This window comes from Nansenia antarctica (genome assembly GCF_963989245.1).
Source record: "Nansenia antarctica genome assembly, chromosome: 11".
Taxonomy (NCBI): Eukaryota; Metazoa; Chordata; class Actinopteri; order Argentiniformes; family Microstomatidae; genus Nansenia; species Nansenia antarctica.
The window spans coordinates 904,203-976,291 of record NC_137681.1 but is presented as its reverse complement, the minus strand read 5'-3'; the positions used below and the strand labels follow the sequence as shown (position 1 = coordinate 976,291).

Genomic DNA, 72,089 nt, shown 5'->3' with positions numbered 1-72,089 from the left:
TCCACCTATTTTCAACCCAGCAAAGAACTTATAAAACAATCTATTAGGTCAATATTGCTATCCTTTTAACCCAACACTGAGTGATCACAGTGCAAACATAATGCATGAATGATGCCTTGTGTGGCAGTCAGGCAGTCAGGCAGTATTAGGCATTCACTTTTAGTGGTAAAGGTCAGGGGAAGGCTTTGGCATTATGATTGTAATATAATAGATTGTACGTAACAAGGAAGACAGCAATTTGCATGCATACACACATGCATACCGCCGTCTAATAATCACAAAGTCGGCACATCGGCGGTTCGAGCCCCGGCTGGCCACATGTCGAAGTGTCCTTGGGCAAGACACTGAACCCCAAATTGCTCCCAGTGAGCGGGCCGGCGCCTTGCATGGTAGCTTGCCGCCATTGGTGTGTGAATGTGTGTGTGAATGGGTGAATGAGAGGCCGTTGTAAAGCGCTTTGGAATAAGGCGCTATGTAAGTAATTTCAAGTCCATTTACCATTTAAATAATACCAGATCCTCCCCTCTTTTACATCCCAGCTGCCCTGAACGTGAACACCAACGCCAACCCCAGGAGGACCAGAGTACCAGGTAGGAAGTCACACCTCACCTGTACACCTCACCTGTACACCTCACCTGTACACCTCACCTGATCCAGTCACACCTCACCTGTACACCTCACCTGTACACCTCACCTGATCCAGTCACACCTCACCTGTCCTGGAAGCTGCCCTTGAGAAGCACACTGCATTCACTTCCTCTGGCCCTGACCTGACCATAACATTTTAACTTAAAGACAGACAGATGTACAGACAGACAGACCACACACACACACACACACACACACACACACACACACACACACACTCCTGTCCTTTGAAGCTCTTGACCAAAACACACACCTCGCACACGCCGTGTGTTGACAGTCCAAACATGCTAAAGAGTGATCTGTCACACCGTAAACACCCAGCGTGGAGCCAGGAGGGCCGGCCGCCTTGTTTACGTTTAGACACCGCCCTGTAGACACTCAGCCCTGTAGACACCGCCCTGCCGCCCTGCCATCCACCCGTTCTGCTGCCTGGGTGACCGAGCTCTTCCCTCTCTTCCTCCACGCCTGGTGGATCTGTGTCTGAGCTGTGTGGATGAGTGAGAACGCTAACGGTGACGCTAACGCTAATGCTAACGTTGATGGAGGAAGTTGAGGTCCTTACAGGAAGACCAGAGGGCTATTCACTCCTCCTGGCCCTCAGGATCAGAAGTGTTGCTGATTTTCCTTCCTACCTAGTTAGTTAATTGATCAATTAATGCCCAATGGTTACCAGTTAGCAATACAGCTCCTCGTGCCCTCTTGTAACTCAAGTCCAACTCGCCTGCCCACCTGACACACCCGGCACGCTCAAGCAAATACTCAAAGTATTCCGAAAAAAATCGAATATTATTCCGACCGTTCCGACTCCTCTTCAGGTGTGAGTGGGTGAATGAGAGGCCGTTGTAAAGCGCTTTGGAATAAGGCGCTGTATAAGTAATTTCAAGTCCATTTACCATTTAAATAATACCAGATCCTCCCATCTTTTACATCCCAGCTGCCCTGAACGTGAACACCAACCCCGTGGTCTGACCGTTCCGACTCCTCTTCAGGTGTGCTACGTGGAGCTGAGCGAGCTGATGACGGACCAGAACGAGAACCAGCAGGGCTACTGGCAGGAGACGGGCCGATGGACGGGCTACGAGGAGAACTACGACCCAGAGGCGGGGGGCTGGGGGCCCTCGCACATCTCCTACCTCACCTTCAAGAGCCTCGTCCAGCTGCGCCGCACCATGAACACAGGTGAGAACCAGAACCATGAACACAGGTGAGAACCAGAACCATGAACACAGGTGAGACCACCATAGACCACCATGAACAGAGGTGAGACCACCATAGACCACCATGAACAGAGGTGAGACCACCATAGACCACCATGAACAGAGGTGAGACCACCATAGACCACCATGAACACAGGTAGGACCACCATAGAGACAGACCACCATGAACACAGGTAGGACCACCATAGAGACAGACCACCATGAACACAGGTAGGACCACCATAGAGACAGACCACCATGAACACAGGTAGGACCACCATAGAGACAGACCACCATGAACACAGGTGAGACCATGGAGACAGACCACCATGAACACAGGTAGGACCACCATGAACACAGGTAGGACCACCATGGAGACAGACCAGAACCATGAACACAGGCTGCGTTTCTGGGTTGTCAGATGGTTCTGGTTCTGCTTCTAGTCCATCAGGACCAGTTTCGTCCCACTGTGACCCCCCCCCCCCGCCCCCCCTCACAACCGCTCACCACAGTTTACTATCAGATCAACCAGTCTCTCTTTTCTACGTTCCCACATCACCTCTCTCTCAATATTCCTTCCTTCCTTCCTTCCCCCCTTCCTTGTTCCACTATTAATTCCCACTCTCTCTCTCTTTCTCTCACTGCGTTTCTTTTCATTCTCATTCGCTCCCTGAACCTGTCCTGTCCTGTCCCTCCTCCACCTGTAACATCTGCCGTGGTCTCGTGGTCGTGTGGTCATGTGGTCATGTGGTCATGTGGTCATGTGGTCATCGTGTTCAGGCGCGGTGATGTTGGACCGGCCGGAGTGCAGTCTGTCGAGCATCGCTGAGAAGATGGTGGACGAGCTGGTCAACAAGAAGGAGATCCGGCCCGGCGACCGGGACGGCGTGCTCAGAGCTCTGCTCCAGAACCGCAGGTACAGGTCGCCCTCACGCGTCTGGATCAGCTAGCTAGCCCAACCTTACTCGGTTGGGTCCTGTGGGTATTTGGGTTAGACTGGACCTGCGGCAGGGGCGGCTGTGTCTCAGGAGGTAGAGCCGCCGTCTAATGATCGCAAGGTTGATAGATCGGTGGTTCGAGCCCCGTCTGGCCACATGTCGAAGTGTCCTTGGGAAAGACACTGAACCCCAAATTGCTCCCAGTGAGCGGGCCGGCGCCTTGCATGGTAGCTTCCGCCATTGGTGTGTGAATGTGTGTGTGAATGGGTGAATGAGAGGCCGTTGTGAAGCGCTTTGGATAAAGGCGCTATGTAAGTGCATTTACCATTTACCTGTGAAGAGCTTTACTCAGGTGTGTCCCCCCCCCCCCCCCCCCCACAGCCAAACAACCACCCCGGAGAGCCAAGCCCTGACCTCTGGTGCGGAGATGCAGACCTTCTCAGTCAGAGAGAGGGTGAGGAACAACAGTAGCGTGTGATGGGATAAGCCTAAATAGACCTGTCGCTAAGCCACGCCCCAAAATAGAAATTGTCCAATCATATCACAGCAAAAGTCACTACAGGCAAAAAACTCGGACAAACAACTCGCTAATATCTGATGGTGAAAAGCTTCTAGAGTAAATATTCTTGTCATCTTTAAAAAAACTACGTCTATTACTTGCTGTGGTAAATCAGAAATGTGAACTCCCCGCCATTGTAAGTCATTTAATGTCATTCAGTCACGGCCGGTCAGTCAGTCACTGTCAGTGTGAAGAATTTGAGCGAGCGTTGTTTGTTTGTCCAAGTTGTCCCTCAAAGGGGGCGTGGCTTAGCGATAGGTCCATTTGGAGCCACAGAAAGCAGCTACACAGATAGATCAGAGATACCGACTTCATTCAATAATGAAGACACATTTCAAACCGTTCATTTGGGAGTTATACAGTATGTGCTCATACTGACCTCTGTTTCATGACTCCTCAGAGAGACGCGTCAGACAGTGTGGAGGCCTCCATGGTGCTCGTAGGTGAGTGGTTCAGTCTGCCTTAACAGCATCTCAATCCACTGTATGTGTGTGTAAGTGTGTGTGCATGCGTGCGTGTGTGTGCTCATTGGGCGGCTGTGTCTCAGGAGGTAGAGCCGCCGTCTATTGATCGCAAGGTGGGCAGATCGGCGGTTCGAGCCCCGGCTGGCCACATGTCGAGGTGTCCTTGGGCAAGACACTGAACCCCAAATTGCTCCCAGTGAGCGGGCCGGCCGGCGCCTTGCATGGCAGCTTGCCGCCATTGGTGTGTGAATGTGTGTGTGAATGTGTGAATGAGAGGCCATTGTAAAACGCTTTGGATAAAGGCGCTATATAAGTGCAGTCCATTTACCATTCCATGTCTGTGTGTGGACCTCAGGGGCTCTGGACTTCCTGGAGCGGCCCACGGTGGTGTTCGTGCGTCTGCGGGAGGCGGTGGTTCTGGAGGCCCTGGAGGCGCCCGTCCCCGTGCGCTTCATCTTCGTGCTGGTCGGCCCCGGCAAGACGGACCTGGACTACCACGAGACGGGCCGCGCCATGGCAGCGCTCATGGCCGACAAGGTGAGTCAGCAACAAAAGTCCCAAAGCTTCCCAAATAGTCCGGGTAATATGTGAAGAAAAATCGTTGAACACTTGGTCAATCATGAACACTTGGTACACTTGTACAGTTTGGGGTCCAAGCCATCCGTTCAACTCACAGTTTTGTTACACATTACGACACCACTGGATTTTTGATTCTGTCAAATGAAAAAAAAAAAAAAAAAAACATCTTGTACCTTGCAGGATGCATTCAATTTGTCTTAGGCTTTCCATGACATACTCCTCAACCACAAACACAATGTACGTACGTAACATGCTCGACATCCATAAGCAGTCTCTAGTAACAGACTTGTCCTAAATATCTCTAAGACAAAAAGCATGGTGTTTGGGTCAAGGCTCAGGCTGGCTTGCAACCCAAAGCTCATCTTGGGTTTATGTAACTCAACCGTTGAACAAGCAGATAGTGCTAAGCTCCTGGGGGTGACGCTAAATGGTTCTCTAGCTTGGAAGAAGCACATCAATAACACTGTGTCAAAGATGGGTAGATCTATCGGCATTTCCAGGAAATGTGCATCCCTTGTAGATCGTCCTCTTTTACGTCAGATTGTGCAGAGTTTAGTATTGTGTCATCTTGATTATTGCTCTCCAGTCTGGTCTTCGGCTGCCAGAGGTGAGATTAGGAGGCACCAGGTGGCCCAGAATAGGGCGGCGCGGTTGGTTCTGGGTTGCTCAGTCCGAACTAATGTGAACAGCATGCATGTTGATCTCTCCTGGCTTATGTTACGGGTCTACTTAGATCGATGCCATCGGCTATCGACTTGTTTGGTTGTTTCTGCATGACCCGTGTGTAGGTGCTTGTTCCCTTCACTTTGATATTACATGGCTGAACTTGATACACGTGTCTGTCATCATTGCTGCATCATACCATACACAAACATGGTGTCAGAAGCTGCTGAACTCACGTTAGCGGAATATTAGTTAATATGAAGTGAGTACAGGTAGAGTAGCCTATGTCTAGATCGGAATCAAGTGATTCGGAGACTTTAGAAGACGAGACAAGTCAGCGAGCAACGATAGCTAGCATGGCAGCCATTACTTTTCCACCCCCTTCACCCATGAGCTTCACGGGCGATTGGAGCGTCAATTGGGACATATTCCGGGCCGAATATGAGGACTATGTCATCGTTACTGGCATAACTGAAAAGGACAAGAAAATCCAGGCTGCAACTCTGAGGACCGTGATGGGAAGTGAATGCAGACATATATACCGTCACAACTTAAATCTTTCCGAAGAGGATCAGGGGGATGCTGCGATCATACTGGCGCGTTGGAGAAGTATTTCAAACCTACCAAGAACACAATATATGAAAGGTACGTCTTCGGGAGCTGCAAACAGGAGGAAGGAGAATCTATAGACGGTTTTGTGACCAGGCTGAGAGAAAGGGCAGCAACCTGTGAGTACGGACAGTTAAGAGATGAGATGATTCGTGACAAAATTGTACTGGGTGTTGGTAACGAGAGCATAAGGCGCAGATTGCTTAGAGAAAAGCAACTGACGTTGATCACAGCAATTGACATGTGCCGCGCAACGGAGCAGACAGACATTCGTATGAGAGCGATGGAGATAGCGAGTCCTCCGCACGTAGAAGCGGTGCTCGCCGTTGCTAGGCAACAATCTAGGCAACAACAATCCAGGCAAAACCAATGGAGGCAGAGCAATTCACCCAGAGCTGTAGACGCAGGCTATGCATGTAAATACTGTGGCAACTCGCATGCAAGGGGCAGAGATCACTGCCCAGCATTCGGTAAACAATGCAAATCATGTGGAGTAAATAATCACTTTGCTAAAGTGTGTCAAAAAAGCAAAAGACCCACTGAGGGAAAGATACACTGCATGGAAAATACAGCTGAGAGCTCAGAACAAAACAGTGAGGAAGACATATACATGCATGAGTCAATTGGTGCAGTGCAAGCCAAAGGGAAGAAATGGTTTGTAACATTACGTTTTCACAACAAGCCACAGCAATGTCAGTTGGACTCTGGAGCGACATGCAATGTAATGAGCCTTCATGACAAGAAAAGGCTGGCACCCAACGCACCACTCTGCCCAAGTGAGGCTAGACTAAAGCTGTACTCCGGGGAAACACTGAGCTCCATAGGCATCTTTGAGACAGAATGTAGAGTAAGAGGTCAAACATACAAGCTCTCATTTGAAATAGTTAAGTCTAGGCAAAATCCTCTCCTGTCAGGCTCTACCTGTGAACGCCTAGGTCTCATGCAGTTCACAATCCCTGAGGACGTGCTCAAAGTGGAACATGCACAGCCTGGAGCCCTAACCAAGGAGCAGCTGACTAACAAATACAGTGATGTATTCAACTCACCTGTGGAATCTCTACCCGGGGAGGTCCACTTTGACCTAGATTCCAGGGTTCCTACAGTTCAATGTGCCCCTCGCAATGTTCCCATTGCAATGAAAGCAGCAGTCAAAGCCCAGCTGGACAAGTACGAGGCTGACGGCCACATGGCGCCGGTCACAGACCCAACTGATTGGATCAGCAACATGGTTATTGTAAAAAAAACAGACAAGCTCAGACTATGTATAGATCCTAAGTTCCTGAACAAGGCCCTAAAGCGCTCTCATTACATCATGCCTACTCTGGATGATGTCCTGTACAAACTACCGAAGGCAAGAGTATTCACCTTAGTGGATGCCCGAGATGCATTTCTACAATGCAGACTTGACTACGAGAGCAGCCTCATGACCACATTCTGGACCCCCTGGGGGAGGAAACGCTGGCTTAAGCTACCATTCGGAGTGTCTGTGGCACCCGAGGTGTATCAGCGAAAACAACACGAGCTCCTGGCTGGACTCAAGGGCATCGAGCCCATTGCGGACGACATCCTGGTTGTGGGTTGTGGGGACACAGACAAAGAGGCTGAGAGTGACCATGATGTCAAGCTTTTGGCACTGATGGAACGCTGCCGTGAGGTCAAGCTGCGGCTAGGGTTGAAGAAGCTGCAGTTCAAAGTAGCTGAGGTCCAGTTTCACGGCCACATCCTCTCATCCACAGGGCTGAAGCCTGACCCAGAGAAGGTGAGGGCCATCATCGAAATGCCCAATCCAACTGACGCAAAAGGGGTGCAGCGTCTGATTGGCTTTGCCAACTACTTGGCCAAATTCATGCCACACTTATCAAGTGTCTGTGAGCCGTTGCGACGCTTGCTGGACAAGGAAACCCCCTGGCATTGGCTACCCAAACACGAGGCGGCAGTTCAAGAACTCAAGTCTCTAGCTACAACCATGCCTGTCCTGCGCTACTATGATGTGACCAAGCCAATCACAGTCCAGAGCGACGCCAGCCAGAATGGTCTCGGATGCTGCCTCATGCAGGAAGGACAGCCCATCGCGTTCGCTTCGAGAGCTCTTACCCCCACAGAAAAGAACTACGCACAGATTGAGAAAGAGTGTCTCAGCATCGTCTTCGCCTGTCAGAGGTTTCACTACTATCTATATGGCCGCGACCTGATCACAGCGGAGACAGACCATAAGCCCCTAATCTCCATTTTCAGCAAACCTCTCCTCAACGCTCCCAAGAGGCTTCAGAGCATGCTCATGACCTTACAGAACTACAGTCTGACGGTCATCTACAAACCAGGGCCTGAAATGTTCATCAGCGACACGCTCAGCAGAGCTACAGCAGGATGCACCGGCAGAGGAACAACCTACCAGCGGCACGCTATCTGCTCCCTGCAACAAGAGCAAGAGGAGATACAGCATGTGAACCAGGCAGACTACTTGAATGTAAGTGACCAGCGTCTCGAACAAATCAGGCTGCACACTGATCGAGATGAATGCCTGCAGGCACTTAAGTCCACAGTTCTCATAGGCTGGCCAGATGTGAGAGAAGAAGCACCTCTCATTACCAGAGAATACTGGCCTTACAGAGATGAAGTCAGTGTACAGAACGGTGTTCTATTCCGGGGGCAGAAAGTCATCATCCCAAAATCACTACGCCCAGAGATGCTTACGCGCATTCATTCAAGTCACACAGGAGGAGACGCATGCTACCGACATGCTCGAGAGACATTGTACTGGCCGAACATGCAGGCAGAGATAAAGGATTTTGTGGGCACCTGCTCAACCTGCAATGAGTATGCTCACAAACAGCAAAAGGAGACCATGCTCTCACATGAACTGCCCACCAGGCCGTGGCAAATTCTGAGCATGGACCTGTTCAGTCATAGGCAGAAGGACTATCTTATTATAGTCGACCACTATTCTGACTTTTGGGAAGTTGAGCTCCTCCCTGACTTATCTGCAGAGACAGTCATCAAGCGATGTAAGGCACAGTTCGCTCGGCATGGCCAGCCAGAGAGGGTCATCACAGACAATGGCCCACAATTTACCTCTCAGTTCTCACGTTTTGCCTCTGAATGGGAGTTTGAGCATGTGACCTCCTCTCCAAGGCACCCGAAAGCAAACGGCAAGGCAGAGTCGGCCGTCAAGATTGCAAAGAATCTGCTGCGCAAGGCTATGCGTGACAGTGACGACCCCTGGAAGGCCATACTACACTGGAGAAATACTCCCACCGAAAGCATGAACAGCAGCCCGGCACAACGTCTCATGTCTCGTCGGCTGAAGACCTCTATTCCAGTGACAAACAAGCTGCTGGAACCAGTCGTTGTGGTAGGAGTCACTGAAAAGCTGCGCCACAGGAGGCAGCTTGCCAAGTCTTTCTATGACCGGTCCGCCCGGGACCTGCCGGAGCTGGCAGTCGGGGAAACCGTCCGAATGAAGCCCCTGCCTACTGACAACACTGGCATCTGGAGGGCTGGGACCTGCCTCCGCAGGGTTGCACCGAGATCGTACCTGGTGGATGTCGACGGCTCCCTCTATCGACGCAACAGGGTGGACCTCAGAGTAGCCGAGCCGACTGCTACTCCGACCTACGAAGAGAATGACCCTGTGCCAGAGAGTACTGCTGCAGAGGCTCCCCCAACTGTGGCCGAGCCGAGCCCGGTCAGGTTCACACCTAGGACCTCACCTAGTCCAATTGGCACAGCACCATTTGAGGGACGCGCATACACTAGGTCTGGACGGCTGTCTAAACCACCTGTGAGACTCAATTTGTAACCTAAACTATATAGGGCTGTTGCCATAAAATAAAAATGGAATGAAAAAGGAAAGACACAGAGAATACAGAAGTTAACAGAGACTGTTGTTACATTTTATATAAGAACAAACTTTTGTTATTTTTGCACTAGATTACTTTTGTTATTTTGCACTAAGTTCTAAGGTGTTTGTGTTCACTTGGAAAAGGAGGATGTTACGGGTCTACTTAGATCGATGCCATCGGCTATCGACTTGTTTGGTTGTTTCTGCATGACCCGTGTGTAGGTGCTTGTTCCCTTCACTTTGATATTACATGGCTGAACTTGATACACGTGTCTGTCATCATTGCTGCATCATACCATACACAAACAGCTTACAGTGGAGAACAGGCTATCTTTGAACTCACTCGTGCTGTTGAAGACTGTTGAGTTGAGTAAAAATCCATCTTTTTTGTGTAAACAGCTAGTCCACAGAAAAAGTATACAGGACCACAACACAAGAGGTGCCAGAAATGGTCAGCTGGTACTTCCTCGGCCTAGAACAAATGCATTAAAACGGTCATTTATTTATAGGTCAATAGCTTTCTGGAACAACCTGCCTAGGAACCTTCGCACCACCCACAGTAAATTGTGTTTTAAAACCAAACTTAAATCTTATTTTCTAAAAGGAGGTTAGATGTATTTGTATATTTATGTATTTTGTTTTGATCATGTTTTTGTTGGCCCTGTTATGTCGGTTCTTTTTATACCTTACACTTTTGTATTTTCTTTTTCATCTATCACTTAGTTTGGTAGTTATATTCATTGCACAATGCTGAATTATGTATATTTTTTGTAGTACAGACTGATTGTTGTTGATGATTGTTATTTATGTGTTTTATGTGTGGACCCCAGGAAGACTAGCTAGTTGCTACGGCACTAGCTAATGGGGATCCTTAATAAAATATAAAAAAATATAAAATATAGTAAATGGACTGACTTATATAGACTGACTTATATAGCGCCTTATTCCAAATCGCTTTACAACGGCCTCTCATTCACACAATCACACACCAATGGCGGCAAGCTACCATGCAAGGCGCCGGCCGGCCCGCTCACTGGGAGCAATTTGGGGTTCAGTGTCTTGCCCAAGGACACTTCGACATGTGGCCAGCCGGGGGTCGACTCGAACCGCCAATCTGCCGACCTTGCGATCATTAGATGCCAGCTCTACCTCCTGAGACACAGCCTCTACCTCCTGAGACACAGCCTCTACCTCCTGAGACACAGCCTCTACCTCCTGAGACACAGCCTCTACTTCCTGAGACACAGCCTCTACCTCCTGAGACACAGCCTCTAACTCCTGAGCCACAGCCTCTACCTCCTGAGACACAGCCTCTAGCTCCTGAGACACAGCCTCTACCTCCTGAGACACAGCTTCTACCTCCTGAGACACAGCCTCTACCTCCTGAGACACAGCCTCTAGCTCCTGAGACACAGCCTCTACCTCCTGAGACACAGCTTCTACCTCCTGAGACACAGCCTCTACCTCCTGAGACACAACCTCTACCTCCTGAGACACAGCCTCTACCTCCTGAGACACAGCCTCTACCTCCTGAGACACAACCTCTACCTCCTGAGACACAACCTCTACCTCCTGAGACACAGCCTCTAGCTCCTGAGACACAGCCTCTACCTCCTGAACCACAGCCGCCCCTAACACACACTCATACGTCCTCCTCTGTTTCCTCCAGGTGTTTAACCAGGCGGCGTTCCAGGCCCAGAGCGAGCGGGAGCTGACGGACGCGGTGGCGGACTTCATGGACTGCAGCATCGTGATCCCGCCCACGGAGATCCAGAGCGAGGCCGTGCTGGCCTCCATCATCGGCTTCCAGAAGAGGCTGCTGCAGGACAGACTCCGCCCCTCAGACAGACTCCGCCCCTCAGACCCAACGCTGCGCCTGGACGTCAAGCCACAGAGCCGCCGCGGTTGGTTGGACTCCAACACACACACATACATAGACACATACATTGACACAGACACACACATTGACACAGACACACACACACACACACACATACATAGACACACACACACTCACATAGACACAGACACACACACACTCACACACACTCACATCCTGACGCAACAAACACACACACACTCGCACGCACTCACACACACACACACACACACACGCTTACGCTGACACTCACTTCACACAAGTCCACAAAGTCACAAACACATACACACACTCACGCTGACACACACACACACTCACACACACATAGACACACACACACGCTCACGCTGACACTCACACACACACACACTCACGCACTGACGCAACACACACACGCTCACGCTGACACTCACTTAGTCCACAAAGTCACAAACACATTGTGTATAGTTCGGAATACTAGAAAATATCAGAAAATGTTAACATTCAAATAAAGTATAACACACACACACACTCACACTCTCACACACACACACACACACACACACACACACACACTCACACACACATAGACACACACACACACACACACACACACACACACACCTACACGCATAAATAAATATTCTCCACACATCATTGTGAAAAGACTTTCCTTTTTAAGGATGTACATAATAGAAAAAAAAACATTTTCAGAATATTCTGGAAGTGGAAGATACAGTCTTTTTATAAAGTCAGAATACGGTATTTCCGGACGAGTTTCTTATTTATTTTCTTGACGTTTCTCCAGCCTCCCTCAGGTCCGGGTCGGGTCAGGTGCCTGAGGACCCTCTGGTGCGGACCGGTCGGCCGTTCGGCGGGATGATCCGGGACGTGAGGCGGCGCTACCGCCACTACGTGAGCGACCTCAGGGACGCGCTGGACGCCCAGGTCCTTGCCGCCATCATCTTCATCTACTTCGCCGCCCTCTCGCCCGCCGTCACCTTCGGAGGGCTGCTGGGTAGTGTAGTGTTTATATGTTTGGGTGTCGATATGAGTATAAAGTGTGTATATGAGTATATAGTGTATATAAGAGTATATAGTGTGTATTTATATTTTTGGGTGTAGATATGAGTATATAGTGTGTAAAAGGGGTTAGTGTTAGGGTTAGTAAGAGGTTTACGTGTGAGGATGTTGATACTATACTATGTATGTATGTGTTACATTTGGTGTGTGTCTGTGTTTTTATGTCTATATTTGCATACCGAAGCTACCGTTCTAACTGACTAACACCCATCTCTCCTCTCTGCCCCGCCTCCTCCATCTCACCTCTCTGCCCCGCCTCCTCCATCTCTCCTCTCTGCCCCGCCTCCTCCATCTCTCCTCTCTGCCCCGCCTCCTCCATCTCTCCTCTCTGCCCGCCTCCTCCATCTCTCCTCTCTGCCCCGCCTCCTCCATCTCTCCTCTCTGCCCCGCCTCCTCCATCTCTCCTCTCTGCCCCGCCTCCTCCATCTCTCCTCTCTGCCCCGCCTCCTCCATCTCTCCTTTCTGCTCCGCCTCTGCCCCGCCTCCTCCATCTCTCCTCTCTGCCCCGCCTCCTCCATCTCTCCTTTCTGCCCCGCCTCTGCCCCGCCTCTGCCCCGCCTCTGCCCCACCTCCTCCCCAGCTGACAAGGTGGACAACATGATGGGCGTGTCAGAGCTGCTGGTCTCCACCAGCGTTCTGGGGGTCGTCTTCTGTTGCGTCGCCGCCCAGCCCGTCCTGGTCATCGGCTTCTCCGGCCCGCTGCTGGTGTTCGAGGAGGCCTTCTACGCCGTGAGTGACGCCTCTCCTCTGTAGCGATATATACTACTATCCCTGATGTTCCTCTAACCTGTAGAGCTATATACTACTATCCCTGATGTTCCTCTCCTCTGTAGAGCTATATACTACTATCACTGATGTACCCTCCTCGTGTTTCATAATAATAATAATAACTTTATTTGTATAGCGCTTTTCCTGCAAACGTTGCAGCTCAAAGTGCTTTAATCATTATATAATCATCATTTAATCATTTAGTAATTTAAAGGCAATATTAAAAAGATGGGTTTTTAGTCAAAGGGCAAAGGCTTCAAATTTGCATTTTTGAAAAATAAAAATCTGATTTCGTTTTTTTGTCACCAGACACAAGTTAAGGTTTTGAACTACCCACTCGTTAGCTATACTGTAGCTGTCTGACCCAGTGAGTAACACTGACATATTGACAGCTGAGTGGTTGGGGGTGGAGTTAACCAGATATTGTTACCGCCCATTACCTGGCTGTGAAGGTGAGAAAAAAACAACATCTTTGAAGGGGATTTTCTCTGCTTAGTGATTTCAGGTGTAGCAACTTTCAAATACTCATGTCGTCTTCAATTTGTTTCCAATTTCAATGTATGATGCATCATTTGAAAGCTTACAATCTGTAGTTTAAGCATATGTAAAAAACAGAAAAATTACTTTGCTCTTTGGTCATTCCACCAGATCGCGTCACATATGTGCTGAGGTTGCATCTCTAATGTAAACTGGCAGTGAGACACAATCTGGGTGCATAAAATGAGAATTCAGCCTGTCATGTCATGTCATGTCATCATGATCTGTCATGTCCATACAACGTGATACTGTATCGATAGCGCTGTGGAGAACATCGCCAATTCGATTCATGACTGTTTTGTAGACCTCTTCACCCCCCCACCGCCCCTCTCGTAGTGTCTCTATTCTAACCTTCCTTCTTCAGCATTGTGACTGCCCAGGCCACCTGCTCCTAGCATAGACTGTTTCTTGTGATGACTTGATGATTTATAGATGATTCATTTACTTTAGACAAATGTACTTTGTTGTAAGTCGCTTTGGATAAAAGCATCTGCTAAATGTCAAAAATGTAACATAGACCGGGGTTGTGTTTCATATTGATATTCTACACATTAAAGCACTGTTAGAAGGCTTATTATGAAATAGATGTATTTGTGAATAAGATATGTATAATGCATGATAATGCCATTGACCATCAGTAACAGAACACTAAGGTGCAAAAGGGCTCGCTTTGGCAAAAGCCTGATCCCCGCAGCCATTGTTGCCTTAAATAACAGACCGCGCTGAGTGTGTGTACTTGTGTATCTGTCATGTGTAGTACTGTCTGTTGTTGTTGTCTGTGTTATACGGTGTTGTATGTATATATGTATACTGTACAGTGGTGTGAAAATGAATTTCCCCCTGGGGACAATAAATCTAATCTAATCTAATCTAATTTTATCTAATCTAATCTAATCTAATCTAATCTAATCTAATCTAACCTAACCATTCTGAGTACCTCCCTCCTACCTCCTCCCCCTCCAGTTCTGCCAGTCCCAGGGCATCGAGTACATCGTGGGGCGGGTGTGGGTGGGCGCGTGGCTGGTGGTCATCGTGGTGGTGATCGTGGCCTTCGAGGGCAGCTTCCTGGTCCGCTACATCTCCCGGTTCACCCAGGAGATCTTCTCCATCCTCATCTCCCTCATCTTCATCTACGAGACCTTCGCCAAGCTGGGCAGGGTACACATCACATCACACTACATCACATCACACTACATTACATTACATTACATTTCCCCCTCAATCATACTAAAGATACCCTGCATTTGTCTTGTAGTTATGTGTGTACATAGTCCATTGTGATAGTTAATTAATTAATTAATTAATTTTAATTAATTTTGCCATTTAGCAGACACTTTTATCCAAAGCGACTTACAATTACGAATTACAGGGACATTCCCCCTGGAGTAACTGAGGGCTAAGTGCCTTACCCAAGGGCACACTAGTAGTGGTGTGGCTTCAGGCGGGATTTGAACTCACAACCTTCCGATCCCAAGTCCAACTCACTATCCACTAGACCACCACTACCCCATGATAGTGTGTATGTTTGATGTGTTTGAGTTTTTTCCATCTGTACCGACAACAAATTCCACCGACTTTGGTCGTGTGGTCATGAAACGATTAATTAATTAATTAATTCATTCATTCATTCATTCATAAGACCATAAGATGATGTTTGGCAGTCCTCAATATCAAACAAAAGGGAATGGTTTTGTACAATCCAAATCAAATCCATCTCCCCCTGATGACATGTTCCTGATCTGGTCTCTGGGCTCTAGATCTTCAAGGCCCACCCGCTGATCCTCAACTACGAGCATCTGAACGACACGGTGGACAACCCTTTCCACGTGAGCTACGACCACGTCTACGACAACAGCTCAGGCAACTCCACCACCCTCAGGGTGATCCACGCCAGGTCCTACCCCAACACCGCCCTGCTCTCCATGTGTCTGATGCTGGGGTGCTTCTTCATCGCCTTCTTCCTGCGCCAGTTTAAGAACGGAACCTTCCTGCCTGGCAAGGTGAGAGGAGAGGGCCGCTGTGCACTATAGACACTGAGGATGAACATTTAGACATGAGAGGGCCGCTGTGCACTATAGACACTGAGGATGAACATTATACATGTTTCAGTTTATTACATTTATACATGCTTCAGTTTATTACATTTATACATGCTTCAGTTTATTACATTTATACATGAGAGGGCCGCTTTGCACTATAGACACTGAGGATGAACATTTAGATATGAGAGGGCCGCTGTGCACTATAGACAATGAAGATGAACATTTATACATGTTTCAGTTTCTTACATATATACATGTATATATATATATATATATATATATATATATACATGAACATTTAGACATGCTTCAGTATCTTACATATACGTGTATATATATATACATATGAACATTTATACATGTTTCAGTTTCTTTCTTATATATATATATATATATATATATATATATATATATATATATATATATATATATATATATATATATCAGAAAGCAGCATTTAAAAAGATAGAAATGTAAAATCAATGTGCTTGGATTATTATTCAGGCCAGAATCCTCACTGGAGTAGGAGTGCAATGATGTCAATGGGTATGAAATAATAATTTAAATTGCCATGTCTAAATTTAAAAAGTAAGTATTGAAAATCTTCACCTCTCAGATCAGGCGCTTGATGGGAGACTTTGGCGTCCCCATCGCCATCTTCCTCATGGTGCTGATAGACATCAACATAGAGGACGCCTACACCCAGGTCAGTCTGCGTCTCTAACACCAACAGGCTCCTTCTGTTCAACAACACTCGATTTTAAACAAGACCAAATGTGACACAGTCTGATCGTTTGGTCCGCATGTCGGCAACCAATCAAAATGTTCAGACTTTTCTTTTGAAACACGGAACTACGTTACAACGTTGTTGAGAATCACGACACAAACTCGCTAGTCGAGCCAAAACACTGCAACAACGCAATGGATTGTGTGAGTAATCCCCCCACTGCTACCTAGTTAACTACAACACTACTTTACATTGTTACCTAGTTAACTACAACACTACATTACATTGTCAGCAGGCTCACAAAACAAGCTGGGTTAGCTGACTAGCGATGTGTCATTGATTTTCAACAACGCGGAAACGTATTCACACTTTTCAAAAGAAAAGTCTGATCATTACATCAGATGCCGACATGAGGACCAAAGCATCAGAACGTGTCACAGACAGTCTAAACAACAACACACATGTTTGTGAAACGTCCCTGTAGAAGCTGGTGGTGCCACGGGGCCTGACGGTGTCCAACCCTGCGGCGCGAGGCTGGCTCATCAACCCCTTCGGAGAGCACAAGCCCTTCCCCGTCTGGCTGATGTTCGCCTGCGTCGTCCCCGGCTTCCTCGTCTTCATCCTCATCTTCCTCGAGTCTCAGATCACCACGTGAGTGACGGGGGAGGCAGCTGTGACATGAATGACTGAATGAATGACTGAATGAATGACTGAATGAATGAATGACTGAATGAATGACTGAATGAATGACTGAATGAATGACTGAATGAATGAATGACTGAATGAATGACAGAATGACTGAATTAATGAATGACTGAATGAATGACTGAATGAATGAATGACTGAATGAATGACTGAATGAATGACTGAATGAATGACTGAATGAATGACTGAATGAATGACTGAATGAATGACTGAATGAATGAATGAATGACTGAATGAATGACTGAATGAATGAATGACTGAATGAATGAATGAATGAATGACTGAATGAATGACTGAATGAATGACTGAATGAATGAATGACTGAATGACTGAATGAATGACTGAATGAATGACTGAATGAATGACTGAATGAATGACTGAATGAATGACTGAATGAATGAATGACTGAATGACTGAATGAATGACTGAATGAATGACTGAATGACTGAATGAATGACTGAAGAATTAGTAACTGACGGAAATGTGTGAAAGTGGCACCTAATGTACAGCAGCCTTGTTATGTTCTATAATACAGCCGCGGTTCCCAACCTTTTTGGACTCAAGGCCCACTTAAAAATCTCAAAAGTATCCACAGCCCACCCAGGCATTTTATGCACCCGTCCAATTTTTTGGGGGTGTCTCATCATTATTCTCCATAAGTTCCTGTCTATCGGTATCACACTGATGATGCATTTTGGAAAGTTTAGGGTTAAAAAATACAGTACCATGAATATTTTTTTTTTTTTTTATGTTCAATAAAACATTTTTGTTGCCCATGATTTGACGGCCCACTTGCAGTACCCTTGTGGCCCACCAGAGGGCAGCAATGCTGTCCAGAGCACTGCTGTTGATTCATGTTTACCTACCATTGCCTTTTACCTAACTCACTCATGAATCCCATGAATCCTATGAATCCCTATGTCACCTCCTCTATGTCACCTCCTCTATGTGACCTCCTCTATGTCACCTCCTCTATGTCACCTCCTCTATGTGACCTCCTCTATGTCACCTCCTCTATGTCACCTCCTCTATGTCACCTCCTCTATGTGACCTCCTCTATGTCACCTCCTCTATGTCACCTCCTCTATGTCACCTCCTCTATGTCACCTCCTCTATGTCACCTCCTCTATGTGACCTCCTCTATGTCACCTCCTCTATGTCACCTCCTCTATGTGACCTCCTCTATGTCACCTCCTCTATGTGACCTCCTCTATGTCACCTCCTCTATGTCACCTCCTCTATGTCACCTCCTCTATGTCACCTCCTCTATGTCACCTCCTCTATGTCACCTCCTCTATGTGACCTCCTCTATGTGACCTCCTCTATGTCACCTCCTCTATGTCACCTCCTCTATGTGACCTCCTCTATGTGACCTCCTCTATGTGACCTCCTCTATGTCACCTCCTCTATGTCACCTCCTCTATGTCACCTCCTCTATGTCACCTCCTCTATGTGACCTCCTCTATGTGACCTCCTCTATGTGACCTCCTCTATGTGACCTCCTCTATGTCACCTCCTCTATGTCACCTCCTCTATGTGACCTCCTCTATGTCACCTCCTCTATGTCACCTCCTCTATGTCACCTCCTCTATGTGACCTCCTCTATGTCACCTCCTCTATGTCACCTCCTCTATGTCACCTCCTCTATGTCACCTCCTCTATGTCACCTCCTCTATGTCACCTCCTCTATGTCACCTCCTCTATGTCACCTCCTCTATGTCACCTCCTCTATGTGACCTCCTCTATGTCACCTCCTCTATGTGACCTCTATGTGACCTCCTCTATGTCACCTCCTCTATGTCACCTCCTCTATGTCACCTCCTCTATGTCACCTCCTCTATGTCACCTCCTCTATGTGACCTCCTCTATGTGACCTCCTCTATGTCACCTCCTCTATGTCACCTCCTCTATGTGACCTCCTCTATGTCACCTCCTCTATGTCACCTCCTCTATGTGACCTCCTCTATGTCACCTCCTCTATGTAACCTCCTCTATGTGACCTCCTCTATGTCACCTCCTCTATGTGACCTCCTCTATGTCACCTCCTCTATGTCACCTCCTCTATGTGACCTCCTCTATGTGACCTCCTCTATGTGACCTCCTCTATGTCACCTCCTCTATGTGACCTCCTCTATGTCACCTCCTCTATGTGACCTCCTCTATGTGACCTCCTCTATGTCACCTCCTCTATGTCACCTCCTCTATGTGACCTCCTCTATGTCACCTCCTCTATGTCACCTCCTCTATGTCACCTCCTCTATGTCACCTCCTCTATGTCACCTCCTCTATGTCACCTCCTCTATGTGACCTCCTCTATGTGACCTCCTCTATGTCACCTCCTCTATGTCACCTCCTCTATGTCACCTCCTCTATGTCACCTCCTCTATGTCACCTCCTCTATGTGACCTCCTCTATGTCACCTCCTCTATGTCACCTCCTCTATGTCACCTCCTCTATGTCACCTCCTCTATGTCACCTCCTCTATGTCACCTCCTCTATGTCACCTCCTCTATGTCACCTCCTCTATGTGACCTCCTCTATGTCACCTCCTCTATGTCACCTCCTCTATGTCACCTCCTCTATGTCACCTCCTCTATGTCACCTCCTCTATGTGACCTCCTCTATGTCACCTCCTCTATGTGACCTCCTCTATGTCACCTCCTCTATGTGACCTCCTCTATGTCACCTCCTCTATGTCACCTCCTCTATGTCACCTCCTCTATGTCACCTCCTCTATGTCACCTCCTCTATGTCACCTCCTCTATGTCACCTCCTCTATGTCACCTCCTCTATGTCACCTCCTCTATGTGACCTCCTCTATGTCACCTCCTCTATGTCACCTCCTCTATGTGACCTCCTCTATGTCACCTCCTCTATGTCACCTCCTCTATGTGACCTCCTCTATGTCACCTCCTCTATGTCACCTCCTCTATGTCACCTCCTCTATGTGACCTCCTCTATGTCACCTCCTCTATGTCACCTCCTCTATGTGACCTCCTCTATGTCACCTCCTCTATGTGACCTCCTCTATGTGACCTCCTCTATGTGACCTCCTCTATGTGACCTCCTCTATGTCACCTCCTCTATGTCACCTCCTCTATGTCACCTCCTCTATGTGACCTCCTCTATGTCACCTCCTCTATGTCACCTCCTCTATGTCACCTTCTCTATGTCACCTCCTCTATGTCACCTCCTCTATGTCACCTCCTCTATGTGACCTCCTCTATGTGACCTCTATGTGACCTCCTCTATGTGACCTCCTCTATGTGACCTCCTCTATGTGACCTCCTCTATGTCACCTCCTCTATGTGACCTCCTCTATGTCACCTCCTCTATGTCACCTCCTCTATGTCACCTCCTCTATGTGACCTCCTCTATGTCACCTCCTCTATGTCACCTCCTCTATGTCACCTCCTCTATGTGACCTCCTCTATGTCACCTCCTCTATGTGACCTCCTCTATGTGACCTCCTCTATGTGACCTCTATGTGACCTCCTCTATGTCACCTCCTCTATGTCACCTCCTCTATGTCACCTCCTCTATGTGACCTCCTCTATGTGACCTCCTCTATGTCACCTCCTCTATGTGACCTCCTCTATGTCACCTCCTCTATGTGACCTCCTCTATGTCACCTCCTCTATGTCACCTCCTCTATGTCACCTCCTCTATGTCACCTCCTCTATGTCACCTCCTCTATGTGACCTCCTCTATGTCACCTCCTCTATGTCACCTCCTCTATGTCACCTCCTCTATGTCACCTCCTCTATGTCACCTCCTCTATGTGACCTCCTCTATGTCACCTCCTCTATGTCACCTCCTCTATGTCACCTCCTCTATGTGACCTCCTCTATGTCACCTCCTCTATGTCACCTCCTCTATGTCACCTCCTCTATGTCACCTCCTCTATGTCACCTCCTCTATGTCACCTCCTCTATGTGACCTCCTCTATGTCACCTCCTCTATGTCACCTCCTCTATGTGACCTCCTCTATGTCACCTCCTCTATGTCACCTCCTCTATGTCACCTCCTCTATGTCACCTCCTCTATGTCACCTCCTCTATGTCACCTCCTCTATGTCACCTCCTCTATGTCACCTCCTCTATGTCACCTCCTCTATGTGACCTCCTCTATGTCACCTCCTCTATGTCACCTCCTCTATGTCACCTCCTCTATGTGACCTCCTCTATGTCACCTCCTCTATGTGACCTCCTCTATGTCACCTCCTCTATGTGACCTCCTCTATGTCACCTCCTCTATGTGACCTCCTCTATGTCACCTCCTCTATGTGACCTCCTCTATGTCACCTCCTCTATGTCACCTCCTCTATGTCACCTCCTCTATGTGACCTCCTCTATGTGACCTCCTCTATGTGACCTCCTCTATGTGACCTCCTCTATGTGACCTCCTCTATGTCACCTCCTCTATGTCACCTCCTCTATGTGACCTAACCTCTCCGTCTCCGTGTGTCAGGCTGATAGTGAGTAAGCCAGAGAGGAAGATGGTGAAAGGCTCCGGGTTCCACTTTGACCTGCTGATCCTGGTGGGCATGGGCGGCTGCGCGGCGCTGTTCGGCATGCCCTGGCTCAGCGCCGCCACGGTGCGGTCCGTAACCCACGCCAACGCCCTGACCGTCATGACCAAGGGGACCAAGCCGGAGATAGAGAAGGTTCTGGAACAGCGGATCAGCGGGATCGTGGTGGCTCTGCTCGTCGGTGAGTGGTGACCTTTGACCCTGTTACCTATGATCTTTACTGTGTCCCCTAAGACTTCTACTGCCCCCCTTGTACTGTTTCTCTGTTTCTCCAGTGTCTATATATATATATAATCAAATTATATATATATTATATATTATTTTTTTTAATTGGGGGGGGGGGTTCCTTCTATCACTGAGACTGCCAATGGCCCCGGGCCTGAGCTAGATTACTCTTCCTGCTACGACTGGTGGATTGATGATTCACTTACTTAATCAAATGTATTGTTTGTAAGTCGCTTTGGAATAAGGCGTCTGCTAAATGCCAAAAATGTAAATGTAAACGAGCAGATTTCCAGAGCGTATTTACGAATGCACCTTTGTCTCCCCCAGGCCTGTCCATCCTCATGGAGCCGCTGCTGAAGATGATCCCCATGGCGGCCCTGTTTGGGATCTTCCTCTACATGGGGATCACGTCTCTGAACGGGGTGCAGCTGTGGGACCGCATCCTGCTGCTGCTGGTCCCCAAGAAGTACCACCCCAACGAGCCCTACGCCACCAGGGTAAACCGTCACATGACCAACTGTCACATGACCAACTGTCACATCATCAACTGGCACATGATCAACTGTCACATGACCAACTGTCACATGATCAACTGTCACATGACCAACTGTCACATGATCAACTGTCACATGATCAACTGTCACATGATCAACTGTCACATGACCAACTGTCACATGACCAACTGTCACATGATCAACCGTCACATGATCAACCGTCACATGATCAACCGTCACATGATCAACCGTCACATGATCAACCGTCACATGATCAACCGTCACATGACCAACTGTCACATGATCAACTGTCACATCATCAACCGTCACATGATCAACCGTCACATGACCAACCGTCACATGATCAACCGTCACATGATCAACCGTCACATGATCAACCGTCACATGATCAACCGTCACATGATCAACCGTCACATGACCAACTGTCACATGATCAACTGTCACATCATCAACCGTCACATGATCAACTGTCACATGATCAACCGTCACATGATCAACCGTCACATGATCAACCGTCACATGATCAACCGTCACATGATCAACTGTCACATGACCAACTGTCACATGATCAACTGTCACATCATCAACTGTCACATGATCAACTGTCACATCATCAACTGTCACATGATCAACTGTCACATGATCAACCGTCACATGATCAACCGTCACATGATCAACCGTCACATGATCAACTGTCACATGACCAACTGTCACATGATCAACTGTCACATGATCAACTGTCACATACATTTACATGTTTGGCATTTAGCAGACGCCTTATTCCAAAGCGACTGACAATCGATACATTTGATTAAGTAAGTGAATCATCAATCCACCAGTCGTAGCAGGAAGAGTAATCTAGCTCAGGCCAGGGGCCATTGGCAGTCTCCGTGATAGAAGGGAAACACTTTTTTAAAAATACAAATATATATATATATATATAACATGGAGAAACAGAGAAACAAGGGGGGCAGTAGAAGTCTCTGTTTCTGTTGCTTGTTTGTTGTATATTGTATGTTTTTATACTGTATGTGGTGTCTTTTTTTGAATCCCTCCCTCCCCCCAGGTGAGTACCAGCAGGATGCACGTGTTCACGGTGATCCAGCTGGTGTGTCTGGTGGTCCTGTGGATCATCAAGTCCAGCCCCGCCTCCCTGGCGCTGCCCTTCGTCCTCATCCTCACCATCCCGCTGCGCATGTTCATGACCGGACGCCTCTTCACTGAGATGGAGATGAAATGTGTACGTAACCATGGCAACACACACCAGGGTAACCAGGGTAACACACACCAAGGTAACCACGGTAACACACACCAAGGTAACCAGGGTAACACACACCAGGGTAACCAGGGTAACCATGGTAACACACACCAGGGTAACCGGGGTAACACACACCAGGGTAACCAGGGAAACACACACCGGGGTAACCAGGGTAACACACACCAGGGTAACACACACCAGGGTAACCAGGGTAACCAGGGTAACACACTGTGCAGCACAGACACAGCGTACTCTGCTCCGTGTCATAAACCAGTTTAGTTTTTAATGTTCTACCGGCGTAGGTTGCTTGGTGCATATCCTGTACTTCTATGTACACATACATACAAACACAACATCCAGTGGTTGGCCCGTATGTCTGCACTCCCCAGGTTGGCCTGTATGTCTGACACACCTCCCCAGGTTGGCCCGTATGTCTGACGCACCTCCCCAGGTTGGCCCGTATGTCTGACGCACCTCCCCAGGTTGGCCCGTATGTCTGCACTCCCCAGGTTGGCCCGTATGTCTGCACCCCCCAGGTTGGCCCGTATGTCTGCCCCTCCTCAGGTTGGCCCGTATGTCTGCACCCCCCAGGTTGGCCCGTATGTCTGCCCCTCCTCAGGTTGGCCCGTATGTCTGCACCCCCCAGGTTGTAACTCTGGGCTGTTTTGTTGTGGTGTGTTTCAGCTGGATGCCGATGACGCCAAGGTGACGTTCGAGGAGGAGCCTGGCCAGGACGTGTACAACGAGTCTCAGATGCCGCTGTAACAACCCTGCCCCTCTGTAGTCCTCTATCTAGACCTGACACAGCTGAACGTGTTTTATTCTATTACTATATTAACTTATACTTGACATACAGACTTTTTTGAGCGCTTTTGAAAATGTGAGGCCGAAACGTGCCTTTGACATCACCCTTATATTATATTTAAAATATTAAGTTAAATATATAATAATATATAAGTTCTATATTTATTACTGAAAAATGTCAATTAGTCTGCTGTAAAGTCCAATATTCACATTTGCATACGTTTGCTGTACATAGCTCCTCCCTCTAGAGGAAGCGTTTGTGACACGGTCTGGTCAGCTGGGCCGCAAGCCGGCAGCCCATTTAATGTAAAAAAGTTTATTTCTAAAAATAAAATAGTAAATACATTTGAGTGTTGTTGAAAATCAATGACACATCGCTAGTCAACTAACACTGTTTGTTTTGTGAGCCTGCTAACAATGTAAAGTAGTGTTATAGTTAACTAGGTAGCAGTGGGGATTACTCACCCAATCCATTGCGTTGTTGCAGTATTTTGGCTTGACTAGCGAGTTTGTGTTGTGATTCTCAACAACGTTGAAACGTAGTTCCGTGTTTCAAGATACAAGATAGAAGTCGGAACACTTTGATTGGTTGCCGACTTGTTGCCCCTTTCACCAGACCGTGTCACATTGTGTCTTCTTCTAGCTCTAAGGTTGTTTTTATTCTGATTGGGTTTAGAAAGTACTACATGTTTTAAACATAGTCCCACTGTCATATCATATTCAAATAAAGTACTCATATGTATTTAGTATTTGGTCGACAATCCTTTGCATGCAAAATCTGTGACCCCTGACCCCACCAGACACTGGTTATCTCCTCTGGTGATGCTCTGCCAGGCCTGTGCTGTAACCATGGTGATGTTCTGCCAGGCCTGTACTGTAACCATGGTGATGCTCTGCCAGGCTGTAACCAAATGGACTTCTTTCAACAAAAGTTTGGAGTGAGATGTTTTGGCGGTGGAGCGACCCAAAACTGTGCACGTTTTGGCAGCAGCAGCCCCTCTCTCCCACCCAATTATTTGTGCTAGTTTCCTGCAATTTTACATGTTGTTCATAATAAACCAGCACAAGAAATGAAAATAATTAACATTTTATAAAAGACAGAAATTCAAACAATATCATATTTATGAAATCTTAATAAACTAATACAGTAGCCTACAGAGTCTAAAAGAAAATTGGGCCCCATCAACAGGACTCAGCCCCTTGGTCAGCAGCAGAAAGACCCTTGGTCATCATCTTATATACAGTGCATTGCTCATAGATGGCTATCATGTTATACAGTACATACCAGGGTTTTTCCTGGGTCAGAATGAGGGCTTGGTGGGTGATTTTGTCTTTTTTTGAGGGACCTCCAATTGTTGTATTTGTATTGTAAATTGTAATTATTATTATTATAATTATTATTATTATTATTATTAATAATAATAATGTACCTGGTTGTTACAGTAGAGAAACAGAAAACAGTTACCAAAACTGAGTATTTACTAGCTAAGATTGGCAAAAGTTTGGCTTGGTGCAACCGAAATAAGTAAACAACTAGTTTGAAACTAGCTAGTAACAACTAGGGGTTTAGTAACTACTAAATGCCTGCATTTACTAATGACTTACGCCAAATTGGTGCAACCCAGTCCAGTAGGCTACCAGGCACATATTTTGCTACCACGGTTGCCAGACGGAATTGACAATGTCCAGCCCAACCAGTCTAAAATCTGCCGAATCCACCCGTCCAGTGTGACCAAAAGTAGCCCAATCTGGCAACACTGCTTGCTACGTTTTTACATGCAGCTCGCGTGAACACAGGTTCTTCCATCAGCACTCAGACTCAAGTTAACGCGCGTGCAGAAAGATGCCACGAATCTCATGTCCGGTAGCTTTCTTTAAAGGAATTTCTAAAAATAAAAGTCCCGTAAAACAATTGTTATTTCTCGGCGTGAGAAATTTGAGGCGTGTGGCGTGACGTGAGAGCGTGAGAAGTGGTTGAAATGCGTGTGTCTCACGGCCAAAAGCGTGAGACTTGGCAGCTCTGTCAGATGTCTGCCGCGCCTCGTCACACTGGTGTCAGAGGATTTATCTCGGCACAAAGTGACACAGGGCTTCTCCCTGGCACCATACATACACCCTTCATAACTTCATAACTTCCCTCGTTGAATATTGGCGTCATCTGATCCACCCCCCATACACATCAAGCATCATACACATCACCAGTGGCGGACTCAGGCTGTTTGAAGGGCAGGGGGGGCGAAAAGAAAAAAAGGGCACCTACTGCACAACATGGGACCCCATCACTACACTACATGACGTCACTCAGGTTGACCCGTACATGACGCGCTGAACCGCAACTGCGCAAACTGGGCTGCATGCAACATGCAAGGCGCCGGCCCGCTCACTGGGAGCAATTTGGGGTTCAGTGTCTTGCCCAAGGACACCTCGACATGTGGCCAGCCGGGGTTCAAACCGCCGATCTGCCGACTTTGCGATCATTAGACGCCGGCTCTACCTCCTGAGCCACAGCCACCCCCCCCCGGTATCTCAGAGTGCAGTATATTACAGTATTTACGGTATCTCAGAGTGCAGTATATTACAGTATTTACGGTATCTCAGAGTGCAGTATATTACAGTATTTACGGTATCTCAGAGTGCAGTATATTACAGTATTTACGGTGTCTCAGAGTGCAGTATATTACAGTATTTACGGTATCTCAGAGTGCAGTATATTACAGTGTTTACGGTATCTCAGAGTGCAGTATATTACAGTATTTACGGTATCTCAGAGTGCAGTATATTACAGTATTTACGGTGTCCCAGAGTGCGGTATATTACAGTATTTACGGTATCTCAGAGTGCGGTATATTACAGTATTTACGGTATCTCAGAGTGCGGTTTATTAGAGTATTTACGGTATCTCAGAGTGCAGTATATTACAGTATTTACGGTATCTCAGAGTGCAGTATATTACAGTATTTACGGTGTCTCAGAGTGCAGTATATTACAGTAATTACGGTATCTCAGAGTGCAGTATATTACAGTATTTACGGTATCTCAGAGTGCAGTATATTACAGTATTTACCGTGTCTCAGAGTGCAGTATATTACAGTATTTACGGTATCTCAGAGTGCGGTATATTACAGTATTTACGGTATCTCAGAGTGCAGTATATTACAGTATTTACGGTATCTCAGAGTGCGGTATATTACAGTATTTACGGTATCTCAGAGTGCGGTATATTACAGTATTTACGGTATCTCAGAGTGCGGTATCACAGTATTTTTTCAAAAACCCGACGCGCTCCAACACGCCCTCCTCCTCCTCCGCCTGGGACAGAACAGGACCATCGGAGAGAGAGAACAGATCGATTGCTCCGGCCTGAATCTTGTGCCGTAAAGATGGATGCTGCCTACCGAAACACCTCCTAGGTAAATAAACACATTCATGCATCTGATTGTTTTAATTGTAAAAAAAATAATAATAAATAAGCGGAGAGTCAGAGACACATGTGGTCTGTTTGTCGCAACGTATCGAGTTTATAAAGTTGCACCACTACAGCGCTTCTGTCTCTGTGTGTAATGTTCCTTCTGCATCCCTGCTGGGAGAACTTGTTGGCAGTAATTCATATAGTATAGAAATAAATCACATTGAGTTGTTGCGTGCGCGCTGGGCCAGGCTGGTTGAACTGTCCTCTGCAGTGTGACCGTGCGTGTCTGTGACCCAAACAGCCACTTCTCTGTCTGTCTGTCTGTCTGTCTGTCTGTCTCCTGTCTGTCTGTCTGTCTGTCTGTCTCCTGTCTGTCTGTCTGTCTGTCTGTCTGTCTCCTGTCTGTCTGTCTGTCTGTCTCCTGTCTGTCTGCATGTCTGTCTGTCTCCTGTCTGTCTGTCTGTCTCCTGTCTGTCGTCTGTCTGTCTGTCTGTCGGTACGAATGACAGAAGAAAGAACAATTCCTCCTTGTCGTCATTTGCCATCTTACCCCCAAACCACAGATAAAACCCTGCCTTATTCCAGGTACAGGGTTAGAGGTTCATGCCTTATTCCAGGTACAGAGGTTAGAGGTTCAGGCCTTATTCCAGGTACAGAGGTTAGAGGTGCATGCCTTATTCCAGGTGCAGGGTTAGAGGTTCAGGCCTTATTCCAGGTACAGAGGTTAGAGGTTCAGGCCTTATTCCAGGTACAGAGGTTAGAGGTTCAGGCCTTATTCCAGGTACAGAGGTTAGAGGTTCCTGCCTTATTCCAGGTACAGAGGTTAGAGGTTCATGCCTTATTCCAGGTACAGGGTTAGAGGTCCATGCCTTATTCCAGGTACAGGGTTAGAGGTCCATGCCTTATTCCAGGTACAGAGGTTAGAGAGGTTCAGGGTTGCAATGATGAAATGTTCCCTGGTCTGACTGCCGTCTTCTTACGATCCAATGAGACAAAGTAGCAGATCTCTTGTGATGTGTTTGTTTGTTTATCACCAAGTGTTTTTATTTGTTGTCTCGTTAAAACAAAACAGGTTTATAAACGCGGAGGAGCCCCTCTCCTCTCCTCTGACATAACTCATTGTGCAGTTGTAACATATCATTCTCTGAACCCTGGACACACTCTCCCATGGTTAGGCCAGCCAGCGCAGTATCTTAACACTGTCAAAGCAATTTATTATGGAGAATCTGATATGCTACAATGTTCCTAATATCAGTAACATCCATCTCTCTCCCTGGCCAGCCCTGTCCTCCTGGCCCTTGCTCGCTGCACAACAGCATGAACACAGAACTGTCGGCTCATCCCTTCGTTCTGGCAAATGAAAATGGAGGAGGTATCAATGTCCAGCCTGGACAACAGCAAACTGGAGGTGGGTGGTTTCTGTTCTGACGTGTGAAATGATTAATGACGTCTAACCCTTTATGCAGCCTGCAGCATGGCACGGTCACAGTGTTGAACACAAACATGGTCCTCCCTTTCCATCAGGGAACTAATGAACATAGCTCAGCACTGCCTTGCAACTCATTATGAATACACTATCTTGCACCCATTAATTTGGGGGTGGGGGGCATATATTTTCGCCAAGTCGTTAGCCTCATAGCATAATTGCCTAAGTCACGCTTCACTTGTGGTCAGCCGAGCCATCTTTGTATGTAGTGTCAGAAATGCCTGTGTCAAAGAGATGACTTGGGCAGATAGTGATTTTGGAATGTAACAAGCATTCTGATAGGCTGATGGCATAGGCAATAATGCACAGTGAATCAGCAGTGTTAGGAGTAGAGTTAGGCAGATATCTAAATTTGGCCAAAATATGGGCAATATTAGGCAATTATGCTATGAGGCTAACGAAATGTCGTTAATATGGTAAATGGTAAATGGACTGCACTTATATAGCGCCTTTATCCAAAGCGCTTTACAACGGCCTCTCATTCACCCATTCACACACACATTCACACACCAATGGCGGAAAGCTACCATGCAAGGCGCCGGCCCGCTCACTGGGAGCAATTTGGGGTTCAGTGTCTTGCCCAAGGACACTTCGACATGTGGCCAGCCGGGGCTCGAACCGCCGATATGCCGACCTTGCGATCATTAGACGGCGGCTCTACCTCCTGAGACACAGCCTCTACCTCCTGAGACACAGCCTCTACCTCCTGAGACACAGCCTCTACCTCCTGAGACACAGCCGCCCCGGCCTGATTATTTGGGTTGTGTGTACTGGGTCCTTGCAAGGCCTAGCCCAGGACATCTTATCTGACCTGGTTGTGTGTGTTAACAGGGCCTGGCCCAGGACATCTTGTCTGACCTGGTGGAGGACGCGTGTCTGGGGCTGTGCTTCGAGGTCCACCGTTCCGTCAAGCAGGGATACTTCTACCTGGACGACCCGGACCAGGAGAGCATGAGGGACTTCGGTTAGTATCTCTAATCCAGGGCCGGTCCTCGGCAAAGGCGAACTAGGCGGTCGCCTAGTGCCAAATGCCAAAAAACCTAATAGTTATAGATACATTTTCTTTAAATTGTTACAGTCTCTATGAAAATATGTCTCAGCCTACTGTCTATTTTTTGTCTTGAAACCATGGGGGGGGGCATCAAATCATACTCTCGCCTAGGGCACCTAAATGCCTTGGACCGGCCCTGCCCTAATCTGTCATGAGAGACTTGGGTTAGTATCTCTAATCTGTCATGAGGGACTTGGGTTAGTATTTCTAATCTGTCATGAGGGACTTGGGTTAGTATCTCTAATCTACCATGAGAGACTTGGGTTAGTATCTCTAATCTGTCCCATTAAGTATATAAATGTACTAGTTCATATGTTTATATGTTTATAAAAGTACATAGTTACATGCTAACACCCCCCTGTCTATATACCCCCCTGTGAATAGGCCATATGTATAGAAGTATATAAGTTTACATAATAGATACATACTCAGATTCCTGCCGATTACTTTTAGGTATATCCCCCCTATTTATGTCTATTTATGTCTCATTCTTGTTTTTTATTATCTTAGGACTGTGTTTTATAATCTTAGGACTGTGTTTTATTATCTTAGGACAGTGTTTTATTATCTTAGGACTGTGTTTTATTATCTTAGGACAGTGTTTTGTTTGTTAACACCTAGGGTTCAATTTTGTTGCACCTGTACAACGACAATAAAGATCATTCATTCATTAATCCTTAATCCATTGTTGTTAAAATGAAGACTTAAAGATTTATTCTACCTATCAGTCATCTAGATTAAATACTTTCATACATACCATCTATTACCATCGATTACTTAGTCATTGCGTATATCTGTGCCCTCTAGAAGACAGACTGCACCCCGTGGTTTCGAATACCGTGTCGTAATTTCTTAATTTTTTCGTTCTTTTAATTTATTTCTGCACAGAGATCGTGGACCAGCCCGGGGTGGACGTGTTCGGGCAGGTGTACAACCAGTGGAAGAACAAGGAGTGTGTGTGTCCCAACTGTAGCCGCAGCATCGCAGCCTCCCGCTTCGCGCCCCACCTGGAGAAATGCCTCGGGATGGGCCGCAACAGCAGCCGCATAGCCAACCGCAGGTTAGCCAATCACGACGCAGGGCCAACCGCAGGTTAGCCAATCACAACACAGGGCCAACCGCAGGTTAGCCAATCACAACGCAGAGCCAACCGCAGGTTAGCCAATCACAATGCAGGGCCAACCGCAGGTTAGCCAATCACAACGCAGGGCCAACCGCAGGTTAGCCAATCACCACGCAGAGCCAGCCGCAGGTTAGCCAATCACACACACAGGGCCCTCCAGAATTATTGGAAAGAGCAAGCGTTTAGCTTTCTTTTAGTTTTAGTTTAAATCTGTATATTGACTTGGCCATACTATCTTTCCACTTTTTGACCCTGAAGAACTTTGTTTCATTTGTCAGTAAGCTGTGTTGATCATTTTGAAAACAATAACCAAAAAAATGAGGGTGTCCACCAACTGATCAACGTGCTAGAAAAGGCACTTCAATGATGACATCCTTCACAGTGCATGTTGCAGTGGGCCTCAGCTCGGCAATACAACCACCACTGGGCAAATGTACTGGATGGGCTTGTTGTGAAACAGTAGCTCATATCTCCTTCTTAATTTAATTAGTTTTATTGTTCTTGTTTTCATTCTGAATGAACAATAACGGCACTCTGGATGACTTATGTGAAGCGTATCTTATGAGTCGTTGTTTCCACACCAGATGATTTCATGATTGATGTCATGAAATAAAAAATTATGTCCCTTGGATAAACCTTAATTAAGACTTATGAACAAATCATGTCTTCATGGAAACTTCATAAAAAAGCTCTGCCCGTCATATCGTATCATATCTTAGTTGGCTACAATATTCTGATTCACCTCCTGTCCTCCTGTCCTCCTGTCCTCCTGTCCTCCTGTCCTCCTGACCTCCTGTCCTCCTGTCCTCCTGACCTCCTGTCCTCCTGTCCTCCTGTCCTCCTGACCTCCTGTCCTCCTGTCCTCCTGACCTCCTGACCTCCTGTGAGGCCTCCTGACCTCCTGACCTCCTGTCCTCCTGTCCTCCTGTCCTCCTGTCCTCCTGTCCTCCTGTCCTCCTGTCCTCCTGTCCTCCTGTCCTCCTGTCCTCCTGACCTCCTGTCCTCCTGTCCTCCTGTCCTCCTGTCCTCCTGTCCTCCTGTCCTCCTGTCCTCCTGTCCTCCTGACCTCCTGTCCTCCTGTCCTCCTGTCCTCCTGTCCTCCTGTCCTCCTGTCCTCCTGTCCTCCTGTCCTCCTGTCCTCCTGTCCTCCTGTCCTCCTGACCTCCTGTCCTCCTGTCCTCCTGTCCTCCTGTCCTCCTGTCCTCCTGTCCTCCTGTCCTCCTGTCCTCCTGTCCTCCTGACCTCCTGTCCTCCTGTCCTCCTGTCCTCCTGTCCTCCTGTCCTCCTGTGAGGCCTCCTGACCTCCTGACCTCCTGACCTCCTGACCTCCTGTCCTCCTGTCCTCCTGACCTCCTGACCTCCTGTCCTCCTGTCCTCCTGTGAGTCCTCCTGTCCTCCTGACCTCCTGACCTCCTGACCTCCTGTCCTCCTGTGAGGCCTCCTGACCTCCTGACCTCCTGACCTCCTGTCCTCCTGACCTCCTGTCCTCCTGTCCTCCTGTGAGGCCTCCTGACCTCCTGACCTCCTGACCTCCTGACCTCCTGACCTCCTGACCTCCTGACCTCCTGACCTCCTGACCTCCTGACCTCCTGACCTCCTGACCTCCTGTGAGGCCTCCTGACCTCCTGACCTCCTGACCTCCTGACCTCCTGTCCTCCTGTGAGGCCTCCTGACCTCCTGACCTCCTGTCCTCCTGTCCTCCTGTCCTCCTGACCTCCTGACCTCCTGACCTCCTGACCTCCTGACCTCCTGTCCTCCTGTCCTCCTGACCTCCTGACCTCCTGACCTCCTGTGAGGCCTCCTGACCTCCTGACCTCCTGACCTCCTGACCTCCTGTCCTCCTGACCTCCTGTCCTCCTGTCCTCCTGTCCTCCTGTGAGGCCTCCTGACCTCCTGACCTCCTGTGAGGCCTCCTGACCTCCTGACCTCCTGTCCTCCTGTCCTCCTGTCCTCCTGACCTCCTGTCCTCCTGACCTCCTGTCCTCCTGTGAGGCCGTCAGGGGGATGAGTGTTCAGGAATTCATCCAGACAGACAAACTCTCCACCAGGGAAGCGGCCCTCCCCAGAGCCCTAACACACAGCTGCAACAGCACTTCATACTATCACCTCCTCCACATCATACTGAGACTATCACCTCCTCCACATCATACTGAGACTATCACCTCCTCCACATCATACTGAGACTATCACCTCCTCCACATCTATCACCTCCTCCACCTCTATCACCTCCTCCACCTCCTCCACATCTATCACCTCCTCCACCTCCTCCACATCTATCACCTCCTCCACATCATACTGAGACTATCACCTCCTCCACATCATACTGAGACTATCACCTCCTCCACACCATACTGAGACTATCACCTCCTCCACCTCTTCCACCTCTATCACCTCCTCCACATCTTCCACCTCTATCACCTCCTCCACCTCTTCCACATCTATCACCTCCTCCACATCTATCACCTCCTCCACAACTATCACCTCCTCCACCTCCTCCACATCTATCACCTCCTCCACCTCCTCCACATCTATCACCTCCTCCACCTCCTCCACATCTATCACCTCCTCCACCTCCTCCACATCTATCACCTCCTCCACCTCCTCCACATCTATCACCTCCTCCACATCTATCACCTCCTCCACATCTATCACCTCCTCCACCTCCTCCACATCTATCACCTCCTCCACATCTATCACCTCCTCCACATCTTTTTTTATCGCCACTACTTTAGTAAGTAAGTAAAGTTTATTTCTATAGCACCTATCTCAGACCAGCGGTCACAAAGTGCTTTACATAGGCTATAAAAACAATATTAAAGAGCAAAAGTAATAGCAGGTTAAAAGAAATAGGTAAACAAGTGAAAATAAAAACAAAGAAACAAATAACAAGTGTTACTTTTATTTTAACCCTGAATCATATTATTTCTTGTTGTAGTGAAGTATCACATCAGGTTCAGTGATGGCATCTCTTGTGCACCAGTGTTTGTTCTTGGGATATGTAGTTCATAGTGATGTCTTTGTATCCTGGCTTGTACCCTTAACATTTAAATGGAAAAATGATATCCTTGGTTGCTTTCCTGAAAAGGCACGGCTGTTCTTTTATCCAAAGCGACTTACAGTTAGAGATCACAGGGACAGTCTCCCTGGAGTAACTGAGGGCTAAGTGCCTTACTCAAGGACACACTAGTGGTGGTGTTCCCAGGTGGGATTTGAACTCATGACCTTCTGATCACCAGTCCAACTCACTATCCACTACCACATACTTCTGGTATCATCAGCACAGCATATTTGTTATTGTTGTTATTGTGTGTCTGAAAATCATGAATAAACCAAAAAACACATTTTGATAATGATGCATCTTATGCCTATTAGTATTTCCAATCCGTTTCTATGTTTCTTTTTACAACATACTTTGGTAACCGTACTCCAACTAGCTGAAGCGATGATGGGCTGATGCCATAATATGATGTCATCATTGTCACTGACTCTCACCTCTCCTCTCCAGGATAGTAACCTATCACCTCTCACCTCTCCCAGGATAGTAACCTATCACGTCTCCTCTCCCAGGATAGTAACCTATCACCTCTCCTCTCCCAGGATAGTAACCTATCACCTCTCACCTCTCCCAGGATAGTAACCTATCACGTCTCCTCTCCCAGGATAGTAACCTATCACCTCTCCTCTCCCAGGATAGTAACCTATCACCTCTCCTCTCCCAGGATAGTAACCTATCACCTCTCACCTCTCCCAGGATAGTAACCTATCATGTCTCCTCTCCCAGGATAGTAACCTATCATGTCTCCTCTCCCAGGATAGTAACCTATCACCTCTCCTCTCCCAGGATAGTAACCTATCACCTCTCCTCTCCCAGGATAGTAACCGGTAGCAACACCAACAAGTCAGAGAGCGACCAGGAAGACAACGATGACGTCAACGACAACGACTGGTCCTACGGAGCGGAGAAGAAATGTAAGGAGAGGCTTCACCCTCCTCCAGGGCTGGTGACTCCCACCCTCCTCCCCCTTCCTCCCTCCCCCCTCCTCCCTCCTCCCTCCCCTCCCTCCTCCCTCCTCCCTCCCCCCTCCTCCCTCCTCCCTCCTCCCTCCCCCCTCCTCCCTTCTCCCTCCTCCCTCCTCCCACCCACCTCCTCCCTCCTCCAGGGCTGGTGACTCCCACCCTCCTCCTCCCTCCCCCCTCCTCCCTCCTCCCTCCCCTCTCCTCCCTCCCCCATCCCCCCTCCCCTCCTCCAGGTGCCCTGAGGACTCTCCCCCCTCCCTCCTCCCTCTCCCCTCCTCCCTCCCCTCTCCCCCCTCCTCCCTCCTCCCTCCTCCCTCCTCCCTCCCACCTCCTCCCTCCTCCCTCCTCCCTCCTCCCTCCCACCTCCCCCCTCCTCCCTCTCCCCTCCTCCCTCCCCTCTCCTCCCTCCCCTCTCCCCCCTCCTCCAGGAGCCCTGGGGACTTCCACCAGGGACAGCCAGGTCCATGTCAGATGTGTTCAATGTTCTCCTGCCTACAGTACAGTGGGGTATAGTGGGAGTGGGGTATAGTGGTATATAGTGAGGTATAGTGGGAGTTATTGATGTTGCTGTATGTAAATCCTTCACATGTTTTCCATGTCTTTTTCAAACATATACCCTTACCCATTTGTTTTACAGCCAAGAAGAGAAAATCAGACAAGGTACTTTAACATTCTTTGAAACAACTTCATCATTGGTATGTATTTAATCTGTCTTTTTTCTGTAGGAATGTTGTTTTGCCCTTAACCAGCTTTCTTATCGACAGATAGATAGATAGATAGATATGTAGATAGATAGATAGATAGATAGATAGATAGATAGATAGATAGATAGATAGATAGATAGATGGATAGTTTATGTGCTTCATCTAGCCTTAAAGAAGCCCAGTGCCTCTCCTGACAAAATGAGAGTCAAGAAACGTTTTAAATGGGATTATGGGTAATGTAGTTGTTACCCACCAATATCCGATCCCTGTAGAGGAGCATGACCACATGTAAACAGCAACACAAATGGAGCAATGTCACTGTGGCATTTTCACATGCAAGCCTGATACCAGTCCTGTATACACAGTTACACAGTGTACTGTATACATCAAGGATGGACATAGTATGAGAGCTGCATAACTAAAATAACTAAAAAAAGATTTGCAGATTTTCATAATTTAATCAGTAATAATACCAGAGAATGAGATTTCTCTCCAACATGGCCGCAGGTAGGAGGAGAAATCATATAATCAGTGGTGCAAACTTGTCACCTTTAGGTGAAATTCGCCGTTTTTACCTCAAAATAGGTGACCTACGTGAATCATGCAGATCTGCCCAAAAAATATTTGGGGAGGGGGGGGGGGGGGGTCTACATCTCATCTCATCCAAGTCACATGATGCCCAAGCTAACATCTTCCTGTCTGCTAAACTCTGCTGCAGTTGAAATAAAACGTCTTAAAAAGTTCTTAAGATGGATGTAGAAACATAAGAAGTAATCAAATAAAATAACATAGAAGTTACTGTATGTCTATGTTGCGATAACTTCTCAACAGGAATTTACAGGGTTCGTTCAAACTATCGTAATTCTTGAACTATATGTGCAATCGAAAAAATTTCAACAGTTTCTGAAAGCACAGAAGTTGCACTCTCTAGCCATTTAGGGTTATTACGGTAGTTCACCAAAAAAACAAATGCACTGACCTCAAAGTGTCATGGAGTGATTTGAAGAGAAGCAGTATTTTAGCGGTGTTTTATACTTTAGTGAGTTTCTGTACATACAGTATATGTTTGTGATTGTGAAATGTCACAAAGACCATCTAGGCTAGGGTAACCAATCCACCTAAAAGTTTCATCGAGGACGACGATGTAAGTGACGAAGGACTGATTTCTTCTTCTGAACCAGGGTATGGAGGTTAGTTCTAGCGAATTTACCTGATAGAACATCGACATGCTAGAAACACATAACTACACATAATTAGATGATCATTATAAGTATTTAGTGATTGTTAAACTGTTGTTTATTATATCGAGTGGGTACTTTACAACTTCAAGTTTCGTGTTATGAAAAAAACGAGTCGGCGAGTGGTTTGCCCTAGGCTGCGTTCGTAAATTCGCTCTGGAAATCTGATCAGCAGTCATGGAATGCCTCTTGTCCAATCAAATTACTTGGTCCCTTTATGACGTTGAGCCCAGTGCGCAGAGCGAATTTACGAACGCTGCCCGAGACTGTCTCGGGTCCCCCTTTACCTCGCTTTTAACCTGCTGCTACATTGCTTCTATAACATCAGGATCAGACAAAGGGCGAGACTTTCAAAATAAAAATGTTTAATGGCTTCTGTGTGCTTTAGACTTGCGTAGAATCGATTTTATTTTTATTTAAAAAGTCCGACCGGAAAATGTATTATTGTCGCCAGACCCACTGCGTGGGAATACGACGCGTGCAGATGAGAGACAACATATAAAACAAAACTTATCGCACACTTATTGCTCGTGTAACATTGGTTAAGCTGCGCCCAAAACCCCGATATTTTGCCACGTGAAATGATAAGACAAGAGGCCTCGATACGATAATCGCCGTAGGAGGCGATTCGACTGTAGGCATGTGAAGTTAGAATTTCTTCAAACTTGCAGTGGTAGCAACGGTATGTGTGGTTTAGTAAATATAGTGTGTGTGTGTGTGTGTGTGTGTGTGTGGACCTCCTGTGAGAGGTGTGTGTGTGTGTGTGTGTGTGCCATATCTCAGTATGTAGGCTATGCAGTGTAAGTGAGTGTGAGTAAGTGTGTGAGTTTATGCTGTTATTTATGCTATTATATCTAATGTGTTGAGAAGAAATGGAAATGAATCAAGAAATTGATAGAGTAGGCTAACTTACATTATCATTGTTCTATATGCAACAGAACAGATCACCCAGCATTGCTAATGAAAATAATCAACGAATGTGAGTCTAATACCAATACTTGCTCAATAGGTCTTAAAATCTATTAAAAGTGGTCTTATAAAGGTCTTAAATGTAACTTGTTGAAACCTGCAGGAACCCGCATAATTATTTTGAGAACAGGTTGCTTACATTAATTATGAGGGTGTTAAGGTCAGGGCCATCGCTACTTACACGCGCATCATTGTTAGACCACTGTTAATGATAGAGCTAACCATCTACGGGCAAAAAAAAAGTGTCACCTTTTTGGACCATCGCCAGTTTGCACCCCTGAAAATCATCATGGGCCTCCGCCTCTAGGGCCAAGAAAACAATACTTCAGATGTTTATTTCATCATCTAATAAAACAGATTATGGTTCCTGCCCCGCACTGACAAACATAGTTCCAAAAAACGACAAACGTTGTCATGGGAACCTGATACACAAATCAACCGTGGCCTAGGACTTATCTCTGACATAACTGTTATTAAATCATGGCTTTGGACGCCTCTCAGACAAGCATAAGTGGGTTGCTCTAAGGTTCGACAGTTAGACAGTTACTAAAGTCAGTCCAAGTCAGTCCATTACTAAAGTAGTCCAAAAAGGATGTTGTAACATCAAAGCATTGGCCTCCGTAAGTATTGGGAAAGCGAAGCGTTTTGAATAGGGGTGGGCATCGACGATCGATAATTGATCGATAAGGATCTTGGTCGATCACAAAATAAAACATTTGGTCGATCACAAAAAAAAAATTTCTTTTTTTTTTTTTTGTGATCGACCAAATGTTTTATTTTGTGATCGACCAAGATCCTTATCGATCAATTATCGATCGTCGATGCCCACCCCTAGTTTTGAAATAGGGGGGCTATGTATAAAAAGCTTTCTCATTTGTATAATGGTGAAACGGAACACAAATACCTCAAATAAAAGCTGAGAATCTAGACTTTCACCGCATTGTAATACACTCGTAAAACACTTGTGTTTAACACTAAGTACCAGGCCGGAAATCTAGGTGTCATAATTGACTCAGATCTTAACTTTGAAACCCTTTGAATCAAAAATACAACAGAAATCTCCTTCTATCATTTAAGAAACATTACTACGGTACAATCTATTCTCTCCCAGGCAGACACTGAAAAAAACGAATGCGTGCGTCTGTCACTAGCAGACTAGATTACTGCAGTGCTCTCCTGACAGGTCGACCAAACCTGCTAATGACCCAGAATGTTGCTGCACCAGTCCTGCAGTCTCTGGCTCCCTGTCAGCTATAGAACAGACTTCAAGACTCTTCTACTAGTCTATAAATCACTCCACTGCCAGGCACCCAAATACATCATGGACATGCTCGTAAGACACACACCAGGTAGACCCCTGAGGTCCACTGGCACTGAACTCCTGACGGTCCCAGAAGCCAGGACCAGAGATATGGAGACACAGCTTTCAGTGTATATGCTCCCAGACTGTGGAACACCCTACCTGAGAGCCTGAGATTGGCCAAAACTCTGGAAACATTTAAGCGAGACCTCAAAACCTACTTATTCAATCTGGCCTTTTTAAATGTCCATCTTAGTTGTTGCTTTATCTTCTTTGCTCTTTTCAGAAGCGCATTGAGTCACATATCTTGTGAGGAATGCGCTAGACAAATAAAGTTTGATTTGATTTGGTAAAGTGGAACCTCACACACAGCCAAACAAACGTTCAGGTAAAACTGACATGAACATGTAAACACCTGGCTGCTAAATCTACTCCCACCATAGTATCATTGAATATTCTTCATTAATTTTGCTTTCCCCATCATCCCAGAAACATAGACCATGTGTAAAACTGTGCAGGTTAGAAGGTTAGATTTATTTTCCAAAATAAATGTTCAGCTATATTAGTGGTCACAGTTAGCCATGTTACTTGTACATTAGCTTTATTTTCATATCCTATGAAGCTTTCTATACAAGCTGGCTATGTTTGTCCCCTGATATGTTTCCGGATTCATAAATTACAGATTGTGTCTTTAATTAAGTCTTTCGTTGTTTTGTGTACACATTTTAAAATGTCTTTTACTGTTTCTGACAGACTCCAAACTCACCCAGGAGATCCAAATCATTTAAACATAAAAGTGGTAAGTCATCATGAATCATAGATGTACTATTTGGTTGTATCGCCTAAACTCACCATATGCGAGTCGACACTTTGTGTCATTTAAATGAGCTTGAAAAAACATGTTCTCCCCTCACGCCGTTGGTGAGTTAACGCTCTAATGTCTGACTCTCTGGACTGCTCCCAGACCTGTTTGTGATTATAGTCAACTCCTTTCATTATTGTTGCCATGCCAACCAGTCTGGACTGAGTAAGACGTGGTCTGCGTCAGCATCCAGACAGTCACTGCTACAGTATAGTTTGGTTGGAGACTAAGAGGATGTTGATGCATTAACCCTGCCAGCCTATCGGGGATCCGTGTACCTCGTTGTCCCAGATTGTTGATTTTGTCTGTGTTGTATGTGGATGTAACCTGTAATTGTTGTACTGTTGTGATTTTATGATTTTCCAAATATGGTGTAATGAAGAACTATGGGAGTGGAAGGGATGTTATCGCCATGGGGGGGGGGGGGGGGTTACTTAGGTGTTTATAGTGGGGGATAGTATAGTAACCCTGCCTGTCTCTCCTCAGCTATGATGTATAACCCTGTCTGCCTGTCTGTCTGTCTCTCCTCAGCTATGATGGGGCCCAGGCGCCGCATGGAGAACCAGGAGAGCCCGCGCATGATGATGAAGGACGACGGCGGCTTCCCTCAGTAACACACAAGACGGAGGGATGGTTCATAAGATGGTTCATAAGATGGTTCATAAGATGGTTCATAAGATGGTTTATAATGATCGAGTCCGGCTCTCTCTGTTTCAGGTGGACTAGTAACAGTAACACGTAACAGTGCCACTTGACCTGCCTGAGTGTCCCGACACCCCCTGCAGTTTACATAAGAGAGCCAACCCTCACTCTTTGTTCATATGGATAGATATTGATAGCTCTCTAGGCTTGGCTCTGACTGTGTGTTACGCACACACACTTCTGTAAAATGTGATCAAGCGATTAAGTGTCTTTTTTTCTTATTTCTCTCTTTTTTTTCTTTTTATCTCTACTTGTTTGGTTTTGGGAAAGTGCATAATTATGGAAAAACATTACACATTACAGACAATCATGATTAATGGTTTGTCAACGTATTTATCTAAAAACTGTCCATGTTCAACCCAGTCAAGATCGTGATTCTCCAACTGATGAGCGTATGCTTGAGAATAACCTCTGGTAATAACCTGGTTATAACCTCTGGTCATGTACAGCTGAACCCTGATCACACAGACAGACGGTTAGCTGTGAGCGGGGAGGTTTATATCTGATAATGTTTCATTGCGGATGGGTAGTTAGACTTGTATTGTAAGATGTGTTTACATTGTAAAGGGTGACTCGTACCCTGTGTGTGGTGTGATATTAGTGTAAATATTCACCTAGTTAAAATGCTGCTATCCTGGCTCTGTCTGTTCATTGGTCTAGCGTAATAAATGATTTGTTACCTGTCCTCAGCTGTGTCATAATGATTTGAACGGAGAGCAAAGGTGTGTCAAAGGTATGTTTTAGTTTTGAGCTTAGCAGGTGAAGATGCATAAAGCTACGCTTGTAGTGGGTTGGTCTGGCAGCCAACATCATGTTGCAGGTGTCTGTAGTGATGTGCTGGCCTGTACGCAGGAAACAGTTAGGGGTTACACCAACTTCATCTCAAATGTGTCGTTTTGGCAACAGCTACAGCTTTTTATCTATTGCTTTATTCAATCAATTATTGAAGAAGAAACTCATTGACCTCGTCTGCAGTGTCCTCACAGACGGTTTGTATTGACTCTCTCTCACAGACGGTTGGTATTGATTCCCTCTCTCACAGACGGTTGGTATTGACTCTCTCACAGACGGAGCTCCGCTGTTGGCAGGTGATGGTGCATTCAAGACAAGTCGTAAATCTCTTGAGTTACGAGTCGGAACAATTCATTTTCAACGGCCGTCCAACTCAGTATTTATTTACACATGGGAAACTATCACTTACAGCTCAGAGTTTCCTGACTTGTAGTGCTCCCGGAATACTACTCTACCCCGACGTCATTTCAACAGAAAAGATAACCTGGAGCATGGCAACAGATGTTAGTGAAGTGGAGATGATGTCTGTTACGCCCTACCCCCTGGTGGTAGGAGGCCGCCGGCATAACATGACAGTGAGCGTGCAAATGAAGTAGACCAGTGACAACCAGGGCCCTATTCCACGAAGCTCGATAAAGTTCTAAGCCTCGATAAAGTTTTAAGCCTCGAAAATGTTAGCTTGCGTTCGGTGCCATCAACCTGGCTCAAATAATTCGCTGCTTGGTTGAGCTCCTTCTGAGTCAGATATAACTAGCCTGGTCGCGACCAGGCTAAAACACAGGCTATAGTGAGACGCGCGTCAAAAAAGGCTCACAGGCGGAAACTACATCCCGAACGATAGTTCCTCCCTAGGAAATATTAGTTCCCACTTCACACGAGATAGATAGATTAGATAGTTTGACTGTGTGATAGATAGATAATTTGATATTTTGAAAGTGTGATCGATCGATAGATAGTTTGATTGTGTGATAGATAACTTGATATTTTGAAAGTGTGATAGATAAATCGATATATCAATAAAGAAAAGAGTGTAAAAATAAAGTTATTGTCTCAACTTGCATTGCTGTCATCACAGCAGTCTGGCTGGCGTAGTGGTTAAGGCTGCAGACTGGAGTTCCAAAGGTTGCGAGTTCGAGACTTGACTAAGTCATTCATTTATTTATTTTTTTACATTTAACCGAAGATTTCATGCAAAGGTTTCAAACACCATTGTAATCGTGTCAGTTCTTGTAAATTAGCCTGCACCATAATTTTTTAGCCTACAATACTTTTTTAGATGAGATTTTAGATTAGATTCAGACAACGAAATGCAGTAAAAAGTGCGCCTGAAGAGGGATTCGAACCACTGATATAAAATGACGATTAAATCCTATGGCAGCAGTCAATACCACTAGGCCATTGTGGCGATATGACGGTTTGTAGCCTGCTGCGGATATCACCACAGTAGTAATATTCATTTATTAAAATATGAACATATAACAATAACTGGGGCTAGTATGACCTACGCATTTAATCGGTCAGCAATTTCTTGCCAAACCATTTCCCTCGCCTTGTTAATTGCGGCAGTATTGCACTATTTTACATCTTATTTTTCCGTCTTCATAAAAATCAATAATTCGGAATGCTGCGCAAATGTAGTACCCCTGCAGAGTGGAGTATCTTCATTTCGACAGATCGACACTTCAGGGCTTTTTATGTCTGCGTGCACGCGCCCATATCGAAGATTTGTAAGCCTGTCTTCTGTGAACACTGATGACACAAGGCTGATCCTCGTTCGAGGAATCACCTGAGGCTTGATTTCCAATCTCGAGTTCCCTGAGCGCCGCATTTATTTATAGCGCCGCTATACTGATCCACCTTTAGTGGAATGACCCCCAGGCATCCGTTAAACAATAATAATTTATTGTTTACAACACACGGTACAGAGACGAGACACAACACAGACCCCAACCCCCTGATCTATGCAGCGACCACTAAAGGAAAAGCCCCAGAAAACTAAATCTACCTATAAACAGAAAACAACCCCAGAACTAACCCCCATAGCCGGTGCCGTAGCACCTAACAAAATACAAGGGTTAGTGTCGCCGCACTAGCTGATGTTACTAATACAGTGGGTGATCTACGTGTGGTGTAGGACACAGATGTATACCTGCAGGTATCTTACTAAGTGCCCTACCTCTCGAACTCTGTAACCGGCTAAAAGAAAATGAAAGAGAACAATAAAAAGGTTAACAACAAGGCATCAAACAAAACTATAACCAGCAACATAAATTACATACCAAACATATTGAGCGCTGCCACCTCTCCTGAAGAACAGAACAAACTAACTTATATAGACTAAGGTGTGGTGAACTGATTGGATAATTGATTGATGATCCCAGCTGCCAGGCATCTCACTGATTACTCCAGCAGGAGGGACACACTGAAACAGAAGAATTAAGACAAAACAACAACACACCACAGGTCCAACAGAAAAGACCCCACCACCCGTAACAATGTCGAATGCGCACTGTTTGTTTTCTTAAATGAATGTTTTCAGCGGCCGTTCATGTTCAGAGCTGTTCGGGAGTTTCCGACCTCAAATCACGAACTCGAGGTGGGAGATCACAACCAGGGATTCCGAGGAGCTCCTGAACGCACCATTATCAGAGCTGCTCTGAACGCACCATTATCAGAGGAGCTCCTGAACGCACCATTATCAGAGGAGCTCTGAACGCACCATTATCAGAGGAGCTCTGAACGCACCATTATCAGAGCTGCTCTGAACGCACCATTATCAGAGGAGCTCCTGAACGCACCATTACCAGAGGAGCTCCTGAATGCACCATTATCAGAGCTGCTCTGAACGCACCATTATCAGAGGAGCTCCTGAACGCACCATTATCAGAGGAGCTCCTGAACGCACCATTATCAGAGGAGCTCCTGAATGCACCATTATCAGAGGAGCTCCTGAACGCACCATTATCAGAGCTGCTCCTGAACGCACCATTACCAGAGGAGCTCCTGAACGCACCATCATCAGAGGAGCTCTGAACGCACCATTATCAGAGCTGCTCCTGAACGCACCATTATCAGAGCTGCTCTGAACGCACCATTATCAGAGCTGCTCTGAACGCACCATTATCAGAGGTGCTCTGAACGCACCATTATCAGAGCTGCTCCTGAACGCACCATTATCAGAGGTGCTCCTGAACGCACCATTATCAGAGGAGCTCCTGAACGCACCATTATCAGAAGAGCTCCTGAACGCACCATTACCAGAGGTGCTCCTGAACGCACCATTATCAGAGGAGCTCCTGAACGCACCATTACCAGAGGAGCTCCTGAACGCACCATTACCAGAGGAGCTCCTGAACGCACCATTACCAGAGGAGCTCCTGAACGCACCATTATCAGAGGAGCTCCTGAACGCACCATTATCAGAGGTGCTCCTGAACGCACCATTATCAGAGGTGCTCCTGAACGCACCATTATCAGAGGAGCTCCTGAACGCACCATTATCAGAAGAGCTCCTGAACGCACCATTATCAGAAGAGCTCCTGAACGCACCATTATCAGAGGAGCTCCTGAACGCACCATTATCAGAGCTGCTCCTGAACGCACCATTATCAGAGGTGCTCCTGAACGCACCATTATCAGAGGTGCTCCTGAACGCACCATTACCAGAGGAGCTCCTGGACGCACCATTATCAGAGGAGCTCCTGAACGCACCATTATCAGAAGAGCTCCTGAACGCACCATTACCAGAGGTGCTCCTGAACGCACCATTATCAGAGGTGTTCCTGAACGCACCATTATCAGAGGAGCTCCTGAACGCACCATTATCAGAGGAGCTCCTGAACGCACCATTATCAGAGGAGCTGACTCGAGAAGTCGGAAACGGGGACGAACACACACACACACACACACACACACACACCCACACCGTGTAACACCCCGGAACTTGACGCACAAAAACACCAGTTAACTTTTGTTTGCAATGCTTCCGAGCCCACTGCGCTCTGCTACAACCTTCCCTGGAGTCCCACAAGCTGTCTGGTGAACAGAACCAGAACACCCAGAACTCTGCAGATCTCAGCAGGAGAACCACTCCGACTTCCACTGCGGGACTGGATCAGAACATGACCGCCCGGGGGTTCCCAGGTCCGGGTGTGAACCTGGGCGTCAGCCCCATCATGACCGCTGCTGGACATGTCGGCGGGGTGAGGATGCCCCAGAACCACCCGGGGGGGTTCCGACCCATGACCCCCCCCGCTCCTCAATACCTGCAGGTAGGCTTGTGTGGCATCAGAACCTGGGTCAATGACGAATAAGGCTTCTAAAACGTTTTTTTTTTTTTTTACTTTGTTCAAAATACATTTTAAAGAATGGGAGTATGTGACAATGTGCTTAAACATGCCACATTTGTTAATTTGTTTAAATTTTTTTTTTTTACTGTATTTCTAACTTAATTGCTCAAAGACTGTCAGGTGGCGCAACCAATTATTTGTAAAAGTATTTAGATTTTCCTATTATTTATTTATTAAGTGAAATCGTTGTCATTTATCTATCTATCTATATCTATTAGACAAATAAAATAAAATAATAATCATTGTTTTTGGGCTGCTTTTTCCTTCACTGATAGTGGCATCTAAAATGATTAAAATTAAAGACATTATAATCGTGAAATGTTTAAAAGTGTTAATATATATTTAAGCAGGTCTGCAGGTCCAGGTAGGCTTGTGTCATCAGAACCTCCAGGTCCAGGTAGACTTGTGTCATCAGAACCTCCAGGTCCATGTAGGCTTGTGTCATCAGAACCTCCAGGTAGGCTTGTGTCATCAGAACCTCCAGGTCCAGGTAGACTTGTGTCATCAGAACCTCCAGGTCCAGGTAGACTTGTGTCATCAGAACCTCCAGGTCCAGGTAGGTTTGTGTCATCAGAACCTCCAGGTCCAGGTAGACTTGTGTCATCAGAACCTCCAGGTAGACTTGTGTCATCAGAACCTCCAGGTCCAGGTAGGCTTGTGTCATCAGAACCTCAGGTAGGCTTGTGTCATCAGAACCTCCAGGTAGCCCAAAAACAATGATTATTATTTATTTATTTTGTCTAATAGATATAGATAGATATAGATAATAGATACATGACAAAGATTTCACTTAATAAATAAATAATAGGAAAATATAAATACTTCAACGTACCACACATTTGATCTGTTCCACGCACCACATATTTGATCTGTTCCACCACCAGCACACCTGATTCAACTAATCAAGTACAAAGCAATTGTGGTTGCCCTGGCCCCGAGGAGAGGGTTGAGAAACGCTGATGTTAGCCTATATACCATCTGATATCCTTCTAATGAATACCAACACTTGATGCAGCAGAAGAACTGGACAACATGATGCCATACATGACAGACCAGATGATATGCCACAACACAAACTGAAAGGAGCATGCAAGTGTCCTTTAATGAACTAGAGATGGCGATGGAAATGTCACGATTTGGGTTTCTTGTTATGATAGACGGTGATGTTGAAATGATTACAACCGTGAATTAACAACCATAATTGCTTTGTACTTGATTAGTTGAATCAGGTGAGCTGGTGGTGGAACAGATAAAATATGTGGTGTGGCTGGGGCGCCCCGAGGAGAAGTTTGAAGAACACTGGGCTAACTTATATTCTTCAACTTAAGAAAACGTTTTGCACGGTGTACCTCATTTGAACATTATGATTATGTTCTGTGCTTCCCAGCGCCCTGGCATGCCCCCCTCCAGGGGGGTCCCGATGGGGAGCATGGGGTCGATGGGGGGGCAGCTACCCGGACCCTCCTACAGCGGTAACATGTCCTTACGCCCAGGCATGGGGCCGTCGTCCATGGACGCCTCTCGTAAGCGGTTCCTCCAGCAGCAGCAGCTCGGAGGGCAAGGAGCCGTAAGGCGTGGGTGAGTAGGGAGGAGGAGGGTTACAGGATTAAATGCATCGACTTGGCAATAGTATCAATGAAACGGTAAACGGACTGCACTTATATAGACGCCTTATTCCGAAGCGCTTTACGACGGCCTCTCATTCACCCATTCACACACACACATTCACACACCAATGGCGGCCAAGCTACCATGCAAGGCGCCGGCCCGCTCACTGGGAGCAATTTTGTGTGTCTTGCCCAAGGTTTGGGTGTCTTGCCCAAGGACAGTGTCTTGCCCAAGGACACTTCGATATGTGGCCAGCCGGGGCTCGAACCGCTGATCTGCCAACCTTGCGATCGTTAGACGGCGGCTCTACCTCCTGAGACACAGCCTCAACCTCCTGAGACACAGCCTCTCCCTCCTGCGCCACAGCCTCTACCTCCTGAGACACATCCTCTACCTCCTGAGACACAGCCTCTACCTCCTGAGACACAGCCTCTACCTCCTGCGCCACAGCCGCCTCGTGGTGCCACATTAACAACACAAGACTGAGCCGGGGGCGACCCTAAGGCTGTAAAGGACCTCTGATTGTGTCCGTCTAGTAGGGGAGAGAGGCTACAGAAAGACTCCTTTGTGCTGCTGTCTTCTGTGATCTGTCTGTCCCTCTGTACAGGGGAGGGCATAGATGAGTCTAGTCACAGAAACCTTAACTCAACAGGACGTCTCATGACTGCCCTACTGTCACAGGCCACGAGAAGAAGAGGGATATTTTTTTACTTCGTGACGTCTTTTCATTCATGAATTATTCTGACAACAAAGTCTCATGTCTTATTAGATTTAGCTTTCAAAGACGTCACCCTGGGTGCTTCCCCCAGGAGCCCCAGGGCCAGTAGTACTGACAGGCGTCCCACCCTCTCCTGAAGCCCTAGCAGTCAGATGTCGGCCTGGTTACTGGAGGGGCTGCTTTAATACGATCAAAGGAGGAAACTAAAGCTTCTTGTCTGAATTTTGAGTAGAAGTTACAAAAATATATTAAGCTAAATGTGGATGACTGTACAATACATAGCATCTTAAAAATATGTTTTGGCGGAAATATAAAGACACCATCCATCCTAAGCCTAATACAGTATGTTATTAGAGATAGAAAACGACATTATTATTAATTTGTCGTCTTGCCGTTTCAGTGGCAAAAGACGCAAGATGGCCGACAAGGTGCTGCCACAGAGGGTGAGTCAACTTCCTCCTTCTGGGCTTTTGAAAAATTATTATTTCTCTCTCCAAAGATTCCTACTGCCCATATTTAAATTGTACGTGTTCTAGATCAGAGACCTGGTCCTTGTACGTGTTCTAGATCAGAGACCTGTTTCTTGTACGTGTTCTAGATCAGAGACCTGGTCCCAGAGTCTCAGGCCTACATGGACCTCCTGGCCTTCGAGAGGAAGTTGGACCAGACCATCGCCCGCAAGCGCATGGAGATCCAGGAGGCCATCAAGAAGCCCATCACGGTAGAGTTCATCCTCCTGTAACCCCCACAGGCAACACCCAGGGCCTCTGACACTCTGAGGAGGTTTCTGTATCCGAGAGAGAGATTGTATTGAATCCCAATGGACCTATCGCTAAGCCCCCTAGTATAATGGGCCTATCGCTAAGCCATGCCCCCTAGTATAATGGACCTATCGCTAAGCCACGCCCCCTAGTATAATGGACCTATCGCTAAGCCACGCCACCATCGAAAACTCAGACAAACAAACAACGCTTCACTGACAGTGACTGACTGACCGACTGTGACTGAATGACATTCATCAGATATTAGCGAGTTGTTTGTCCGAGTTTTCAGCCTGTAGTGACTTTTGCTGTGATATGATCTCCCTCCCTCTCTCTCTTCCTCTCTCTCTCTTCCTCTCTCTCCCTCTCTCCCTCTCTCCCTCTCCCTCTCTCCCTCTCTCTCCCTCCCCCTCTCTCCCCCTCTCTCCCTCTCTCTCCCTCTCTCTCTCCCTCTCTCTCTCCCTCTCCCTCTCTCTCCCTCTCTCTCTCCCTCCCTCTCCCTCTCTCTCTCTCTCTCCCTCTCTTCCTCTCTCTCCCCCTCTCTCTCTCTCTCTCTCTCTCTCTCTCTCTCTCTCTCTCCCTCAGCAAAAGCGTAAGTTGAGGATCTACATCTCCAACACGTACACGCCCGGCAAGCCTGAAGGAGACGAGGCAGAGAAGGTGTCCTCCTGGGAGCTCAGGGTGGAGGGCAAGCTCCTGGAGGACGTGAGTAACACCGTCTCTGTTTCCTGACTTCAGACAGTTGAGGAGAGAGCCTGCTGTCTGTTGTCTGTTGTCTTAACCCCTCCCTCCCACACTGTTGTGTCTGATAACTCGCAAGCAATTATTTAAAAAAGTAGTCCGGCTAAAATATTTGCACTCTCAAACGGTTACCATGGTTACAATAGGCCCCTCAAACCAGTCATGACTATTCAACAAAAACAGTGTAGTGTCGTCAACTTGATGACGTTTGGTTGGTTTTGTGACCCGGGTCAGTTACAACAATCCACCTGCTAGCTGCTAAGCTAGGAAGTCCTTTAAGCATTTAGCAACAATGCTAGCTGAATTAACGCAACCGTTAGTGATATTTCAAAAGTAAAAGTATTGGGGGAAAAAAAATCATATCCATGTCCAAAAAAAACACTTCAAGACACTTCAAGTCCATGTAGGGGGGTCATGTTGTTGTGACTGGGGAGGATGTTGTTGCTGTTTGGGACTTCTTACTGACCAGAGGTGGCAGGTTTCCAACAAACGTCCTCCTGCTCCTTTAAGGCTCCCTGTACGTGTTCTAGATCAGGGACCTGGTTCCTTTAAGACTTGTTGTACGTTTTCTAGATCAGGGACCTGGTTCTTGTACATGTTCTAGATCAGGGACCTGGTTCTTTAAGGCTGTTTGTACGTGTTCTAGATCAGGGACCTGGTTCTTGTACATGTTCTAGATCAGAGACCTGGTTCTTTAAGGCTGTTTGTACGTGTTCTAGATCAGGGACCTGGTTCTTGTACATGTTCTAGATCAGAGACCTGGTTCTTTAAGGCTGTTTGTACGTGTTCTAGATCAGGGACCTGGTTCTTGTACATGTTCTAGATCAGAGACCTGGTTCTTTAAGGCTGTTTGTACGTGTTCTAGATCAGGGACCTGGTTCTTGTACATGTTCTAGATCAGAGACCTGGTTCTTTAAGGCTGTTTGTACGTGTTCTAGATCAGGGACGTGGTTCCAGAGTCTCAGGCCCACATGGACCTCCTGGATCAGGCTGGCTCTGTGTCCTCGGCTCACACTGCGACCAGATGTGTTTTAGTTTTGTTTCTCATATTCTTTGAAAGGAGGAACTGAAACTGAGCTTCCCTCCGTGGAACGAGCCGTCCTCCCCTCGTACCTCTGCTGAGAAGCCTTTGTTTTGGCTGAGGCCACATGAAAAAAGGAAGGATTTCTTTCTTTTCTTCTTTTTCTTCCTCGCCTCAGTGGTTAAGGCGTGCATGGGGAGGGAGGGGAGGGAGGGAGGGTGGGAGGGAGGAGAGAGAGAGGGCATATTGCACAAACGCACCCTGGCAGAAGAGGAACGGGGGAGTCAAAAGCAGTTAGTTCTCCAGAATGTCGAGTTCTCTAGAATGTTCTCCCAGCCTCAGCCCCTGATGTGGTCAGTCTCAGACGGTGCAGCTGCAAACACGACTAACTAGAAAGAGCTGTGAGCTTTAATGACTCTCTGTCCTTCCCTCCATGGTCCTTTAGCTGTGAGCTTTAATGACTCTCTGTCCTTCCCTCCATGGTCCTTTAGCTGTGAGCTTTAATGACTCTCTGTCCTTCCCTGATTGGTCCTTTAGCCCGGGAAGCAGAAGAGAAAGTTCTCGTCGTTCTTTAAGAGCCTGGTCATCGAGCTGGACAAGGACCTGTATGGACCAGACAACCATCTGGTAGAGGTAATGACATGATGCTCAATGAATCTACTGTCATATGGACAATGTGTGTCTCAGGCATTGACGTGGCACTATTGTGCAATTATCAAAATGATGTGTCCGTTATACTACATCCTGTCATCATGTGTGACTGGTGTTTCTTCTCTTCTCTCTCTCTATTATCTCTCTTCCCTCTCTCCCTCTTCCCTCTCTCTTCCTCTCTTCTCTCTCTCTTCTCTTCCCTCTCTCCCTCTCTTCTCTCTCTCCCTCTCTTCTCTCTCCCTCTCTCTCCCTCTCCTCTCTTCTCTCTCTCCCTCTCTTCTCTCTCCCTCTTTCTTCTCTCTTCCCTCTCTTCTCTCTTCCCTCTCCCTCTCCTCCCTCCCTCTCTCCTCCCTCTCTTCTCTCTCTCCCTCTCTCCCTCCCTCCCTCTCCTCCCTCCCTCTCTCCTCCCTCTCTTCTCTCTCTCCCTCCCTCCCTCCCTCTCTCCTTCCCCCCTCCTTCCCTTTCCCTCTCTCCTCCCTCCCTCCCTCCCTCCCTCTCTCCTCCCTCCCTCTCTCCCTCCCTCCCTCCCTCTCTCCTCCCTCCCTCCCTCCCTCCCTCTCCCTCCCTCCCTCCCTCTCTCCCTCTCCCTCCCTCCCTCCCTCCCTCCTCCCTCTCTCCTCCCTCTCTCCTCCCTCTCTCCTGCCTCCCTCTCCCCTCCCTCCCTCCCTCTCCCTCCCTCCCTCCTCCCTACAGTGGCACAGGATGCCCGCCACGCAGGAGACGGACGGCTTCCAGGTGAAGCGGCCGGGGGATGTCAGTGTCAAATGCACCCTGCTGTTAATGCTGGACCACCAGGTACACACACACACACACACACACACACACACACACACACACACACACACACACACACACACACAAATCGAGCATGGTGATAACACACTACAGTGCCAGTAAACCAAACAAAACATCGTACAGCCTAGAATCAACAATATGAAACTAGTCTAAACTCAGACACTCTTTCTTTCTTCCTTCTCCTCCTCCCCCTCTCCTCCTCCCCTTCTCCTCCTCCCCCTCTCCTCCTCCCCTTCTCCTCGTCCCCCTCTCCTGGGGGTCCACCCCCTCCCCTCCCCCCCCCCCCTCCCCCCCAGCCCCCCCAGTACAAGCTGGACCCCCGCCTGGCCAGGCTGTTGGGCGTGCACACGCAGACCCGCGCCAGCATCATGCAGGCGCTCTGGCTCTACATCAAGAACAACAAGCTGCAGGACTGCCACGAGAAAGAGTTCATCACCTGCAACAGATACTTCAGACAGGTAAGAGACAGAGAGACAGACAGACAGACAGACAGGTACACAGACAGAGAGACAGACAGACAGACAGGTACACAGACAGACAGACAGACAGGTACACAGACAGACAGACAGACAGGACTGCCACGAGAAAGAGTTCATCACCTGCAACAGATACTTCAGACAGGTAAGAGACAGACAGGTACACAGACAGACAGACAGACAGACAGACAGACAGACAGACAGGTACGCAGACAGACAGGTACACAGACAGACAGACAGGACTGCCACGAGAAAGAGTTAATCACCTGCAACCGCTACTTCAGACAGGTAAGAGACAGACAGGTACACAGACAGACAGGTACAGAGACAGACAGGTACAGAGACGGACAGACAGGTACACAGACAGACAGGTACACAGACAGACAGGTACACAGACAGACAAACAGGTACAGAGACAAGTCCCCTGACAGAGACAGTGGAGCTCATTCAGTGTGTGTGCGTGTGCGTGCGCTCGTGCGTGTGTCTGCTCCTCAGATCTTCGGGTGTCTGCGTATGAGGTTCTCTGAGATCCCCATGAAGCTGGCAGGCCTGCTGCAGCACCCCGACCCCATCATCATCAACCACATGATCAGGTGTGTGTGTGTATGTGTGTGTGTGTGTGTGTGTGTGTGTGTGTGTGTGTGTGTGTAAACAGACTGACTTATATAGCTTTACAACGGCCTCTCATTCACCCATTCACACACACATTCACACACCAATGGCAGCAAGCTGCCATGCAAGGCGCCGGCCCGCTCACTGGGAGCAATTTGGGGTTCAGTGTGCTGGAGCATTGCTAGTTGATCTACTAAAATAACGTTGTGTGTGAGTGACAATAAGAGAGACAGTTGGTTGAATTGTGATTCACCCTCACATTGATGTAGACCTAGTTTAAGGAATGACAGCCTTCCTCTCCTGTTTTCTGCTGTTTCAGCGTCGACCCCGACGACCAGAAGAAGACGGCCTGCTACGACATCGACGTGGAGGTGGACGACCCTCTGAAGGGGCAGATGAACGGCTTCCTGTCCTCCACCACCAACCAGCAGGAGATCGCCGCCCTGGAGATAAAGGTGCAGAACAGCAGAACAGCAACCAGGGACATGTCACATGGGTCACATACCCAGACTAAACAAGTGTTTTTTGTTTGGGAAAACACATGGAACTTTTGAGGGTTAGCCAAGCTGAATGAATGGGAACATTGTAAACAATCTAACACTGTTTCCAAGTTGTTTAAATGGGGAGTTCCTTTCTGTCAGATCTACTATTGAACTATTTGGAGTCAACGTTGGGAGTTTCTACCTATTTCTCCCATCAGACGGTTGCAACTTTCCAGCATAGATGCTAGTACTGGGTAGGCACGACTCACTGATTCAGGACACGGACAAAGACATATCTGATATGCGAGGCGCTGGACGTTAAATAGACTGACTTATATAGCGCCTTATTCCAAAGCGCTTTACAACGGCCTCTCATTCACCCATTCACACACCAATGGTGGCAAGCTACCATGCAAGGCGCCGGCCCGCTCACTGGGAGCAATTTGTGCTTCAGTGTCTTGCCCAAGGACACTTCGACATGTGGCCAGCCGGGGGTTTGAACCCGCCGATCTGCCAACCTTGCGATCATTAGACGGCAGCTCTACCTCCTGCAACACAGCCAAGTACACAGACAGACAGACAGGTACACAGACAGACAGACAGACAGGTACAGAGACAGACAGGTACAGAGACAGACAGGTACAGAGACAGACAGACAGGTACACAGACAGACAGACAGGTACCTCCTGAGCCACAGCCTCCTGATATGACGTTGAGAACTCAGGCGTGTGTCTCACTCTCCCCCTCACAGATCCACGAGACCATCGAGTCCATCAACCAGCTGAAGACCCAGAGAGACTTCATGTTGAGCTTCAGCAACAAACCCCAGGACTTCATCCAGGACTGGCTCAAGTCCCAGAGCCGAGACCTGAAGGTACGGCAGCATGTTCATGTGTCTGGCATCTCTACACGCGCATTCACACACCAATGGCGGCAAGCTGCCATGCAAGGCGCCGGCCCGCTCACTGGGAGCAATTTGGGGTTCAGTGTCTTGCCCAAGGACACTTCGACATGTGGCCAGCCGGGGCCTCGAACTGCCGATCTGCCGACCTTGCGATCATTAGACGCCGACTCTACCTCCTGAGACACAGCCGCCCCAAGTCTGTGTGCTGATGTGTTGATGTGTCTGTGTGTTGATGTGTCTCTGTTATGATGTGTGGTCTCTGTGCTTCTCAGGTGATGACGGATGTGGCGGGGAACCCAGAGGAGGAGAGGAGGACTGAGTTCTACCAGGCGCCCTGGGTACCAGAGGCCGTGGGGAGATACGTCTACTCAAAGGTAGGCAGCAGTAGTCTGGTTTAAACTGGCCTTAGCAATGACCTCATGTTAATGCTCTTGTTGTCTCAGTGTTGTCTCTGCTGCCCAGAACAAACTGCTTTAGTGAAGGTGGCATGGTCACGTTTCACTTTTTATAAACTCCTCAAAAAAAGTTTCGGAAACGTTATTTCGGTCCATTATTCCTCCCCTTTAATAATACCAATTGGTATTGTGTTTTATATCGTTGGAAAGCCTGATTAGTCACCTTTACAACGAGGTACGACTTGTAAGGGTCATGCATTCGTGGAATGAGCAACACAGCTAAACGTGTGGGTAGCGCGCCCCCCAAAAATGATATTTGTTCTCTCTCAGGTGCAGCAGAGGAGACAGGAGTTGGAGCAGGTGCTCGGAATCCGCCTCACCTGAGGGCTCACCTGGACGCTCACCTGGACGCTCACCTGGACGCTCACCTGGACGCTCACCTGGACGCTCACCTGGACGCTCACCTGGACGCTCACCTGGACGCTCACCTGGACGCTCACCTGGACGCTCACCTGGACGCTCACCTGGACGCTCACCTGGACGCTGAGCTGACGACAACGACAACGGGTCTTCCCCGTCTTTTACGCCTCTTGTATCAAAACATTTAATCATAACGCAGCCCACGGAAACTGAATCATCTTGCATCTGCATTTCCTACCACTTTATAACAATCTGTTTTGTCGTAATACGGTCATGTGAAAAGATTAGGAGACACCCCGTGAAATATTTAGTTATTTCTTAAGAAATATGAACATATCAGTATTTGATCTGCTTTCAAACAATGTCTATAGATAAAGGTGATCTAATTGAACCAAAAAGAATGATATTTATTAATGAAGCCATGAAGATGCTAATTCCTACTGAGGAAACAGTTAGGACCCCCTATGCCCTAATAGCTGGTATTGCCCCTCTGGCTGAAATAACCTCAATTAGACGTTTCCTATAACTGTCTACCTGCCTCTGACATCAGCTGGAACAAGGTGTTTCCCACTCCTCCATGCAGAATAGTTTCAGCTGTGTGATGTTTGAGGGGTGTCTGTGTGATGTTTGAGGGGTGTCTGTGTGGTGTTTGAGGGGTGTCTGTGTGATGTTTGAGGGGTGTCTGTGTGATGTTTGAGGGGTGTCTTGCAGCACAGCCCGTTTCAAATCACCCCCCAGCATCTCAACAGTATTAAGATCCGGGCTTTGACTTTGGCTGTTCCAGAACTCTCCATGTCTTTCTTCTGAGCTGTTCCTTGGTGGATTTGGGATGTTTTGGGTCATAGTCATGTTGCACGGTCCACATCCTCCACTTCAGCTGACATGTTTGGGTCATAGTCATGTTGCACGGTCCACATCCTCCACTTCAGCTGACATGTTTGGACAGATGGTCACAGTCATGTTGCACGGTCCCCATCCTCCACTTCAGCTGACATGTTTGGGTCATAGTCATGTTGCACGGTCCCCATCCTCCACTTCAGCTGACATGTTTGGACAGATGGTCACAGTCATGTTGCACGGTCCCCATCCTCCACTTCAGCTGACATGTTTGGGTCACAGTCATGTTGCACGGTCCCCATCCTCCACTTCAGCTGACATGTTTGGGTCACAGTCATGTTGCACGGTCCCCATCCTCCACTTCAGCTGACATGTTTGGGTCATAGTCATGTTGCACGGTCCACATCCTCCACTTCAGCTGACATGTTTGGGTCATAGTCATGTTGCACGGTCCCCATCCTCCACTTCAGCTGACATGTTTGGGTCACAGTCATGTTGCACGGTCCCCATCCTCCACTTCAGCTGACATGTTTGGGTCATAGTCATGTTGCACGGTCCCCATCCTCCACTTCAGCTGACATGTTTGGGTCATAGTCATGTTGCACGGTCCCCATCCTCCACTTCAGCTGACATGTTTGGGTCATAGTCATGTTGCACGGTCCCCATCCTCCACTTCAGCTGACATGTTTGGACAGATGGTCACAGTCATGTTGCACGGTCCACATCCTCCACTTCAGCTGACATGTTTGGGTCATAGTCATGTTGCACGGTCCCCATCCTCCACTTCAGCTGACATGTTTGGACAGATGGTCACAGTCATGTTGCACGGTCCCCATCCTCCACTTCAGCTGACATGTTTGGGTCATAGTCATGTTGCACGGTCCCCATCCTCCACTTCAGCTGACATGTTTGGGTCATAGTCATGTTGCACGGTCCCCATCCTCCACTTCAGCTGACATGTTTGGGTCATAGTCATGTTGCACGGTCCACATCCTCCACTTCAGCTGACATGTTTGGGTCATAGTCATGTTGCACAGTCCACATCCTCCACTTCAGCTGACATGTTTGGACAGATGGTCATAGTCATGTTGCACGGTCCCCATCCTCCACTTCAGCTGACATGTTTGGACAGATGGTCTCACGTCTCCCTCAAGCCCCGTCTGACACAGTAAACCTCCACTATGATTGAAGTGAAGTGTGGGACTATATTTAGTTTAGCAGTATGGATATTCAGAGTCTGGGGCAGTTCTTATGAGCTCTGCCCTGCTGACTGCACCATGCAGGACAGCTGTGAAAGGACACGGGCCAGGGAACGTTCAGGGTTCTGTTCACACAGGACAGCTGTGAAAGGAGACGGGCCAGGGAACGTTCAGGGTTCTGTTCACACAGGACAGCTGTGAAAGGAGACAGGCCAGGGAACGTTCAGGGTTCTGTTCACACAGGACAGCTGTGAAAGGAGACGGGCCAGGGAACGTTCAGGGTTCTGTTCACACATACAGGACAGCTGTGAAAGGAGACAGGCCAGGGAACGTTCAGGGTTCTGTTCACACAGGACAGCTGTGAAAGGAGACAGGCCAGGGAACGTTCAGGGTTCTGTTCACACAGGACAGCTGTGAAAGGAGACGGGCCAGGGAACGTTCAGGGTTCTGTTCACACAGGACAGCTGTGAAAGGAGACAGGCCAGGGAACGTTCAGGGTTCTGTTCACACAGGACAGCTGTGAAAGGAGACGGGCCAGGGAACGTTCAGGGTTCTGTTCACACAGGACAGCTGTGAAAGGAGACAGGCCAGGGAACGTTCAGGGTTCTGTTCACACAGGACAGCTGTGAAAGGAGACAGGCCAGGGAACGTTCAGGGTTCTGTTCACACAGGACAGCTGTGAAAGGAGACAGGCCAGGGAACGTTCAGGGTTCTGTTCACACAGGACAGCTGTGAAAGGAGACAGGCCAGGGAACGTTCAGGGTTCTGTTCACACAGGACAGCTGTGAAAGGAGACGGGCCAGGGAACGTTCAGGGTTCTGTTCACACAGGACAGCTGTGAAAGGAGACGGGCCAGGGAACGTTCAGGGTTCTGTTCACACAGGACAGCTGTGAAAGGAGACGGGCCAGGGAACGTTCAGGGTTCTGTTCACACAGGACAGCTGTGAAAGGAGACGGGCCAGGGAACGTTCAGGGTTCTGTTCACACAGGACAGCTGTGAAAGGAGACAGGCCAGGGAACGTTCAGGGTTCTGTTCACACAGGACAGCTGTGAAAGGAGACGGGCCAGGGAACGTTCAGGGTTCTGTTCACACAGGACAGCTGTGAAAGGAGACAGGCCAGGGAACGTTCAGGGTTCTGTTCACACAGGACAGCTGTGAAAGGAGACGGGCCAGGGAACGTTCAGGGTTCTGTTCACACAGGACAGCTGTGAAAGGAGACAGGCCAGGGAACGTTCAGGGTTCTGTTCACACAGGACAGCTGTGAAAGGAGACGGGCCAGGGAACGTTCAGGGTTCTGTTCACACAGAACAGCTGTGAAAGGAGACAGGCCAGGGAACGTTCAGGGTTCTGTTCACACAGGACAGCTGTGAAAGGAGACGGGCCAGGGAACGTTCAGGGTTCTGTTCACACAGGACAGCTGTGAAAGGAGACAGGCCAGGGAACGTTCAGGGTTCTGTTCACACAGGACAGCTGTGAAAGGAGACGGGCCAGGGAACGTTCAGGGTTCTGTTCACACAGGACAGCTGTGAAAGGAGACAGGCCAGGGAACGTTCAGGGTTCTGTTCACACAGGACAGCTGTGAAAGGAGACGGGCCAGGGAACGTTCAGGGTTCTGTTCACACAGGACAGCTGTGAAAGGAGACAGGCCAGGGAACGTTCAGGGTTCTGTTCACACAGGACAGCTGTGAAAGGAGACGGGCCAGGGAACGTTCAGGGTTCTGTTCACACAGGACAGCTGTGAAAGGAGACAGGCCAGGGAACGTTCAGGGTTCTGTTCACACACAGGACAGCTGTGAAAGGAGACGGGCCAGGGAACGTTCAGGGTTCTGTTCACACAGGACAGCTGTGAAAGGAGACGGGCCAGGGAACGTTCAGGGTTCTGTTCACACATAAGGACAGCTGTGAAAGGAGACGGGCCAGGGAACGTTCAGGGTTCTGTTCACACATAAGCCGACCCGGTAGATTCCATGGAAACATACCTGGTCCCGACCCGGGTAATGGACCTATCGCTAAGCCACGCCCCAAAATAGAAATTGTCCAATCATATCACAGCAAAAGTCACTACAGATAGAAAACTCGGACAAACAACTCGCTGATAGCTGATGGTGAAAAGCTTCTAGACTAAATATATTTGTCATCTTTAAAAAACATTGCTGTGATAAATCAGTCACGGTCGGTCGGAGTCAGTCACTGTCAGTGAAGAATTTGAGCGAGCGTTGTTTGTTTGTCCGAGTTTTCTAAGGGGCCGTGGCTTAGAGATAGGTCTATTGCAGGTCAGGTGCGTTCACACGTAAGCCGACACAGGAACTTCCATGGAATCTACTGGGAAGGCTCGTATGTGTGAAAGGGGTTTAACTGATCATTCGCACCTAATGTGGTGCACTTGATTCTAACTTTAGGCATTTTAAGTCATAATAAATGTCGGGGTGTCCTAACTTTTTACTCACAAGAAAATTGCATTTCTATTAATTACATTTTACTAATTTTTTTTGGTTTAGTTATATTACCTCCATCTCTTAATATTGTTAAGAAGATCAAATGTCCAGATGTTTAAATATGTTGAAAAAGACAAATGTTTTCATGGGGTGTCCTCTCTGTCTCACACGACTGTGTCTCATAAATGTTCAGCTAATGTGTTCGTCTTGACCAGGGTCTGGTGGCGTTGTTGCAGCAGGATTACATAAGAATATTGAATGAGAGTCTGTGAGCGATTTCGTATAGTGAAAAGTGTGTGTGTGGGGGGGGGGGGGCGCATGCTCTCCTGAACAGGAGGGATAGGGTACGGATCTAGATCATTCTATTGGCCACAGGGGGGATAGCAACCCTGCCTATGGGCTCAGCTATACAGGTCTGTCTCTGTTCGTTGCAATAATGTTTGACTGCTGCTGGCTGATATTAATGTGTGCGTTATATTGCAATATGTTGAAGTTTGTAGCTTTATCCTCACATGCATTTGCTTAAGCTGTTTTGAGCATTGGTACTGTGAAGCTGTTATGCCATTTTGAAAGGGTGTCTACCCTAGTTCTTAAAAGCCATACCCTTAGAAACAATACCGAAAGCCAAGTAAACATTTAAAAACAAGACATGGGAGGCTTGTTTGAAACACAGTGGCTGTGTTCGAAATGGCATACTAGCATACTGCATACTAGAATACTCAATGAGTATACTGCATACTGCCTACTAACTTCATAATAAGTATGCCAATACCAGCCGACCGTTTACACTGCAGTATGCATTTCGCACTGGTCGGCAGCGGGGATTTTAAATCCTCCATTGGCTATAAGCTGTAATTTTGGCAAATGTTAGATTTGGCAAAATCTAGAATGCATACTGAAATTGTTCATACTGTACAGTGTGAACGCACTCGCATACTCAAATCGACGTCACATCTAGTATGAGTAGTATGCTAGTATGCCATTCCGAACACAGCCTGTGTATATATGCAAGAGTTAGCCAATTGGCAAAAAGTAGTCAGCCTTTTGAATGATTGGGTAATCAGTTATCCAGTGCATGGCAACGGTTATTATAACCAACATAACACCATAACTCACCCAAGCCATCATACAACCAAAGATATTGTGAAAGTCAAGAGGCCTACGCCCAGAACTAGGCTTATTCTGTCTGTTTTACTTTCACAAAGATAAAATATATTTGTTTCTGTCTGCTGGAGGTTGGAGGTTTCTCAATAGGAATCTGAATTTCACAAAAGCTTGCCCTATATAGTAACAGTGAACGAGGGCGGGGGTTTGACATTGGTCAATCCCCCTTGGCCGGGACACTCAGGAAATCTGTCCTGGTATATTTGATGTTTGGGAGCTTCTCAGTTTGCAAGGAGATCAGTCTAACCAGCTGGTTCAGTTCAGTAGATTTGGCCTCTCTGTTTACATGCTGTTTTGATTTAGATGTTCTTGTTTGGGTGTTTTGCTGTCTTGGTGCCAACAGGAGGGGATGTTGTTGTAGGTGGTAGTTTATGGGGTTCGAAAGGGGTCTCCTTTAATCTAATACAATCATTTTCATTTCAGCGATTGTCTGTTAAAATTCTGTTTTTTTTTGCATTTTAACTTCGGTGCCAAAATTGTTCCTGTGAAAAGCGCTGACGTTTCAGGCTGTTGCATCTCCTCTGTTCATCTCCTCTGTTCATCTCCTGTTCGCTTGTTTTGTATCTCAATCAAAAGCTTCTATCTTTTATACATTTGTACTCTGGAGTGCCGTTGGAAGATTTTGTCAAATAAATTGGCAGAAATAATGAATGTTGTTGTTGTTGTTGTTGTTGTTGTTGTTGTTGTTGTTTTTGAATTGAGTTCTGTCCACCATGACGACATCAGTTAGAAAACCCATGAAGAACCTTTAGATCTTTCCCATGTCCTGGTGTATGCCATGTCGGCCGTGGACGATGCCTGCATTATACCAGACCAATGTAAATGGTCTTATTCCAAAGCGCTTTACAACGGCCTCTCATTCACCCATTCACACACACATTCACACACCAACAGCGGCCAAGCTACCATGCAAGGCGCCGGCCGGCCCGCTCACTGGGAGCAATTTGGGGTTCAGTGTCTTGCCCATGGACACTTCGACATGTGGCCAGCCGGGGCTCGAACCGCCGATCTGCCGACCTTGTGATCATTAGATGGCGGCTCTACCTCCTGAGACACAGACGCCCCAATGTTCATCCCTGAGGAGGGCAGACCTACGACCAGCTGTTGGGTCGCCCGTCTCCGTCTCCTGTGCCAAAGTTGTGGGCTGTGTCTGGGATGTCCACACCTCCAGTGACGGGCCACCTAGGCCTTCAGTGACGTCCTACACAGTCCCACACAGCCCTACCTGAATTATTCCACCTCTTAATACCATCATTATGAAGCCACGGCTGTAGAAACTACACATTTAGACAGAGACGCAGTATAACCGGGCGTTGCAATTTTTATTCTAGCGGCTCTCTCTCTCCCGCTAAGTGTATCACCTCGTCTGGGTGTATTAAATTCATTGCATGAAAAACGAAAGCGTCAGTTATTTAACCAAACTTTGCTTCTGGGTCTGTCAGTCTCGATAGGAGAACCGTAGTGAGTCCATTCCAGGCTGGTTATCTGTCCCATGTTCATACGGTCACGGGGGGGGGGGGGGGGGGGGGTCGTGTTTTCGACGATGGCACCCTGGGAAGTGATTAAAAGTTTGCGTTGAAGCGAATATAATTAATATTCTGATGTTTAGGCCATGAACATCATATGGACATCATATGGACATCATATGGACATCATATGAACATCATATCAACATCATACGGACATCATATGGACATCATATGAACATCATATCAACATCATACGGACATCATATGGACATCATATGGACATCATATGGACATCATATGAACATCATATCAACATCATATGGACATCATATGAACATCATATGGACATCATATGAACAAGTCGATGGCCAAGTGGATTTAATCAAAACACAGTGTCATGCATGGGTTCCCTGCCTTTATATTATTGTATTTTTATGTTTTATGTAAAATAAAAAAAATAAAAAGTGATTTATATAGTAAGTAAGTAAGTAAGTAAGTAAAGCCTTTCGTACATTATAATATCACATAAAACCCCTAGTATCTGATGTAATAATCTAGGGCAGTCAGAACACTTTATCATTTCCCAGATCGGCTTTTGCACATTTTAGAGGCCATTTATTGTGACCAGCCTGAGGCGCACCTGTGCAATACTCCTGCTGTCTAATCAGCATCTTGGTATGCCACACCTGTGACCTGTGACCTGGATTCAGATCCACACACCTGAAATGGTGGCTGGTGATGACCAGAAAGCATGTGACCCTGAGAATGTGAAAGTAACAATACAAGCTGCAAATATAGGGTAAAGGTTGCTCTGCGTTTCGTTTTCGTTCGTTTGATCACGGTAAGCATAAGAATAACTTATTTGTATAGCACTTTTCCTGCAAACGTTGCAGCTCAAAGTGCTTAAAATGGGAACTAAGCATCTACATCTTAAATCTTAAACATCTAAGCTTAAATTGCTTAGATGTGAACTGGGCTTTAAAGCTCTGCATTGCTGTTGTCAAATGCGTACACGTGTGTGTGTGTTAGTATCCATTTACCTCAATCTCACACTCCTACAAACCTCTCTGTAGCTTCTATGATGCCTGCTGCAAGGTCATCTAAAGGTAGGCAAATTATCATTATTATGCTCTGTGTATTATTCACATTGCTTACAATTGTGCTGTGTGGCAATAAAGATCTCTGAATTTGAAATGGTAATTATTGTTGGAACATGAATACTGTATGATTTGTTGTGTGTGTGAGAGAGAGAGAGAGCACACGACAGACATTTTTCTCATCTCTTCACTGTCGTGTCAGTGCGTTTCTTCTCTGTGGTGATTGGTGAGACTCTGGGCTCTCACAAGGCCTTTATAGAGCGTCTGGCCCGGAGAAACATGACGGAGGTGGAGGAGGTGGAGGAGAGCGACGTCATCTTGGTGTTCTGTCCCATCGTCTCTCGTGCGGGGACTGATATCGAAGCAGCACAGAAGGAGATTCCAGGTAATGGGGCGGCTGTGTCTCAGGAGGTAGAGGCTGTGTCTCAGGAGGTAGAGGTGTCTGTGTCTCAGGAGGTAGAGGCTGTGTCTCAGGAGGTAGAGGCTGTGTCTCAGGAGGTAGAGGTGTCTGTGTCTCAGGAGGTAGAGGCTGTGTCTCACCAGGTAGAGGCTGTCTCACCAGGTAGAGGCTGTGTCTCAGGAGGTAGAGGCTGTGTCTCAGGAGGTAGAGGCTGTGTCTCGGGAGGTAGAGGCTGTGTCTCAGGAGGTAGAGGCTGGTGGAGGTAGAGGCTGTGTCTCAGGAGGTAGAGGCTGTGTCTCAGGAGGTAGAGGCTGTGTCTCAGGAGGTAGAGGCTGTGTCTCAGGAGGTAGAGGCTGTGTCTCAGGAGGTAGAGGCTGTGTCTCAGGAGGTAGAGGCTGTGTCGCAGGAGGTAGAGGCTGTGTCGCAGGAGGTAGAGGCTGTGTCTCAGGAGGTAGAGGCTGTGTCCCAGGAGGTAGAGGCTGTGTCTCAGGAGGTAGAGGCTGTGTCTCAGGAGGTAGAGGCTGTGTCTCAGGAGGTAGATGCTGTGTCTCAGGAGGTAGAGCCGCCGTCTAATGATCACAAGGTTGGCAGATCAGCGGTTCGAGCCCCGGCTGGCCACATGTCGAAGTGTCCTTGGGCAAGACACTGAACCCCGAAATTGCTCCCAGTGAGCGGGGCCGGCCGGCGCCTTGCATGGCAGCTTGCCGCCATTGGTGTGTGAATGTGTGTGTGAACGGGTGAATGAGAGGCCGTTGTAAAGCGCGTTGGAGCAGCAAAAAAGGCACTATATACGGTAAGTGCAGTCCATTTACCGTTTAATTAATTCAGGGCGGAACCTTACTGGTTGATCATCAGTGGTTCTCATAACATTCCAGTGACATGTTTCTGTGTCTCCGTTGCCAGGTAACCGACACAGGAAACCCGTCATTCTGGTGGTGCTGCATCACACCTTCAAGCCAGACTCCACCGTACCTGACAGCAGCAGACTGGTGACCAGAGACGACGTTACGCTCACTGTGGACTGTCTGTTCCACCAGAACCAGAACCAGGGACTCCTGGTGTGTCGTCGTAACGATGAAGCAGTCGAAGAGGTTTTGAAGAAGGTTTCCTCGATGTCTCCTGGGGTGTGGCATCCATTTTGTATCACCGTTGTCAAGCCACAGCCCTCCTCAATAACTCCTGGTCATCACACCTTGCAACATGTTTTTTGCACTTAGTTGTTATATACAGTATATGTATTCACTCATATTGGTTCTGTATATACTGTGTGTCTTGAGTATTGTTGTGTTGTGGTCTTGTTGTTGTTGTATGTACTGTAGCTTGTTCAGCATGGAGAATACCAGGTCATGTTCTTAGTGCATGTGTGTGTGTGCACTGCACATGGTGAATCACTGCACATGGTGAATCACTGCACATGGTGAATCATTGCACATGGTGAATCACTGCACATGGTGAATCACTGCACATGGCGAATCAAGTTGAATTGCATTGAATACAGTGATTGATGTGTCTGTAGTGTCACTCAAAGTAGACGTCTGTCAATCTCTCCTTGGCATGGAACAGACAGAGCTAACCCTTACTCTAATACGCTGTTATACAACAGTTAGTTCCGACCAAGTAATTTGATTGGACGAGAGGCATTCCATGAGTGCCGATATACAGTATAACAGCACTGGGACTTTTAACTATAGGTATCACTCCGCCTACGGCCTCGTACCTACGACCGAATCACAGCCGGGCTGATATTCAGTACAACAGCACGACCTCCAGTGTGATATTGCATAATTAACCTATCCATAATTAACCTATCCATTCCTGGAGGTTTCTACAGCTCGAGACCACTAGTCCCAAAGAACCAACTTTTTTTTGTCATTTTGAATAATGTTCTTAGATCCCTAGATGTTGGATGTCATGTATCCATTAGCAGTTAGCAGTACTGTGCTATATGTATATATATATATATATATATATATATATATATATATGTATATGTCTCTGGATGATGTACTGTCGCCCTGCCAGTAGGACTCAGTAATTCTCCTCTTTTTCTCTGTTCTTTCTTTATAGATCAACCCAAAACCCAAAAGGTAATCCTGTGACAGTGCCAGTGAAAACACACACCTACAAACACATTTCAAATCACCTTGTGACTTCACCTCTACTGCACACTCTAGTATTGTGACGTCATGATGACGTTGAATATGTTTTCAATAGCTGGTCAGCTTTCTTTTCATTCATATACCTCGTAGTTTGTAAACACAACAGATCTTTGTAAAGCGTAGAAAAAATGTAGAAATTAAATGTGTTTAAATTGGGGGAAAGCCAGTGGGAGGCGATGGAACTCCTCAACATTCCTTTGTTGCATAAAAACCCCCTCAGGCTTCAAATATCCAGTACAGAGTTTAAATATAAACTTCTTCTTTTCTTTCAGGAGGAGAACAGGCTGCTGTTCATGTTGCTCGTTGCTTTAAGTTCCTGTCTGCCTGCTCGTGCTGATGCAACGCCAATGTTGAATGAACCTGAACCTGAATGTTACTGTGTGTACCTGTACACTGATGTAATGTGAATAAAAGCAATTCTGATTCTGATGACCATTAGCAGGAGGTGGTATGAAAAGTAGTAAGACAGACATCCCACCATGTTAACCATGAGAGTTTTTAGAGTAACAAAAACAAAGCTTCATAGTTTAAAAATGGTATTAGGTATCAGAAAGCTTTAATAGGAGTTGATACCTTTTTGTCACATTTTACAGTTGAGACAGAGCAGTTGGGCAGAGCTTAACAAGTATAAAAGTGGTACTGGTTCATAAATGCTGTTATTAGCTTTCCATAGGCCTCAATGTAAGTTTAATAGGTATTTAAAAAGCTGTTATCAGTGTGGCTCATTTGCGATCTCTGCTCTTACTAAATACATGAAATACCTGCAGCCTCACCACAGTGAAGTCAGTACTGTGATTTTGCTAGCTTATAGAAAACACTAATGAACGGTAATGGTAAATGACTGAGATGACCATACTGTTGGAACAACCTTTATTCTAACCTGTGTCTGTGAAGTGTGCACCCATTGTCATGTTCAGCAAACTGTCTGTCTGGATGTTAATAGTCAGTGGGACATGTGCTGCAGTGTGCGTTCATGTTCTGACTGGTAGAAGTGAACCCATTGCAGAATGCAGAGTAGCTTAAACAGGTCTGGCTGGTCCTACCAGTCTCAGACCCGTCGTCAAGTTCAACCAAACTGTACATGTCTCCTTCTGTCTTGAGCTGCTGGGAGCTGGTTTACATGTCTCCTTCTGTCTGAGCTGCTGGGAGCTGGTTTACATGTCTCCTGTCTGTCTGTGCTGCTGGGAGCTGGTTTACATGTCTCCTGTCTGTCTGTGCTGCTGGGAGCTGGTTTACATGTCTCTCAGCCCACAGCCCCCCAGACACACTAAGACACAAACCCATCCTCACTGTTGAAACGTGTTGAAATACAGATAAAGGAATATAAACAGTGTTTAAACACGATACCACTGATTGCACTGAATGAGTCGAGTTGTTGACCCCATTGTTTGGATGACATTTTTAAAGTGCATCATTAGCACGTCAAGTCAAAACAATGTTAGTTGTGTTTAGGTATTTTCATGGTCAGAAAATAACTAAAGGGTAGGTATTGTGTCATGCTCCTAATTAAATATCATAACTCTCCTCCAGAGTAGGCGGACATATGCATTACATATATATATATATATATTTTTTTTAATATATTTGTTTATTGATGATTTTCCATAACATAAAATAGTGGGTCATACGAATGCATGAGCAGCCAGAGAGGTAATCAAATGATACAGCATCCATATATACCCACAGACGCATACAACAACAACAACAACAACAACAAAAGAAAAAAAAGGACGTAAAAAATAAATGAAATAAAATAAAATAAAGTAAAAGAGAAATCACACATAACAAACACACAGCACATAGCTTGGAGGTCCAGATATTCAGATAAATTGTCTGTAAACCCTAAAACAAATAAGCAGTAGCCTAATGTATAGTGGTCAAGAGTCAGAAATATATGAGGCCTGTATATATGGTTCCACTAGTTAATCACACACATTCAACCTAACCCAGCTGTCCCAATTGAGTACTTTTGGGTAGGTCTATGTATGACATTTTGAAGGGAGGTATATCACAGGGTTTTTCCCATGTCCGTCCGTCCACTAGTTGGCGCTAATGCTCCATTACAGTTGTGTCCAATCGCCACAAAACCATAACGAAGAAGAAGAAGAAGAAAGTCGTATTCCGGAAGTACGCGTTCGTCTTCCGGAAACATCAGACATGAAGGATTACAAGATGGCGCTGGACGGCCTGGATCATGTAAGCTGTTTCATTATTACAAGTTGCTTTTTTGTGACATTTTAGCCGCTAAAACTTTGCTGCTCAGAGAGACTCTGAAGTAACTGGCGCCGCGTAATGAACATGTGTATCTATATGTGATCAGTCTGGTGATGTTTAGAAGAGACTTAATGAGCGGTGTCCTGGCGGGTTGCTGTGTCATCGCGAGCTAACTGGCTAACTGGCTAACTAGCAGGTCTGACTGTCATCTGTAATAAACCAAGATGATGTTTTAAATGTCTCAGAGAGACATATTATTATTATGTTAACCAGGTGTTCATGTCCTGTGTCTGTCTGTGGTAATGACCTGATCAGCTGGCTGGTAACCTGGAGGGATGACTCACTTTAAATGTTGACATTTCTGAGTTAGTAATTCATAAAATACAAAGGTTCCATCTCACAAAACATAATGCTGGAATGTAAAAACTGAAAATGAATTTAATTACATGGAAATGTCTGGAGTGTCGTGTCGGAGCTGGTCAGCAAACTAAATGACCAACAATGATGATATATATGAGCTGTAGAGCATTCTGGACAGCTGTGTCTCATCTAATGTGTTTCTTTTTCTGTTTGATTGACAGATGGAGATGGACGACAGTAAAGGTGGTTCTGGTCTCCGGCAATATTACCTGTCCAAAATAGAAGAGCTACAGGTGAGGGAACACAAACCTTAAAAGAGATTCACATGTTCAGTTGGTCACATACATCAGTATTGATAGACTTGCATCTACAGTCATTCAACATGTCGGCATGAATGAATCATTCTGATGAGAGTGTGAGCTTTAATGTTCTCAGACTTTCAACAGTTCCTAAAGGTAAACAGAACGCACCATGAACTCTTCACGGCAGGATGGGGTCTTATCAACAATAACAATAAGTTGAACAATTTATTATTTGACCAGATTCCACTCTTGTCACTGATATACAGCTCTGAAAAAGAGACCACTGCAAAATTATTTTCTCTGGTTTTACTATTTATAGGTATGTGTTTGAGTAAAAGGAACAATTCCAAATTAAAACAATGACTACGTTTACATGCACACCATATTCCTGTATTAATCGGTATTTGCTCAATATTCCGATTGGGCAAGAGTCATGTAAACACGTACCGAACCCACTTAAGGCCGTATTCTGATTGGAGAATATTCAGATTAAGACCCCTGGCATATGCCTGGTCGAATCTGAATATTGTGACACCGTAACATGTAAACACCTTAATCGGAATATGACCCATTTCTGAATATTCAGTTACGTCTGTGCATGCTCGATTCTCCTCGAACATGCAATCCTGGGTTGTTGCTAGGGACCGCATAGCAACCACGATGGTGACTAGCAGGCAGCATTTCTGGGGTGAGGAGGAGACTGCAGTCTGCCTTCAGATAATGAAGGATTTAAATATCCTGGACTGGAGTATATAGATGGTAGAAGACGTAGAAATAACCAAGCTACCAACACTAACCAGGGCTCGACATTAAGGCTTGTCCGGGAACATTTTATGTTCAGACAAGTGGACTTCCTCCTGCCGTTGTCTGACGGACAAGTCAAAACAAAGAGTAAAATAAAATAATTATGTATTAATATATAATAATAATGTATTAATATCCACAAAAAAGTAATTCCTCCTTAAGTTATAGTAAATGTTTTAACGAGCTATGCTGCACCTCATTCTCGCTGTGGCGGCGTAGCTTGTATCAGAAATTCTAATGGTATTGCGTGACCGTTATTAACTCCACTGCCCACAAAAGTGCCAATCTTCTTGACCACGAAGTTGGCTTGTGGACATTTTAAGTCTGTAGTGAAAGAAACCGACACATTACTCAGGCCAGCAGCACGATGTTCCTTCAAGCATCTAAAACTGGCCAGGTCCCAGGAAAAGCGAGAAACGCAAAATGTCATCAGACGAAACACCTGCTGTCTTGTCAATGTAGCTGCCTTGTCAATGTATGCTGCCTTGTCAATGTCTGCTGCCTTGTCAATGTCTGCTGCCTTGTCAATGTAGCTGCCTTGTCAATGTCTGCTGCCTTGTCAATGTCTGCTGCCATGTCAATGTAGCTGCCTTGTCAATGTATGCTGCCTTGTCAATGTATGCTGCCTTGTCAATGTATGCTGCCTTGTCAATGTATGCTGCCTTGTCAATGTAGCTGCCTTGTCAATGTATGCTGCCTTGTCAATGTAGCTGCCTTGTCAATGTCTGCTGCCTTGTCAATGTATGCTGCCTTGTCAATGTAGCTGCCATGTCAATGTCTGCTGCCTTGTCAATGTCTGCTGCCTTGTCAATGTATGCTGCCATGTCAATGTAGCTGCCTTGTCAATGTCTGCTGCCATGTCAATGTAGCTGCCTTGTCAATGTAGCTGCCATGTCAATGGAGCTGCCTTGTCAATGGAGCTGCCTTGTCAATGGAGCTGCCTTGTCAATGGAGCTGCCTTGTCAATGTCTGCTGCCTTGCCAATGTATACTGCCTTGTCAATGTCTGCTGCCTTGTCAATGGAGCTGCCTTGTCAATATAGCTGTCTTGTCAATGTAGCTGCTTTGTCAATGTATTACTGGCTTGTAACGTGTAGACAGACACACACACGCGTCGTCATATTTGGACAAGTAACTTGAGCTCTCGGACAAGTAAAAATAAGTTCACTTGTCCGAAGGACAAATACCTGAAAAAGTTTAATGTCAAGCCCTGCACTTTTTATACTTGAAAAATAAGACGCGGTTCAGGTGATCACCTAATCAGTACCTCACTAAGACACTGGAGTGGAATGGCTGCCATAGGCCTCCATGGAGAGATGTAGCTGCCATAGGCCTCCATGTACCCTGGACTCCTTCAAACTTGCCCTCAAAACACATCTGTTCTCCAAGGCATTTGGCCCCTAGTCATTGTTTTAGTTTTTGCTTTGTTTGTTTTCTGTTTTGTCTGTCCGTTTCATCCCCTTGTAAAGCGTCCTTGGGTTTTTGAAAGGCGCTATATAAATTCAAGTTATTA

The 72,089-nt window shown here is 46.9% G+C and overlaps 4 protein-coding genes across 4 annotated transcripts in view; all 4 read left to right on the top strand.

The window, feature by feature from the left end:
• Nucleotides 1-1,664: 1,664 nt before the first annotated feature.
• slc4a1b (solute carrier family 4 member 1b (Diego blood group)) lies at nt 1,665-24,511 on the top strand (the record flags this gene model as incomplete). Its single annotated transcript, XM_080541656.1, has 16 exons — nt 1,665-1,827; nt 2,625-2,760; nt 3,164-3,236; nt 3,742-3,784; nt 4,161-4,342; nt 11,167-11,401; nt 12,164-12,373; nt 13,019-13,167; nt 14,707-14,901; nt 15,501-15,743; nt 16,402-16,491; nt 16,997-17,163; nt 21,688-21,929; nt 22,301-22,470; nt 23,555-23,728; nt 24,431-24,511. The coding sequence occupies 16 exons, from the start codon at nt 1,665-1,667 to the stop codon at nt 24,509-24,511; spliced, it is 2,553 nt and encodes an 850-aa protein (XP_080397782.1).
• A 3,386-nt stretch (nt 24,512-27,897) lies between these two features.
• Nucleotides 27,898-41,764, top strand: atxn7l3b (ataxin 7 like 3b). The gene is made up of 8 exons (XM_080541660.1): nt 27,898-27,960; nt 29,241-29,367; nt 30,277-30,409; nt 31,385-31,556; nt 35,491-35,588; nt 36,274-36,296; nt 40,601-40,646; nt 41,241-41,764. Exons 2-8 carry the CDS (start codon nt 29,317-29,319, stop codon nt 41,321-41,323), a joined length of 606 nt encoding a protein of 201 aa, XP_080397786.1. The 5' UTR covers nt 27,898-27,960; nt 29,241-29,316; the 3' UTR covers nt 41,324-41,764.
• Nucleotides 41,765-42,694: 930 nt separating this feature from the next.
• LOC308167449 (SWI/SNF-related matrix-associated actin-dependent regulator of chromatin subfamily D member 2-like) lies at nt 42,695-56,111 on the top strand (the record flags this gene model as incomplete). The annotated part of the gene is made up of 15 exons (XM_080541867.1): nt 42,695-42,778; nt 45,305-46,075; nt 46,250-46,474; nt 47,940-48,130; nt 49,279-49,321; nt 49,477-49,599; nt 50,225-50,344; nt 51,939-52,034; nt 52,746-52,847; nt 53,144-53,305; nt 53,819-53,916; nt 54,255-54,390; nt 55,169-55,291; nt 55,594-55,695; nt 56,047-56,111. The coding sequence occupies 15 exons, from the start codon at nt 42,695-42,697 to the stop codon at nt 56,098-56,100; spliced, it is 2,430 nt and encodes an 809-aa protein (XP_080397993.1). The 3' UTR covers nt 56,101-56,111.
• Nucleotides 56,112-69,048: 12,937 nt separating this feature from the next.
• Nucleotides 69,049-72,089, top strand: part of psmc5 (proteasome 26S subunit, ATPase 5) — a 13,618-nt gene continuing 10,577 nt past the window's right edge. The window contains exons 1-2 of the mRNA XM_080541659.1: nt 69,049-69,093; nt 69,693-69,764. Of these exons, the coding sequence (XP_080397785.1) occupies nt 69,055-69,093; nt 69,693-69,764 (111 nt within the window). The 5' untranslated portion in view covers nt 69,049-69,054. The remainder of the gene's footprint in view (nt 69,094-69,692; nt 69,765-72,089) is intronic.

Bases quoted from the DNA above. Each gene is read 5' to 3' on its own strand.
- atxn7l3b (XM_080541660.1), top strand. From the start codon at position 29,317: ATGAAAATGGAGGAGGTATCAATGTCCAGCCTGGACAACAGCAAACTG. The intron at 35,589-36,273 runs GTAAGGAGAGGC...TTTGTTTTACAG, and splicing joins CTACGGAGCGGAGAAGAAAT to CCAAGAAGAGAAAATCAGAC. The intron at 36,297-40,600 runs GTACTTTAACAT...TGTTTCTGACAG, and splicing joins AGAAGAGAAAATCAGACAAG to ACTCCAAACTCACCCAGGAG.